The sequence below is a fragment of the Cornus florida genome, unplaced genomic scaffold (genome assembly GCF_030987335.1).
Source record: "Cornus florida cultivar Cherokee Brave unplaced genomic scaffold, ASM3098733v1 CherokeeBrave_3.0.0_Hap2_Chr06, whole genome shotgun sequence".
NCBI lineage: Eukaryota > Viridiplantae > Streptophyta > Magnoliopsida > Cornales > Cornaceae > Cornus > Cornus florida.
The window spans coordinates 66,809,393-66,881,481 of NW_026775576.1; the positions used below are offsets into that span (position 1 = coordinate 66,809,393).

The 72,089-nt window shown below is 36.6% G+C and overlaps 2 protein-coding genes across 3 annotated transcripts; one reads left to right on the forward strand and one right to left on the reverse strand.

The window, feature by feature from the left end:
• The first annotated feature begins 1,590 nt into the window (after positions 1 to 1,590).
• On the forward strand, positions 1,591 to 22,108 carry LOC132311825 (nifU-like protein 4, mitochondrial). 2 transcript variants are annotated; one of them, XM_059809948.1, is made up of 6 exons: positions 1,591 to 1,881; positions 2,497 to 2,658; positions 5,813 to 5,988; positions 9,935 to 10,038; positions 10,152 to 10,263; positions 21,894 to 22,108. In XM_059809948.1, the coding sequence occupies exons 1-6, from the start codon at positions 1,683 to 1,685 to the stop codon at positions 21,957 to 21,959; spliced, it is 819 nt and encodes a 272-aa protein (XP_059665931.1). In that variant the 5' UTR covers positions 1,591 to 1,682; the 3' UTR covers positions 21,960 to 22,108. The 2 variants fall into 2 exon arrangements, with proteins under 2 accessions (XP_059665931.1, XP_059665930.1); XM_059809947.1 differs by lacking the exon at positions 21,894 to 22,108 and adding an exon at positions 11,740 to 13,221 and having other exon boundaries at positions 1,592 to 1,881.
• A 7,382-nt stretch (positions 22,109 to 29,490) lies between these two features.
• On the reverse strand, positions 29,491 to 33,170 carry LOC132314249 (uncharacterized). Its single transcript, XM_059813134.1, has 5 exons — positions 32,431 to 33,170; positions 30,910 to 32,358; positions 30,517 to 30,825; positions 30,343 to 30,430; positions 29,491 to 30,252 (listed from the first exon to the last, which is right to left on the reverse strand). The coding sequence occupies exons 1-5, from the start codon at positions 33,168 to 33,170 to the stop codon at positions 29,491 to 29,493; spliced, it is 3,348 nt and encodes a 1,115-aa protein (XP_059669117.1).
• Positions 33,171 to 72,089: the final 38,919 nt, after the last annotated feature.

Here is a 72,089-nt window from a genome sequence, read left to right on the forward strand (position 1 = left end):
GTTCTTCGCAGAGGATGTAGACAGCCGGCGAGCAAGGAGAAGCTCGCACGGAACTAATGGAGGGCCGAGCTCTCCACGGTCGATCCTCACCGCCGCTTCCTCACTAGAAAAGGTGGATCCTTGCCGCAATTCTTATCGCCGGCGACGGCGGAACCGGCGAGCTTGGAGGGACTCTCGACGACGAACTGTGGTAGCTGACTTGGCAGAAACCGGCGGTGACAGGAAGGATTGAAGGCAGCTGTTATGATTGTGATGGTGATTGAAGCTTGTTGTTGAGTGATCTTCTCGGTGGTGATATGGTTTGCACAGAGCGGGGATTGAAGCTTTGTAACAATGTATTTGGAATTGATCCATTGATATATATAAATAATGAACTCTCTGCTGATGAATGACAAGAGAGAAAAAAATGGGTTCGAGAAACTGGGTTTGTAAAAATGCACTGCCACTACCCCCACAAACCCACTACGGCCACCACCACCCCACAACCACCAAGATGAAGCCCGTCTTCTCACCATTCTCGCCACCGTCCGTCCTCTTTGCAGTCGCTCCATCAAAGCCGAGCTTGCCGCTGCCTCCATCATCAATGCCGAGCTCGCCGTCGTTTACAGCTTAGAAGCTCACAGCCGGTCCATTCCGTCACCGCCCGCTGTGCCGTCTTTGCTCACCGGTGTTTCCAATGATGGGGTTCCTGGCTTTCACCGAAGCCGGCGATTGGGACTGTTGGAGGTGGAAACGGCGGGTGGCGAAAAATCCTTGGACACTTCAATCTTGATTTTGTTGTTGAGCTCTGCTAAATTCTCGATTGCATTTTGCAAATCAATTCTTGTGATTGGGTTGCTTGTGATCTGGGGTTGAGAATTCTGTTGAGATTTGGTGAGAATTTTGCAAATCAATATATATATGTTGAGAATTTTACGATTTGGCTTGCTTATGATCCGGCCGCTTGTATCACCGATTCCAGAAATTGGAGCTGTCGCAGTGGAGCCACGGCGGCCGGTGGTGCTCATGGATTCGCAGGACCGCATTGCAGAATGGTGTGCATCACTATTTATTGTCCTTTTTTGTCTTTTGACAAAATTTTGTATTTTTATATATTTTATAAAATTATTAACTAAGGGTATTTTAGTCCAATTTTGTTTTAAATGTGTCAAGGGACTTGATTGCACCAAATTGAAACTTGAGGGATGTTTTTTGTATAGGAGGGTGTGATATGCATTATAAGCATATTTGAAGGGTGTTTTTTACGCTTGACCCATATATATATATATATATATATATATAGACACACACACATATACATGTATGTATGTTTGTGCGAATTTGTAGCCAAAGTCCTTATTGCGATTGGAGATATGGAAGACAAAGGGTCGAGAAACTGTCATTTTGTAGCATAGTCATTTTAGATGTAAGAAATATTTGACATTTCTTAAAAGTGACATTTGAGTATGTGTGAAATATGAAACTCTTGTAAAATTAAAACCAAAATTGTATGAGATTTAACCTACTATGAGCCGTCACTGTAATTTACCTTAAAATAATTACATTACGCAGAGGATACTGATGGAATATCTTGCCCTTGAGACACATGGCGTGCCTTGTCGAACTTCAGAACATAACTCGAAACAAAAAAACAGAGAAAGAGGGGGAGGAGAGAGAGCCAAAAATTGCAGAGAGAAGTGGTGATGAAGGGTTTCGGAAGACTTATAGGGCGAGCCAATTTCTTCAGAAGATTGGAACGCTGTGCAGAAAACAGTGCCCGATACAAATCTCATCGCCTATTATTCGCTTATTCAGCAACGTCCATAGCAGCTTCTGATTTTACATCCCTCAGATCTTCATCTACCCCTTCTTTACACTCCTCCAAATGGCCTCATTTCGGAGGTTAGCTGTTTCACATTTCTCTCTATAAATTATATAGACGCATATATATATACACATATATATACACCAATCATTCACCGCCTGTTTGGTTGCTAACATAGTGAAGGTCTTGTATAAAATTTAAATAGGGACTTCTTAGGGTTTTTTTTTTTTTTTTTTTTTTTTTTTTTTTTTCAGGGCATTAGGGACTTCTATGGTATCAAGCTGACATCTTTGGGGCAATTTGTTTGTGTGTTTTCAACTAGTTTTGTTTGTAAACATTAAATAATGAACATGTCATGATTTGTTAAGTATTCTTGACATGCTTATGAATTAAGTTGAAAGTTTAGAGTTGCAATATAAAAAAAAAAAAAAAATTGAAGAAGAAGAAGAAGAAGTAATTGATGCTTTATGTTGTGTGCGCATGTTTATTTGTTTTATCATCCCTATAACTTCAGCTATAGCGAATGTTTCATCTTTTGATTCTGCTATGGATGGTACATGTTCATATAATTAAAAGCTATGGTAAAATCTTAGTTGTGGTGTAGTTATTTGAATAAAGAACTCGTGGGTGTACTAAATTTGAGGAAATATAGATACTTTTATGGTCTTGTTCTGACATATTTCTATGGACAGGGCAGAGGAGGACAATGTTTATCGAAACACAATCCACTCCTAATCCTTCATCTCTCATGTTCTTTCCCGGGAAGCCAGTTATGGAAGTTGGAAGTTCAGACTTCCCAAATGCTCGTTCCGCCATGAATTCGCCACTGGCAAGAGCTCTGTATGGAATAGATGGTGAGCTTCTTTTGTGTTCTAAATCTTTGCACTGCCATGATTGTCCGGGCTTCATTTTTATATAGTCATGCCAGCTTGTTTGTGCCACTTTGTTCTGATTGGTTTTAGCTTCTACTGGCCTTGTCAAAAGGTTTTGCCAATCCTTCCTCGGGTTGAAAATAAAATCAAGGAGCACACTATCCATGTTTCCCAAGGTTGGATCAATGGGGGTCCCTGGGATCTGAAAAAGGATCATAAGATCCTATAAAATGAGAAGGGGGAGGTGTGGAAGGGAAGACTAAAACAATACCCGTAATTGAAGAGATCTCAAGATATACGGAGAACAAGCCCCAAACACATTAAAATATAGGCATTCCATTTGAAGCATAGGGAATATGAATAAATGCATAAGTTCCCCATGCAATTGATATTGTATCACAAAAAGTAAAGCTCTCACATTGTGTGAGGTTGTGCATTGGAAACGAAGATACTGTTTATGAAGAAAGAAGGATGATAAACAGAAAAATATATCAATTTCCACAGACAAGAAAGAAACTGAACATGAAACTGTTCATGGAGAGAGAAAACTAAAGTTAAAAAATAGAAGGAGAAGACATTGTTTATACAGAAGGCAATGACAACTGGCAATGGGAACCCTTCATGAAGAAGAGAGAAATAAGAGAAACAGTCACCAATGTTCAGAAAGAAAGACAACTAAAAGAAACAAGAGAGAAAGTAGACAAGTAGCATAACTGAGAAACAGTACACTGTTCATGAAATAGGCGCTGCTCGCGAAGAAAGAAATATGTAAAAGGCAGTGTGAAGAAAGAAAGAAGAAGTAGCACAAAATAAGAAGAAACAAAAGCTCATGAATTTATCAAGAAAATTTACACCACAAAAGAAAAATGCAACAAGATTAACATAGAAAATTAATCAAAGCTTACGAAACTATAATGTATAATCTTTTAAATTAGCCGAAGACCTGGATAAATCACTTGCTGGTTCAGTCATTTGGTCACTGCTTTCTTGTCTCTTATTGCTGCTTACATGTAAAATGTGATTGAGTCCTAACTTACTGATTTTAGGGCTATTGTTCGTTTATGGGCCTTATGGCTATAATAAGATGTTGAATTGGTGGTTATATGTTGAGTTATGGTTTTGGATTTTGTTAAATCTTGGACTAGAGGCCCAAAAAAAATAATAGACTTACGAAAAAGAAGAGAGAGAAAAAAGAAATTCCTTACAACATGGATCATTTAGATCCTTAATGGGACTGCATCACAGCGTCACCATGATCCCGAACGATCCATGATGATATCACTAAGATCCTACTCTTTGCGATTTCTTATACACCCAGATTGATTTGACAAATTTAGATTGTAGGATTTTGAGATCCTTTGACGGATTAGGTTTGTACACATATTGCTTCGCGGCACCTTCAATTATATTTTCCTAAAGGTTTAGTCTTTACGTGTTTTTTTTGGGAGAGAGTTTGACCAAAATGTTTTAGGTTGCATTTTTCAAAAGACTCAAATACAGATATTAATGAATATATTTGTATGCCAAGATTTGATAGCATGGAATTTTTTAGTGAAATTGTACATAAATTTAAAAAGAGACAAGAACATATGCGCAAGGCTCCTAATATTGTAATCAAAACCCAATATCTATATTGTCATTTATAGGATCTAGATAGTGAAAAATCCAATTCACAATCATATCAGATGCATTTATAATAAAAACATGATTCTTATGTTGTTCGTTTCATTCATATGTAGCAAGAGATTGAAATACTGCAGTCATTTATTTGAATTGTTCTAAATGTTGGCTGTACCATTTTTTAAATTTATTTAATGAATAAGATTTTTTATGCTCAGTTATTCCACTCAACCATCTTACGAATGTCCTCATCTCTGATTTTATTTTTTCATGTTTTGCTACTAACATTCATTTCAGCGTTGTTATTTATGCTATTCTCTGCTCTTGATAAAATAGTTTTGATGTTGCTGACTATGTCGGTTGAGATAGTGTACAACAGATGATATGATCTAGAGGAGCTAACATCATTATAATTTGTATGGTATTTTAATATCACATTATTCAAGTGCAAACAATGATATAAAACTCAATATCTATAGTATATCTGTGGTCAAGTTGATTAAAAATAATTAGAAGTTGCAGTTTTCTTGTTTTGGACCACTATTCTCATGGCATGTTGCTTTTTGTCTCCAGCTAGCAACACAGTTCTTACTGTTACTGAATCTGCTTGGAAAGCAGATAACTGGTTTGACTGCGGAGCTTTTTGTAGGCTGAACACTTTATATGTGTGTGTATATATATGTATTAGATTTACTCTAAATTCTAACTTCTTGAGGTTTTTCCCACACAAGCTATCTTCCTCCAATACTATTAGGAGCTGAGGAGTGAGGACATATCTTACTCGTTTGTTATCTTATTTTTGGGCAAGACATGAAAATAGACCACAGCAGATTGCTATTGTTCTTTGCCGTGTGCTTCTTTTTTTGTCAGTGGAACTGAAGTAGGCCTCATGTGCATATACGGCTTTCAAAGAGAAAAGGATATGAAAGCAAAGAAGAAAACAGCGAGTAAGACCGGCTTTCTAGCCTTCTACTCCTGAGCGCTTATTTCCCCACAGCTGACAGGCCATAAATTGGCAAATGAAGTGAGAACATGGACATTAGAAAAAGGTTCTAGTTGACGATTCCTCAAGGGGTACGTGCCGCTGAGTGACTTTCTCCAGATCTAGACATAAACTTCCACTTTGATGGTAGATTGGTGGTTTGTTTGGGAAATGGAATGAAGTTTTTGGTTCTGTCTGAGGAGCAGACAATGCTTAAAATTAAAAATGAAACAACAGATTTTTTTTTTTGTGAAAATAATTAGGCCATAAAGTAAATAAAACACACAAACACACCATCTAACACATGTAACATAGCCTAGGTAGTCAATACAGGTGCCATGGGCAAATCATTGGGGGAGTATGTCTTTGATACTGGTTCTAGTAACTAATTTCTACCATTTCTCTAACTCCCTGAATTAACCAGGTCATCAATTTAACCTCAATTAATAATGTTCAATTACAATGGCTTTATTTAATCTTATTTTTTGTTTTGGTGGTGATGAGCTTGCCTAATCTAATCTCTTGCTGATACAGGAATTACTCGTGTTTTCTTTGGATCAGATTTTGTAACTGTAACAAAATCAGAAGATGCATCCTGGGATTTCCTAAAACCTGAAATTTTCGCAGCAATCATGGACTTCTATTCTTCTGGTAACCCACTGTTTCTGGACTCAAATGCTGCAGCTTCCAAGGACACAACTATCCATGAAGTACTTCTTCAATCCTTTGTTTCGCTTTGTTTTTGTTTTTCGTTTTGCATTTGTTGACACTTTAGTTATTGACAATATCAATGGACTTCTGCTGGGCTGCCCCTCCAACCCCAAAATAGAAAACCACACACACCAAATAAAACAAAGAAGAAAGATTTCTTTTGTACATGCCTCAAGGTGTAAGGTACATGCTGCCTGCCTTGGGCTAAACCTTTGTGCCTGAAATTTGAACTTTCACACTACCAAATGGAGAGGCTTTTGATCAGTTGGCTTTTAATTTCAGTTATTAGTTTTCAATTATTTAATTCATTAATTTATTTGCATGATGGAAGGAATTTTAAGGTTTGTCATGGTTCTCTCTCATGCGAACCTGCAACAATGCGCTTCTTTTGCCACAACTTGCAGGGCATATGCTAGCTTATCATACAATATGTATTTCGTATCATAAGTTACAAGCACCCTAAGAAGCATGGATACTAACACGGGACACAGACATACGCTGACACGGGTACGCTGACACGTCAAATTCTAAAAAAGTAGGACACAAACATGGCATGGACACGGCTATATAAATATAAATAGTCATTCCCATATCTATTGAGTAAGACAATTACCGAACTTTAATTTATTTATAATTTTATACTAAAGTTGCATGAGTTCGAAGATGAAGCTATTCGGATATCAAAAAGAATATATTATATTATATGTGATGTTACTCTCCTATTGTCACTATAATTTTTTTGTTCACGATATACTGTGATACATGTTGAATGTCAATTTCTTTAAAGAAAAAGAGGTTGGTCACTTTGATTTATGTTCATAATGTTGTTTCCAAGACTGTCATGTGTTTGTTTTATATAAGACAAAGAGTGTAGGATGTGTTGGTCGAGTATTCAGAATTTGTTGACCAAGTGTTTGAGACAACCAAGTGTCCAAGATGTGTCGGCCAATTGTCTAAAATAATAAAAATTATTTTTAAATTATAGACACGGCCATGAAGTGTCGGACACCGACACTTCGTACCATGTCAAACACAGACACAGTACGAAGTGTCGGACACGGACACAACACCTTTGTAGAAGTGTTTGTACTTCTTAGCAAGCACCACATCACATGTTATGATGTTTCCTAGGATACATAACAAAATGTGTCACAAGACATGAGCTCGCCATTGCCCTGCAAGGTGATAGCATTGTATGATAAAGTGCTAACAACATAACTCACTTTCTCTAGTTCAATAAGATAAAATGTTAACAAAACTCACTTGTTTCTCCAACAGTCGTCAAAACTATAGTCACACATCCATCATACATATCACTTTTCTCTGACATTCATAGAAATTCACATTGAAAAATCGATTATCAATCTTTGATCAAAGAATGCAATGCTAGTTATGCAACAAAGTAAGTTTGACAATAAACTAGTATCTCCAAATGTTAAAAAAAAAACTAAGGCATACAGTAACGCTTGGATCGTCGATAAGGAGTTCCTCATAAGTGGTGGTGATATTATAAGCTAGTGACTGGTAAAATGGTGTGCGGCTACAATAGAGCATGGAGATATTTAGAGGTCGTTTCTACCCTCCTTGAGGAGGTTTGGGGCTGGATTGTAAGGTTAGGGATGTTATCTACTTTTTCTCAGAGACGCTTTCTTTGTTTTTTTTTTCTTTTTCTCCTACTTTATCATTCTTTTTATTATTATTTTTATTCCATTTAGTCTGTGAAGTTTTTTTTTTCCATCCTTTTCTATCTTGTATTTTCACATTCTTATTAAGATATTGAGTTGTCCCATCAAAAAAGGAAAATGAACTTATTGATATTCACATGTTAGGAGGATTACAATGGATGCAAGGAACTGAGATTTTTATTATTATTATTATTATTTTTTTCTTCTTGAGTGTGTGTGGGGGGGAATAACATGTGTTTTGATATGCTTTATGGAATTGGTTAATAGGGACTGGTGAGAGGGAAGTTGCATTGTGCTGTAACAGTTTTGGAAACGTCAAGTTTTGTTGTGTGCTCTGCTGTATCATGTTTCTTGGGTGTAGGCCTTCTTCATTTTCTTGGAAAGGGTGTTGGAAGATCCAAGTGTCTTTAAAAGTATTATTCTTAGCATGAACATCCTTGCTTGAGAAAATATTGATTATGGAGAAATAGACAAATAGGAAGAAAAATCTCATCCATTGGTGTTTTATGTGTACGGGAGCTGAGGAAATAGTTAATGATTTATTGTTGCATTTCTCAATGGTGGGAGTTGTGGATTCTTCTTCTGTCTCTCTCTGGAGTGCTGTGAGTGATGGCAGGAGTGATTGTTGACTTGTTACAGCCCTGACAAGGGGTTCAGGTGGATGGATGCAAGAAGTGATCTTTGGAGACCTATCTCTCTATGCTTCTTTGAGTGCATATGAGGTCCTTTGAGGAGGAGAAGACATTGCATAAGCCAAGCTTCTTTTTTTTTTTTTTTTTTTCTTTGTTTTCTTTTTCCAGTAGTATATTTTTATGGATCTCTAGGAGACTGAATCATTAGATAGTCTTTTGTCAAGTGCCTGGGAAGTTTCCTTGCTAATTTTGTAGAGTGTCCTTTGTTTGGCTTTTTGTTCCTTGTTATATGCCCTGCGTAGATTTGTGCCTTCTTGGCGGTTACTGCTTACAGTAAATTATTCTTACTTATCCCAAAAAAGAGGCATCATGATTAGAATTATTTATTTATTGCTAATATATTTATCATTTATTATTTTTTTTATTTTTATCTTTTGTTAGAATTTGTAATTTTTTTTTTTGTTGCAATTAATGATGAAGTAAGATTATGCTAATTTGACGGTGTCATGCCTTCTGAGATCTGTTTTTTTGGAAAAATAGTCCTGGATGCATCGGGCGTTTCAAATGACTGCCGTTCTAATGTTATATATAAGTTCATCCTGAAATCTTGTCCAAATCATAGAGTTCAACATGTTAAACTCTTTTAAGTTTTCAGTTATGATACCTGTGCCACGTGCAAAAGGAACACCTAATTTTTATTTTTGTTTCTTCCAAAAATTTTATGACCGATAGATTTTTCCAGTTCTTGTTTTAATGGATAAAAGCTCGTGGGAGGAGGACAAGTATCATCTATGCCTCTTGCTTGTTAAACCTGTGCCTACAGGTTTCATTTATAGAATTGAATTTTTTTTGGTTCCGGTAAGAATCAAATAAAGAAGATAAAATTTCAATCATTAGTATTGGAGCAGTGGTAACTTGAATATAACGCTAAAAAAAGAGGAAAGTTTTGGCCAAGTAGTTTATCATTCTATTCTGAAATATGACTAATAGCCTTTGTTAATATCCTTTAATGAAGATATGGTTTATGGTGTACTTTTACAATTAAATTATTAAAAAAAAAAAACGTATGTTGCAGATACTGAATTACAGAGTGGTAAACAGATACTCTTGTTTATGCTTTTGTTGGTGAAAGCATGAATATCTATCATGTCCAACTTACTAAGATTATGGCGAAGATGAGCTTTACTCTTATGCAAAAAGTCAGCCATTGGTGTTCGCTTTCCTGGTCTCAACGTTTTGTATTTTGTGCTACTATCTTATGAATGACATTTTAACATAAATGGGCCATGTTGATTTATACAAATGACCATGATGGATGTATGATTATTACCTGAATGTGTTATTGGAGTGTATTTTGTTCCCAATATTCAAAATCAAAGAGAGAAACACAAAGTTGAATAATAAGCAACCATTTTGCATGTCGTAATGCTGATTAAATTTGAGCAGAACTCGTGGCTTGCAAGTACATGAAAAGAATGTGGCAGGCTAAACAAAGTTAAATCAGAGACCCAACAGTTGGAACTTGGATTCTAGTGCATTTGATTGCAAATATTCAATGATCACATGCATTATTCAACGGCATGCAAGTCCTAGAGGCGCGGCCATCTTTCTCATGCTTGCTATTGCAGGATGATTCAGAAACTGTTGCAATGATCAAAGAATTATTGGAGACTCGTATTCGACCAGCAGTGCAAGATGATGGTGGGGACATCGAGTACAGGGGATTTGATCCGTATGCTTCTCCTCCTTTCATCAGAAGTATTTGTTGAATGTTGGGGACATAATTGTGTAACATCTTTACTTTTGGCTTGGCCTAATTTAAGTTTTTATGTTTTCTTTCCTCAGAGACACTGGAATAGTCAAACTTAGAATGCAAGGAGCATGTAGTGGCTGCCCTAGTTCATCTGTCACTTTGAAAACTGGCATTGAGAACATGCTGATGCATTATGTACCTGAGGTATGGCCATTAATCTGAATCTTTAAACTTATTCCGTTATCATCATAGGTTGGCCCTTGTACGGTTGTACCATAAAGATAGAGAACATCATTTAGACAGTCTTTAAGATTAGACCAGATCAACAATTCACAACTAACATAATTTCAAGTTTGCAACTCTGTTATTGACTACTGTTGAAGTAGTTACAGAAAAATAACAGTGGAATGTGAATACACTCTTTACCATCCATCAATCAGGATCTTCAGTTGGTTCTTTACCTCTTTACCATGTATACAAAAATGTGGTATATATCTAGGTGCTCATTATTTTGTAATTTGCAGTCACACGTCATTTGCACATTTTTAATATTGCAATTATTTTTTTGGGCACTTTACCCTAAGTTTTATGATATATTTTGTTATGTCATATTTGGTTTGGATTAATAGGAAAAGTAAGAAGCGGAGGCCAGATAGATATTAAATCACGAGGAATTTCTTATCTGGGTCCTTTTTGAGCTTTGATTTTATATTTTCGCTCTCAAGTCATGTTTGCTGGAATATGTTGTGGGAGTTGAATGTTACTTCCTGTGGCTGGGTGGAACTGGATGATGCTTGTGCTCCCGTTACAATGATGATGCATAATGCTTTATTAGAAGAGGCATTCTGGGGAGTCATGAATGAAATTTTTACTGGTTTCAAAAAATATTTTTGCATGAATCTCAATTTGTCATTCTGTTCTCAACCAAAAACCTTCAGGTGAAATTTTTGTTTTCACCTTGCACCTTTTGTATTTTAACCATCAAAAACTTGTAGCCGTAACATGCGTGAAAAGATTGTAGCTAGCTAGGATGAGTCTTCTTGGTTTTAAATGCAGCTACTTTTGGAGCAGACTATTAGTGTGAGACCTAGTGACGAGCCAGTCAAACGAGGAAGCGTGATTGTAGTAGAAGGTAGGAGACGGAAAGGGCGGCAAAAAATAACGCGGGTACGAGATTATTAAAAATGATTTAAAAAAATTAAACATAGTGAGTGAGTTGGCATGTAATAGAAAAGCTTGGAGAGAGAGAATTCATGTGGCCGGCCCCATTCTTATTGGGTTAAGTCAAGGATGATGATGATGATGAAACTATTAGTGTGAGAGTTCTAACGGCCTCCTTCTGGAAGTTTTATTATTGAACATCACGGGAACCCTGTGATTTCGGTCCATGCATTTGGGCTTGTATGTGCATATGAATAGCCAAATCTGGGTGATTAGTTTTGACCATCCAATCTCCATTTCCGTTTAGGGTAGTGTGTACTCTGTCACTTCAATCACTGTATATGGTATGGTTTTTCAGATTTACATTCACGAATCAATACCACTGCATTTTCTTTTGTCAGCCCTTGTCATGCAGACATGCATATGATTCCAGCCTAATTTCTGTGTTGGTGGAACTGTCTAGTGGGATCCTCTCCTCTTTCTGTTCTGTCTGGTTTACCAAACCTGCTGTCTTTACAGGTTAAAAGCGTGGAACAGGAACTCGATGCTGAAGATGAAGAGGCAACGTTAACTGGGCAGGTTTGATTAGTTGAATTTACAATCATGTCAATTTCCAAAAAACGAAAAAAAAAAAAAAAATTAGAATCTACGTTTTGCGAATGATATGTAGATAAACAGTGAAATCAAAGAGGAATTTGCTACGTACCCTCTGCTAATGTATATATTGTAAGTCCATCCACTTCTTGTATATAATTATATATTGGTTAAATCTATGAGAGACTGATAATTGCACTAATACGTGATATAAACATGTTATCTTTTGTGGGGCAAGCGCTTCAATAAGAGTTCATATATATTTATATTGCATAATGGTGTTGAAATTTATGGGTTTTCTTTTAAGAACTTTTGTTATTTAGCCAAAGACTTCTAACCTAGCTGGTAAGATGCCTCCTGATGGCTCTTTGGAGAGCATGGGTTCGAGTCTTGGCCCCAATTATCCCATAACATTTACCCTTCAGGAAAAAAAAAAAAAAAAAAAAAAAAAAACCTTTTGTTATTTACCTGTCTCTTTTATTTATTTATTTTGACATGGTACAATTCTCTGTTATTGACTGGATATTGGAGTGATCGCCGGTTGAAATATTATTTCGCTAAAAAAATGTTTGATATAAGAAGGATATGTGCAAAGGGTTTTTAGCGATGGGTTCAGACTTAACATGTTTAAGATTAATTATCTGACCCTAGCAAGATAATGACTTGTATTAACTATGTGTTGAAAAATAGTTTGTATATGTGCATTGTCTTTTGTATTTATGTGGTTGAATATTTTTGTATTGACGCAAACTCCTCTGAATTTTTTAAATAGTTATGGGACTAGTATCTTTTTAATATGAATTAATAAATTAGAGAACCTTTGTCAATAAGCTCTTCCCACAAGTCCTCTAGAGCTCTGGAAATCCTCCCCCAAACAGAGGGTTCTTTATTTTCTCAGTTTTTGTGCATTAGGGGAGAGAAGGATTTTATAACGAGTAAAGGTTCGACCAGATTATATTTGCATACTAATATTTTAACAAGGCTACCTGTAAGGCCACGCATATTTGACCTTCCCCTTCTCTTGGTAAAGGAAGGAGTTTTTTGTTTTCTTGTTTTTGTTTTTGTTTTAATGAATGGTTTTACATGGTGACATGCGATTGTCTTGTGCTCTGTTTGATAGAAAGAAAGACAATTGAATAGAAGAAAGAAAAGAAGAGATAAATGAGGTATCTTTAGGGAAAAGATGGGTAATTTCTCTTTGGATGAGACAAACACCTTATTTTATTTGTTAGAGAGAATAGGAGAGAGATTGCTAAAATTGAGTTTATTTGATAATTATAGGTAGTATTGTAATTTAAATATTTTTATGAAGTCTTGCTTCTTTTCCTTCTTCTCCAGTCCAAATTTGAAGGGATGAAAAATTTGTGAAACAAGAAGGATGGCTTATTCATCATTTTTTTTTGTTTTCTTCCTCCCTTATTTTCTCTCAACCAAAGGAAAGAAATTTGTATTTTTTCATCATATCTTCTCTCCATCCTATTCCTTCCTTCATACCAAACATCTAACCATTTGGTGTCACATTAAAAATTACAATAATGTCAATTATATCATTAAAAAGATCATTAGTTCTTCACCTACCATCATAAAAATAACCATTTGGTATCACATTAAAAATTAGAATAATGTCAATTATATCATTAAAAAGATCATTAGTTCTAGTTGTTTAAATAATGCATTCAATATTTGGGAAAAAGAGAGAAAAAAACAGAAATGGAAGAAAACAAAAACTACCTTAACAAAAATAAGCTCGGTACAAACTCAGTTTTTTAAATTTTTTTGACCTAGTTGTTTTTATCGAGCAGGGTGTGTTAGGACCTTTTTTGACTTTTGTGTCGTGGACATGGTTCTATAACTTTTTTGTAGTAAAGTTTGGAATGTGTAACGAGAGACACTGAGAAAAAGAGAGAGTGCGCTACAGTTGGAAGGTTGAAATTTGTTATCTCTTGTTTTTTGTATAGTGAAATATTTTGTCGATTTTTTACCATAGCCGCAAGGACGGACCCAGAAAAATATATGAGGGGACTATCTTTAAAAAAAATTATCGTGGAGGGTCAATAGTGGAGTTTTTCTTTAATTTCAGTGGGACAAACTCAAATTTTTTGAAGTATATAATTCGAAAAAAGCTAAAATTAGTGGGTAAAATAAAAAAAAGAAAAAATTTCAGTGGGGTCAATTTCTCCCATAGATTCGTGCCTGCATAGACGTACACTAAAACAGCCCGAAAAATAGTGAGAGAGAGAGAGAGCGCTAGGGTTTAGATGTTAAAACTTGTAATCTTTTGTTCTTTGTATGGAGAAAGTTTTTATGGAATTTTTATTATAGACGTAGATTTACGTAAACCTTTTTAGGGTTAATTTCATTAACATCTCTTTAGATTTGGTCAAATATCACATTGAAACACTTTTCGTTTCGAAAATTACTATCATTAACACCCCAAATCAATTTTCGATCATTGACACCGTCAGAATAGGTGTGAAATAACATTTTTATCATTATTTAGCCTTTTAATCTAAAATATCATAATTGTATAAGAACGAAATTACCCCCAATAATTAATTATCCACGACACCCTCACTCACACTCATACTTTCTTTTTATCTTCATACGTGGGCTACCTTTCACCACCATGGTTAGTTGTTATGAAATAAGGATCGAATAGAAGTTTACGAGAACAAACAGAAAAATTAATGACAATAAAATAAATAATGCACACATAAATGAGATAAGAATTTACATGGTTCGACTATGCCTATATCCATAAAGAAATGACAAAATAATATTTCACTATCGAAATAAAAAAATACAAGATAAAGTGACTCACATCCAAAATTTAATTACACCCAAACTCTCTCTCTCTCTCTCAGTGATACTCATACACTCAATTGATACTAATACAAACTCAAACTAATAATCTCAGATGCCTTTCATCAAATGTGTGCAAGGTTATATATGGTCCAAAAATACTAGTGATACTTATACACTCACTCAATTGATATTGATACAAACTCAAACTAATAATCTCAGGTGCCTTTCATCAAATGTGTGCAAGGCTATATATGGTCCAAAAAATACTTATATACTCACTCAATTGATATTGATACAAACTCAAACTAGTAATCGCAAATGCCTTTTATCTAATGTGTGCAAGGCTATATATATATATATAGTCCAAAAATACATCGTGTCGTATATTTCAAAGCTTTCACCATCACAGTGTCAAATGAGCTCACTGATTACGCATCTACAACTGTATTTGCTTCACTAAAAGTTGGCATTGTGAGGCTCGATACAGCTATATACGACATATCCATGAAGCCGAAAAAGTTGACCAAGGAAATTGCCAACTAAGCGCATGCATGCAGAACTTTGCAAAGGATGACTGGTGCAAGCTGGCAATCTCAATTTTGAGCCACATCATTTAACACTAGTTGAATACATTATCAACATGAGACTCATAATAGAAAAACACACAAATAAATAAAATAAATATACCCTTTATATAAATATATACACGCACAAGCACAAATTACTCTAATTTTTCAATCATCAAATCTATTGTGCTCTTTAATAAATTCATTTTTCAAAAAAAAAAAAAAATATCAATTCAGTTTGAATTTTGAAGTGGTTTAAATTTTTTATTTTTATTTTTGTAGTGATTTAGGTGAATTTTTTTATAATGTGTATGAATAGTTTGATCGTAATATTATATAAAACAAATGAAATATGTTACTAAAGTTCAAGAATAAAAAAATTTAACTAATAAAACTTTTTGTTAATATGAATATAATGCATTATGCAAGTCCAGAGGTTAAAAAAGCATTATAGTACCAAAAAGAAAACCAACTATGCCTGGTGTGAATTAATTAATTTGCTTAATTGTTCTTATATTCTTATATTCTGATTCTTCCAAACATAAATTTCTAAAAACTTTTGCATCAAAGAAAAAAATTAACATAGGACAATAAGGAAACATTTTTCTTAAAATAGGAAAAATCTACAACAAACCAAAAATCTAAATCAAATCTAAATCTGCATAAATGATTTTTTCTCGGTGGCATATTTGATCATACAGAGCAAAATATTATTAAAAAAATTACATTGAAGCCAAAATAGAGAAATAGAGAAGCAATAATAAGTGGAAAAGGTAAAATTTGCGATGTGTATTTTGGTCTTTTAAATAACTTTATTTAGGGTAAAAGGGGTTTTTACAAAGTCAAATGGGTGTCAATGTCATTTTACATAAAGTAATTTTTGGGGTCTAGGTGAAAAATTGAACAAATGTTTATAATATAAGTGATAGTAATTTTCAAAAGGTGTTTCAATATGATATTTGGTCGAACCTGAACGGGGTTTAAGTGAAACTAATCTATCTTTTTATTATTTATATATATTTTTTATTATGATTCTTAATTTATTTATTTAAAAAATGTGGAACAACCCAATTTAAAAAATATAAAAAGAAATAAATAAAAGAAGTTGTGATTAAATCAGATGTTTCCGTACAAATATAAATAGTAGGACAGCAAAAAAGTGAATTAAAAGAGAACTTGATCCTTTCTTATCCTCAGAGACACTAGAATAGTCAAACTTAGAATGCAAGGAGCATGTAGTGGCTCATTGAGAACATGCTGATGCATTATGTACCTGAGGTATATATGGCCATTGATCTGAATCTTTAAACTTATTCCGTTATCATCATAGGTTGGCCCTCGTACGGTTGTACCATAAAGATAGAGAACATCATTTAGACAGTCTTTAAGATTAGACCAGATCAACAATTCACAACTAACATAATTTCAAGTTTGCAACTCTGTTATTGACTACTGTTGAAGTAGTTTCAGAAAAATAACAGTGGAATGTGAATACTCTCTTTACCATGCATCAATCAGGATCTTCAGTTGGTTCTTTACCTCTTTACTTTGTATACAAAAATGTGGTGTATATCTAGGTGCTCATTATTTTGTAATTTGCAGTCACACGTCCTTTGCACATTTTTAATATTGGGCACTTTGCCCTAAGTTTTATGATATATTTTGTTATGTCATATTTGGTTTGGATTAATAGGAAAAGTAAGAAGCGGAGGCCAGATAGATATTAAATCATGAGGAATTTCTTATCTGGGTCTTTTTTGGGCTTTGATTTTATATTTTCGCTCAAGTCATGTTTGCTGGAATATGTTGTGGGAGTTGAATGTTACTTCCTGGGACCGGGTGGAACTGGATGATGCTTGTGCTCCCGTTACAATGATGATGCATAATGCTTTATTAGAAGAGGCATTCTGGGGAGTCATGAATGAAATTTTTACTGGTTTCAAAAAATATTTTTGCATAAATCTCAATTTGTCATTCTGTTTTCAACCAAAAACCTTCAGGTGGAATTTTTGTTTTCACCTTGCACCTTTTTTATATTTTAACCATCAAAAACTTGTAGCCGTAACATGCGTGAAAAGATAGTAGCTAGCTAGGAAGAGTCTTCTTGGTTTTTAATGCAGCTGCTTTTGGAGAAGTAGACTATTAGTGTGAGACCTAGGGACGAGCCGGTCAATCGAGGAAGTGTAATTGTAGTAGAAGGTAAGAGATGGAGAGGGCGGTAAAAAATAAAGTGGGACGAGATTGTTAAAAACGATTTAAAAAAAAATTAAATATAGTGAGTGAGTTGGCATGTAATAGAAAAGATAGGAGAGAGAGAGAATGTGATACCCCTTAATTTTCACGTGTAGGTTGGCCAGGTCCATCCCCGAAAATACGAGAATATCAAAACAATTTAGTATTTAAATGAACCCAGAATACAAGAAGAATAAAAAAAATGAATAAATCGCTGAACGAAATTCTATTAATAAAATAAAACCTCCTTGACAAAAATAAATTCCATGAAGTTAAAATTCTAAAATATAACTCGGGAATCCTATAAGTTAAGGACCTCTAAACCATAAACTATTAATTCACCAGATATCTAACAATAAATAACAATACTAAAAAGTAAACAAGATGAGTAGATGAATGACAGTCTCTCAGCTGCGGATCTTCAACCTCGAGATTGGAACTTCTAATAACCTGAAAAATAAATCGTGGGTTAGACCCACGAGCAAGTTCCCTCTACTAAGCCTCTAAAAACCAATAAATAAAACATCTCTAACCAAAATCATCCTAATTAAAGTTTTAACCTTTAATATAAGATGATACATATATAATATATAAAGAACATGTTCATTCATATATTTCTTGAAATCCAAGATCATAAACAATGATAAGACTACCTCTATATTTAAACTAACCATCAAGTACATTCCACTTTTAAAAAAAAACTCTTTTAAACCTAAATTCCATATTTAAACAGTTATTTAACCATTTAAATAATAAATAATAATCCAAGGAATATTTTCCTTTAATCCAAATCCCAATATCCACCAATGTATGATTTTATTTATAAAGATTATGTAGCAAGGATCTATACTTTGGCAACTCCTCCAGGCCTTCGCTAATATTATTTTATTAATACTATAAAATAATATATTATCTTTTAAATATTAATTTATTATAATATAAGAATAATTATCACCTCCAACTTATAAACATAATATCCATAGATGTATATTTAATCATCTGACTTACCTAACAATTTATTTATAATTTGACAACTCATCCATGCCTCCGCAAATATTTATTTATGTTTTGGCAAATCAATCATACTTCTAGAAGTATGTTTATTTATACTATAACAACTCAACCATGCCTCTATAAGTAATTTATTTATACTTTGACAAATCAACCATGCCTGTTAAATGACAATCTGTTTATGTCTTGGCAACTCATCCATGCCTCCAAAAATATGTTTTTATCCATACTATTAATTAGCAATTTATCCATGCTTCCTATGTACATATTTTATTCATACAATTAATAAGACAATTTATTTATACTTTTAACAACTCATTCATGCCTTCAATTTAACCATGTACCAAACTTTACAATTAACTATGAAATGAATCATACATAGGCACTCCATGCAAGTTATAAGCATATAATTAATTTAAATAAATAACCTATTACGATTTCATCAACACCACCATCACATATATAAACATGTTAAATATCAATGAACAACTTACTAATTGATTAGGTTATATTTATTTATTTATGTGTGGCAGTATAACATGTAGGTGTATAAAACATGTAGGTTACACAATCTAGCAATGTCCAAATAACACATTACACATTAAATATAAATATTACAAATTATTTGCTCAACACCCAACCAATACAAATTATCTAAATTGGTTAAAACAATAGTGGGATAAGATATATACATATACAAAATTCGTACTGTCTTTCAACTCAATTTTGACAAGGTAAACATACGTTTCACGAAATTTTCGTGAAATACAAAATTGTAGATAATCGAATTTCCATTCAATCACGCGTGATTTGAGCCGTTTTGACACTCGAGGAAAGAGATACAGTCAGAATATTAAAACGGGAATTGGAGAAAGTTTCCTAGTTGAAGAAGGATTTTTCCTTTTCTTCTAATCAATTTCTTCACATGCATTTATACTATGTCTAGGTGATTAACATGCCAATTTAATTTATAGATTTTGATACCCAATGTGATAAATTTATGGGTTCTAAGAGGAGAGTTATAAAAGAACTTGCCTGAAGGTTTCGAAACGAAATCGACGCTTCAACCTTGGTTGTCTCTCCAAATTCGACGTTCTCTTTCTTTGATCTGGTCTTTTCTTTGTCAGCCTTCCCTTCTTCTTTTTCTTTGCTTCCTTATTTTTTTCTAACGTAAAAACCTTTCAACAATATAACCTTATGTATATATTTAAACATATTAATACCCAAATCCTATTCCTATTCCTAGTATGACTATTCAAATAAAAATAATAATAATAATCTTAAATAAAATATATACACATATATTATATTATATATATAATTATTTATTATATATATATTCCTCACCCAATAAAAATAAATAATATATATTGCCAATCCTCCTCCACGTAGGACTCTAACTATATTAATACACATAAAACATATAATATATATATATATATATATATATATATATATATATATATATATATTATGTAATATATATTTATAAATCTTTTTTAACTATACTTACCATGTATATGCATATAGTCCTATACATATATACTTACTATAAATATATAATTCTCTATATAATTATATATATATATATAATCCATTTAATATGCATAATATATATATATTAATATATATACTCATGCATAAATTCTTAGGTCTTTAAACCATCCAAAATCCTTTGAGGCTTCCTTCTCCAGCCCAAGACCCAAATCATTTGGTCCAAATAATCGAAGCCCAATCCATTAAATTTAAACAAATAAATAAATACTTAATATTAAAACAACTAAATACATGTAGCACATAATCTAATAAGAATTAACAACTAAATCATACCATACAACTAAAATTAACACGCCAACAAATCAATCAACAATCAAGCACATCATCATACCAATAAATCAAAAAAACAAGTAAACAAATAATTAATTTAAAACAAATAAATTCATTAAATTCATTTAATGACAATTAATTTAATTAAATAATTCTTTAAAATATGGCCATTGATCTGAATCTTTAAACTTATTCCGTTATCATCATAGGTTGGCCCTCGTACGGTTGTACCATAAAGATAGAGAACATCATTTAGACAGTCTTTAAGATTAGACCAGATCAACAATTCACAACTAACATAATTTCAAGTTTGCAACTCTGTTATTGACTACTGTTGAAGTAGTTTTAGAAAAATAACAGTGGAATGTGAATACTCTCTTTACCATGCATCAATCAGGATCTTCAGTTGGTTCTTTACCTCTTTACTTTGTATACAAAAATGTGGTGTATATCTAGGTGCTCATTATTTTGTAATTTGCAGTCACACGTCCTTTGCACATTTTTAATATTGCAATTATTTTTTTGGGCACTTTACCCTAAGTTTTATGATATATTTTGTTATGTCATATTTGGTTTGGATTAATAGGAAAAGTAAGTAGCGGAGGCCAGATAGATATTAAATCATGAGGAATTTCTTATCTGGGTCGTTTTTGGGCTTTGATTTTATATTTTCGCTCAAGTCATGTTTGCTGGAATATGTTGTGGGAGTTGAATGTTACTTCCTGGGACCGGGTGGAACTGGATGATGCTTGTGCTCCCGTTACAATGATGATGCATAATGCTTTATTAGAAGAGGCATTCTGGGGAGTCATGAATGAAATTTTTACTGGTTTCAAAAATTATTTTTGCATAAATCTCAATTTGTCAGTCTGCTCTCAACCCAAAACCTTCAGGTGGAAATTTTGTTTTCACCTTGCACCTTTTGAAATTTTTAACCATCAAAAACTTGTAGCCGTAACATGTGTGAAAAGATAGTAGCTAGCTAGGAAGAGTCTTCTTGGTTTTAAATGCAGCGCTTTTGGAGAAGTAGACTATTAGTGTGAGACTTTGTGAAACACTAGTCAAACGAGGAAGAGTAGTTGTAATAGAAATTAGGAGGCGGAGAGGGCGGCCAAAAATAACATGGGATGAAGTTATTAAAAATGATTTAAAAAAATTAAACATGGTGAGTGAGTTGGCATGTAATAGAAAAGCTTGGAGAGAGAGAATTCATGTAGCCGGTCCCATTCTTATTGGGTTAAGTCAAGAATGATGATGATGATGAAACTATTAGTGTGAGAGTTCTAGCGGCCTCCTTCTGGAAGTGTTATTATTGAACATCACGGGAACCCTGTGATTTCGGTCCATGCATTTGGGCTTGTATGTGCATATGAATAGCCAAATCTGGGTGATTAGTTTTGACCATCCAATCTCCATTTCCGTTTAGGGTAGTGTGTACTCTGTCACTTCAATCACTGTATATGTTATGGTTTTTCAGATTTACATTCACGAATCAATACCACTGCATTTTCTTTTGTCAGCCCTTGTCATGCAGACATGCATATGATTCCAGCCTAATTTCTGTGTTGGTGGAACTGTCTAGTGGGATCCTCTCCTCTTTCTGTTCTGTCTGGTTTACCAAACCTGCTGTCTTTACAGGTTAAAAGCGTGGAACAGGAACTCGATGCTGAAGATGAAGAGGCAGCGTTAACTGGGCAGGTTTGATTAGTTGAATTTACAATCATGTCAATTTCCAAAAAACGAAAAAAAAAAAAAATTTAGAATCCACGTTTTGCGAATGATATGTAGATAAACAGTGAAATCAAAGAGGAATTTGCTACGTACCCTCTGCTAATGTATATATTGTAAGTCCATCCACTTCTTGTATATATTGGTTAAATCTATGAGAGACTCAGATAATTGCACTAATACGTGATATAAACATGTTATCTTTTGTGGGGCAAGCGCTTCAATAAGAGTTCATATATATTTATACTGCATAATGGTGTTGAAATTTATGGGTTTTCTTTTAAGAACTTTTCTTATTTAGCCAAAGACTTCTAGCCTAACTGGTAAGATGACTCCTGTTAGCTCTTGGAGCGCATGGGTTTGAGTCTTTGCACTAACTATTCCATAACATTTACCCTTCAGAAAAAAAAATAAAAAACTTTTGTTATTTACCTGTTTGTTTTATTTATTTATTTTGACATGGTACAATTCTCTGTTATTGACTGGATATTGGAGTGATCGCCGGTTGAATATTATTTCGCTAAAAAAATGTTTGATATAAGAAGGATATGTCCAAAGGGTTTTTAGCGATGGGTTCAGACTTAACATGTTTAAGGTTAATTATCTGACCCTAGCAAGATAATGACTTGTATTAACTATGTGTTGAAAAATAGTTTGTATATGTGCATTGTCTTTTGTATTTATGTGGTTGAATATTTTTGTATTGACGCAGACAAACTCCTCTGAATTTTTTAAATAGTTATGGGACTAGTCTCTTTTTAATATGAGTAAATAAATTAGAGAACCTTTGTCAATAAGCTCTTCCCACAGGTCCTCACTACAAGAAATGGTGCTATTAGGGACAAAAAAAACTGTCCCTATAGGTGCTCAAACTGTCCCCAATACCTTTTTGGGACGGATGATGCAACTGTCTCTATATGCAGCGTCCTAAAAGGGTTTTAGGGACGGACTAATTGGGACGGAATAAAACTCCGTCTCAATTGAGCATTAGGGACTGAATTTGTTTATCCGTCTCAATTGAGCATTAGGGACGGAATTAAATTCCGTCCCAATTGAGCATTAGGGACGGACTTAAATTCTGTCCCAATTGATCATTAGGGACAGAGTTTTATTCTGTCCCAATTAAGCATTAGGGACGGACTTAAATTCTGTCCCAATTGAGCATTAAGGACAGAGCTTTATTCTGTCCCAATTGAGCATTAGGGACAAAGTTTTATTCTGTCCCAATTGAGCATTAGGGACGGAATTAAATTGATGTATTTTTTTTTTTTTTTTGGCGCCTCGGACTCTTTCACATCTGTTCTTATTTCCCATCCGCTGCTGACAACCTGAAACTCCTCTACCTTTGATCAGTGATTTGATTCATATCTTCATCCATTCATAATCTGCATTCATAATCTGCCTGCTATATATATTCATAATCTGCATTCATAATCTGCCTGTTATATATATTCATAATCTGCTTCTACACAAACTAAAGTTAATGTCAATATATAATTAAAATATATATAGGTTGTTTAAATTACACTTCTAGCAATTCTAAAAACTGTACCAAAAAAACATCATATGTAATCCCAAAAAAATTAGTTTCTAATCAAAAACTTTCTTAGCCTTACACTTGACTTTCTTATACTGCCTTTGGAAGAGGTGCAGCAGATGCCACCTATTTGTGTACCTAGCTATTAGGAAATGCTATCAAAAACTTAGTTTCTAAACTTCAATGTCTGAAATCATTGATCATGTATTGCAGGCTCGGATTGAAATGGTTGGTACGGATGACCAAATGCCCCAAACATTGGTGGCTGAGGACTATTCAATAGACAGCCAAATGGTCCATAAGTTGAAGGCTGTTGCTGCTGCTGTGGGCTACCAAACGAAGGTCGATGCGTGCCAAATTGTGTGAACATAAGTTGAGAAGACATTCTGTTTTGATTCTCTGCAAGACTAGCCACAGTTGCCTTCAAATCATTTATGGAATCTTCAGCTCTATCAGCCCTCCTCCTCTCAGCTTCTAATTCTGCCACCAATTCTGCAATATTGGCATTCCTTTTATGTCCTCGTGGAGCCTTCTTTCCATGACCAAACCCGCGGAAATAAGTACCTTTTCCTTTTCCAAGACAATTCTCTAATATCTGCTCATCCACTGGAATTGGACTACTAGCATCCACATTAATAAATTCCTTTGATTGGGCAACCATATTATCCTGTATTTTGAAATGTCAATGAAGTATTTTAATAGAGAAATTGATGCAACCTAGATAAGTAATAATTTATATTGCTTTCATCAGGAAAACCAATTTTATTTTGGAATTAAGGCAAAACTGAAGCACTCTTAACTTTAAGGATGATGAGAATTTTAGTTCAAATAATTGAAAAGAGTGATAAGTTTGCTATGCAATGGTAAAAATTCCTCCAGTAACAACATCACTAACACAAAAACAGAGTTACACAAACACAAAGAGGTCAATTATGGCAAAAAAATTAAAGGCCTAAGTCACTGTTTATTTGATTCATGGGTTGTGTCTTTACTAAATATAATATGCAAGGTTCTGCCAAACTGCAGGCTACATCTATACCCACTAGTAAACACATTTAAGAGAAAAAAGACCTAAATAAATCAAATAGGTAAGCATACCATTATTTGAGAAAATAAAGAATACCATATTCAATTACTTAAATGTTATAAAAAAGAGAATTACAAATAGCAGGACCTAAAGATAAATGGACATAGGACGACATTTTTCATATCTATACAACAAGATGAGAAGAAGACTTTAGAGCATCAAAATTTAAAGCATTATCTCTGAAAGTGAATCAATATTTTTCAATATAATTCCCTCCACATTTTCCAAGTCAGAAATCATTTAGTAATAGCAATTTTCAACTACAACAACTGCAAAAGAAAAAACCTTTTGTTAAGTCTTCCATACAGTTATTAGGCAAGTAAAACCATTGGTTTCATGGAAAAAAAAAAATTGTGTAAATAATATTATTGCATTTTCCTTTTTTAAGAAGAATGGATGAATCAATTATAATTAAAGATAAAAACAATATTAGAATCTTTTTATATCAAACATTGCCAAAGCCCCACATTCAAAACAACCTTGACAATTTCCAAAAGAGCTAAGATCTCAGCCTAAATAGCAATTTGGTGTCATCCAGCATAGAGAACCCAAGTATCTAATTTATCAAAGTGAAAGCTAATTAACAATCTTGCATTATCCTGAGCTAGAGTATACAGTATATACATATTTGTTGTAAAATGTGAGTGCACTAGAAGACAAGAATGTGTGATGTGTCAATGGGTATTGAGGTCCCTCTATATGCTGGAAAATGTCAGGATAATACTTTCTCTAATGCTATTGGTGGATCTAGCCATCCTTATCCGCTATACTAGGGTTTTTCAGTGTGACAAAAAGTTGGTATAAAGCATCCTTATAGTAGCCTGCAAAAAAGAGAGCCAAGAGAGGAATATTGAGCTAAAATAGGCTGCATTGCAAAAGGGGCTCGAAGCTGAATATAGTGAGTGTTTAATGGGTGATTTCAGGTTTATCCAAGTCTATTTTATTCACTGAAATCCTCATAAAGAAGCTGTAGATGTGTTGAACAGAAAGGAGGGCTTGTGTTGCTGATTTTCTGGTGTAAAAGAGTGATTCAGAGCCTCAACATCTATGAAGGACAGTTCAGAGGTTTGTACAGGTTAAGGCAAGTATATTCTATCTATTTAAAGCTGCAAAAAACCTGTTCTTAAGCATATAAGTGCTGTAGCTAAATTTGAGGTCCCATTCTTTTTTATTGTTGCTGATTTTTGGTTTAAGTAACAGAACTGAGTTATATATATACAAATCATGGTGTGAGTTGATTGTGTACCCTTGGAACATGATTGTGTTAATGATTATAAGCTGTTGAAGTTGGTTTATTTCCTAAAAAGTGGTCAGTGCTTGTTTTGACATCTTAAACCTCATAAGCAAGGGTTTTAAGCTTAATACACTAAGATCACAAAACTAAAATTAAAGTGTTATGCCTCAGTTAGTGTGTTCTACATCAGAGCATATGTGTAATGATGGTTCTAGTTTGTGAGAACTCAATTCAGGCCTGAGATTATACGAAATTCCAGAAATACACTTCAGTCAAGCAATTCTGCAGAAACTGTAGCTGAGGACAGTTTGTGAGCTATTTCTTGAATATTAATTGCTGTGTTCGAGTGGTGGTTAATCTGAGCAAGTGTAAGGTGAGGAAACAGAGCCGTGGACCTAAGCTTTCAGAGGTGTCTAGGCAAAATACCAGTTTTACCCCTTCATATTAATGTTAATTCAATGCTGTTGTTTTGAGCCTGCTGTGAGTTTTTCAGTTCTGTTTGTGAGCTGCAAATTGATTTACCTTGCTGCTTTAAGAATTTTTTATGCACCAGCAAGTGTATTTTATGAAGACAAAGCTGTGACAACTGTTGGTGGTACAGGACTGAAATTGAATTAGTGCTATACGCACACAAAACCCTAAAAGCTAGGGTTAGTTGAGTTCAAGCCATTTGAGTGTTGTGATTTACATAAAATTGTTTCTCCCTATGTTGATTTTGTTTTCCCAAGCCCTCTATAATTTTGGGACTGAGACTTAAAAGGCTAACAAAGAGTCTGCAACTTTGACCCTTAAAGTTTAAATAATATTAGTGTCAACAATGCTCTGAAAAATGTGTGCAAGAGAGAGAGAGAGAGAGACTTTTTTACTGGACCCCTTCAACAGGAGGGTATATTCTTCCCAGAGAGTTGGTGTATAAAATGATTAGATATGAATTTTTGACACTTGGACTTAATGGTTTCTATCTTTATCTGAAGTGAGCCCTTTTCAAGGGAAGAGACTAAAAAGGCACCAAACTAGCTTGGAAAGTGGGGGATAGGGTAGAGGGATGAGGCTATGAATAGACTGATGGAATGAGGGCTTTTCACTTTGATTAAATGAAAGAGGCTTTTACATATTCTCCCTTGCAAGTTGAGAAAGTATTTTATTAAAAGACGCAACACACAACTAGCCAAGCTTGAAACAATAATTCAGAAAAGCTATACACAAAATCAATTAATTTATAATTAATTAAATTTAAGTCAAGTCAAATTTAAAAGTATAGAGAATCAAATAGGAACAAATAATACAAAACATTAACAGAATCAAAACAGATTCACAACTATTTGTATTCATAAAGTTTGCCAGCAAAGCAAGTGGAAGCAAATTTACCGACAAGGGCAGTTAATTCAAACCAATACTAGATATTGTGTATGCCCAAATGCATTACCAACAAGCAAATTTACAATTAATCTCCACATCCAAACACAAATAATCTATGTCCAGTACACTGAAAAAGTAACACATGATATAACTTGCTATCTAGTTAACTCTTTCAGTTATCATTTATGACTGAAGATGGTCAAAATAATTCTCGAAATAGTACAAATTAGGGACAAAGAAATATGCAGTCATAACATAACCACAGTATGTTCTTTGGGGAAAAAGTCAATGCAATTTTTATCTAAGCCAATGTTCAAATTATATAACTAGTCTAGTGATTCTATACACAACTTCAAAGTTGTACACTAAACACCTACTAAGCCCATGTTCAAATTATATAACCAGACCAATGCTTTTCAAATGAAGCAAGTACCCTTGTTTGTTGATCATATTGGATCACTTACCCAAAAAAAAATATTTATAGAAAAACAAAAATCATTCCCATATTTCCCAGCCACTTCTAAGTTTTAACAACAGAGAAGATTTCTAGGGATAAGGGGTGACACGGAGATTAATATTAAAATGTCACACCTAGATTTATGAAAAAAAAAATCAAAACTCCTAATCATTATTATATATATGTGCATGCAGAGAGATAGAGAAATAGAGAAGACCATGAAAATTGGCGAATCTTCATGTTAAGTTAGATGATTTAACTTCTATGAAAAAAAAAAAAAAAAGATTTCATAACTTACATATGCTTTGCGAGCATCATCATTAGTCCATCCAGTCCCTTCCTTGAAATGTGCATTCTTGTACATTTTGATGGCAGGTCCTACGATACGATCCTCATTCTCTTCATCACTATCTTCATCATTTAAAGTAGCTTCCTTTTGTTTCTTCATTAATTATTTTTATATATTATAAGGTATGGTTGTTGAAAGAAAAAAAAATAAAGAAATCTAAGTATAGTGTTAGATATTACATACCTCTTCATAATGCATTTTGGCAAACGACTTTGACCCAGCATAATGTATCACATCATTCTTTGACCTGTTTTCTTTGTTCTGGGCACTAATTTCCTACAAAATAATTGAAAAATGATACAACAAATGAAGGAAAGAATGAAACGTTGAAATCTTTGGAAAACGATATAAATAGAAAAAAATGTAGTAAACTTAACTTGAAAATTTTTTGACATCCACCTATTGCACAAGATCTGCCAGTCCTCGTAAGTTACTTCAGGATGTGTGTTGCGGCGTGCACTTTCTTCTGTTTCGAATTGGTTAAAATGTTCTTTCAAACGGTACCTATACTTCCTATGAGCAATGGCTAATGCGTTATCTGCGCATTCCTTAGCTTTTGAATCCTTTTCACAATCAACTCCGAATTCTTCCTGTAGTTTTTCACATGAATAAGCCATAAATAAATATCATTTTAAAGAAGGAAAAATAACAGAATCCTGATTTTGGAAAGATAAAAAAGGAAAAATTACAAATTATTTTTCATATCATCTAAATATACAAAGAAATCCCACACAAAGATATGCATTAATTAAGGCAAACCTTTATTTTACAATATAAGAACTGTTTATGAGATTTCGGAATCTTCAGCCAATTGTTATAGCATAGTGGAATGTAATCACGAGCAATGATCCCAAGCTCCTTCTCCCATAAATCTGAATGTTCCTCCACCGGTTTTGAATAATCGTCGTTAAACTTAATCGGAATGATACCCCCATTGTATTTTTTGATTTTATATTTTTTTTTGTTTACAGCTTTTCCACGCTTCGGGAATTCTCTTGAAGAACCTGAAAAATAAAAGACATGAAAGTAACTTGTAAAAGTATTTTGAGACCTACTTTTAGTAAATTCAAAGACCAAGTGTAGTAAATGTAAAGATTAGAAAATATCACCTTCCACTATTGGTTGTGGCTGGGACGATGCAGGAGCATTTTGGGTGAGTTCATTGTTAGATCTCAAAGAGCGACGAGGTTCATTGGATGCCATGGTATATTACAGCAAAAGGCGAATAAAATCTTTATAACGAATCAAAAAATCGATAGATTAGAGAGTAACAATTAAGTAAGAGGGAGAAGTATTAAAATAACAAGACAACAGAAAATTAATATAAAGAAAAATAATAGATAATGTGAATGTAAAAAAAGAAGTAATAATAAGACAAAAAGATAAAAACAATACATATTCTAAAACTTAATGTTCAAGTACTGAAGACAATTTAACTTCAAATTTGCATGTGTTCAACAAAAAATGAATAAAAATAAAACTCATCACATGTCATCCAAATCAGTATCATCTTCACTAAGCAATTCTTCTTCCTCGTCTGAATTGTCTTCAATGGAGATTTCATCATTGTCTTCAAGAAAGTCAAATTCATAACATGATTCTTGACTAGTTTTAAGAATTATTTCAGCATCAATACTTTCAACCTCCAAGCCATCCCTATTCAAAGGGAGTGGATCCATGTCAAAGTTTGCCGCCTCAATAACCCTATCCACAATACATGGTTCACCCTCTTGATATGCTGCAGTACACATTTCAGCTGTAAGTTTGCTATCATCCTCCATTTCAGGAACATCATAGGAGCTTCTAAGTGTTATATCTTGAATGACCTCCCACGTCCCTCGTAATTTGCTGTCTTTGACGAAGAAGGCTTGTTTAGCTTGATTAGCCAACACAAAAGGCTCATCTTTGTACCATTTACGGGCTATATTTATGCTCCTAAAATAAGTATCACTCTTAATACCAGTCTTTGTGTTGAACCAATCACATTTAAATAGGACAACCCGCCTTTTCAAAGGGTATTGTAACTCAATGATATCTGTCAAGACGCCATAGTAATCAAGGTCCTCTGTTTTGACTAACACACCACTATTTTGTGTTCTTCGATTTCTCTCCCTTTCCTTTGTATGGAACCTAACTCCGTTTACAATGCAACCAGAATATCGATGTATCCGAGATTCAGGTCCACACGCTAATGAATAAAGGTCATCATTAATTGTTGACTTGTTATGATAACGCTCTTCCTTTATCTATGAAAAATTTGTAGAGTGTTAAACTAATGCACAAGGACACAACATCTAAAAGAAATGGTAGGTATGTCAAGCACATTATAGACTTACCAGTGTTTCCAACCATCTGGGAAATTCTTTTGCGTGTCTGGATTGTACATTAACCGTATTTTCTTGCTCAAGTGTAGCCTTGTGTGCACTAAATAATTATGTGATATTAATATATGCATTTTATAATTTACAAGTAGATAATTTAAAAAAAAAAAAATACAATATATAACTTACAGTGCGTATGACTCAATTTCTGGACAATTATTTAACACGTAGAATCGAGCCTTTTGTATGCTTGCAATGTCAAGTATTTCTAAACTTCCAGACCCTAAAGGACGAACCACTTGCCTTAGCTGTGAAAAAGTGGACCAATTGGTACGATAGTCGCCCTCGTGATTTCTTTCTTCTCGATTAAATCGTGTCTCAATCCTTTGAAGAAACCTTGAGCAAAATGTAACACATTCATTGTCCACATAAGCTTCGGCAATGGACCCTTCAGGACGTGCCTTATTACGCACATAAGACTTAAGAGTATGTAAAAACCTGCATACACATCAAAATACTTATACATAATTAAATATCATGTAATGCCCCCAAAACATTTTATTTATTAGAAATATACATTACCTTTCAATGGGATACATCCACCGATATTGGGCAGGTCCTGCGATGATAGCCTCACGTGGCAAATGCATAGCTAAGTGCACCATTATGTCAAAAAATGATGGAGGAAATATCATCTCTAACTTGCATATTATAACAACAATGTCCCTTTCTAATGCCTCTAAGACATCCATTTTAAGGGTCCGACAACACATCTCCTTAAAGAATAAACCAAGCTCTGCTATCGCATTACAAATATCAACGGGTAACAATCCCCGTATAGCTAGAGGGAGGAGACGCTGTAAGAGAACATGTGAATCATGACTTTTCAATCCAGATATCTTACATTCATTGACATTGACACAACGGCTTATGTTCGACGCATAACCATCTGGGAATTTCACCGACTTTAACCAATCACACAATTGCCTTTTTTCATCCTTTGACAATGTGTAACGCGCAGGTGGCATCTCAAATTTCTCACCATTACGCCTAAGATGAAGCTCTTTTCTAATACCCATTTCTTCTAAATCCATCTGACTTTTGAACGTATCTTTCGTCTTTCCTTCAATGTTCATTAATGTCCCCAATACGTTATCACATTTGTTTTTCTCTATGTGCATAACATCCAAGTTGTGCCGCAACAAAAGCGTTCTCCAATAAGGCAATTCAAAGAATATACTCTTTTTTGTCCAATTAAGTTCCTCCTTCCCACGAGTCCGCTTCTTATTGTTTGGTCCTTTTCCGAATCTAACCTCGGGTATGGGATTAAGTTGTTCTAGAATATCATCACCAGTCAACTGCTTTGGTGGCTGTCTTTCTTCCTTCTCACCATTAAATTGCTTATAACGCTTCCTATAAGCGTGTTCGGATGACAAAAAAATACGAGCTCCCAAGTAACATATCTTCTTTCCATGACTCAAATAACAAGAACATGTGTGTTTGTTACAATTTGGACATGCCATATAACCCTTTGTCATCCATCCGGATGTCATCGCATAGGCGGGAAAATCATGTATAGTCCAAATCAACCCCGCATGCATGTTAAAGTGAGATTTGCTATAGGCATCATATGTTATCACACCATCCATCCACAATTCTTTCAACTCATCGATCAACGGTCGCAGGTACACATCAATGTCATTACCAGGTGATTTAGGACCAGGAATAAGCAATGACATAAACATATATGGTTCCTTCATACATATCCAAGGTGGCAAATTGTAAGGCACAATAATTACAGGCCACATACTATAAGCATTGCTCATGTTACTAAATGGATTAAAACCATCACATGCTAACCCGAGACGAACATTACGAGGATCGGCAGCAAACCAACTATGCTTATTGTCAAATTCCTCCCAAGCTTTTGAATCAGCTGGATGTCTTAACACATTTGTCTCTTTGACGCGTTTCTCCTTATGCCACCGCATGTCTACGGCTGTATCCCTTGACATAAACAATTGTTGAAGCCTGTGTTTCAAAGGAAAGCATCATAGAACTTTTTGAGGAATTTTCTTACCTTTACCTTCGCGAGATTTATACCTTGACTCACCACACTGTGGACAACATTCTTTACCTTCATTCTCCTTCCAGAATAGAGCACAATCATTTTTACATGCATGGATGGAATCGTATCCGAGACCCAAGTCACGTAACAAGCTTTTAGTCTCGTAATATGACTTTGGCAACGTGTTGTCATCAGGAAACAACTCCTCTTTTAGCAACTTAAGCAACATGTCAAAACTTTTGTTGGTCATTCGGCCTACAACTTTTATATGGAACAACTTTAATATTGCTGACAACTTAGAGTTTTTCTGACAACCTGGCCACAATTCACATTGTGCGTCATTTAGCAATTTCTTAAATCTTTCGTCTCCCACATCAACTTCAAGTGGATCTTCTGCTTGTTCTGCATTAGTGAATGTTCCCATTCGTACATTATCCAGCAGTTCAAATACATTGTCTTCGTTTCCACGTCCCTCATCGGCATTATCCCCATTGTCGGTATTAACATCATATTCTGTATTAACAGTACTAGTGATGTTAACAGTACCCTCCCCGTGCCATATCCAATTAGTATACGACTTGTACATCCCACACTGAAATAGATGTTTTTCAACCTCCTTAATTGGCTTATACACAGTATTTTTGCACAAACGACACGGATATCTGATCCTACCCTGCCCATCTTTATGTCTGTTAGCCAACTTTATGAAGTTTCTTATGCCTCTATTGTACCCTTCACTACCCCTAGCATGATGATGAATCCAAGACTTATCCATGTAACTGGTTCATCAAAAACAAAATCAATTATTGATGCATATTGAATATATATGTGTATGTATAACTCTTTCAATTTCCTCATCCATGGTCCTATCCCATTAAATAGAAACATGAATAATGTATTAAAATAGATGCAATTGTGTGGAAATACATTTATTAATTTTTAACACATTATTTTGTATTTCAATTATGTCGAAATGTGTTATAAACATATATATATGTAAGGAACAACTTTATTTTGAACACATTATGTACAAGTATGTTCAGGACAAAAAATGTTATAGCCTCCCAAACAACCAAAAAATGAAGGAACATAATAATTATTATTTTTCCTAAATATAATATCTACCCGGATTAAATTCAAACATATTTATAAGAGAACCTTTCATTTAAACAAATTAAATTGAAGAAAACAATGAAGCTTAAAAATAACATCAATCAAAACATGAACAAACAATTCCGTATAAAATACAAAACAGAATCATATAGTTCTGTCCACAGATTCAACTATATATCACAATGTTAAGACGAAGCCAAAACCTAAGAGATCAAAAACAAAAGCCTCATTTCCTAGCACTTCATTATCTAGATGTGAACTAATTTCTAATGAAAAATCACTAAATCTGAACCAAAAGGAGGATAAAACAACACTATTTAGTTCAAATCCAAAGCTAAACAAAACCACATGTATATAGAAACAAGATATTCAAAAAAAGAAAAGAAAAAAAGAAGTAGACTTAAAATCTAATCAAAACACATGGAGACAAATTTACCGAAACAAATAGAACAGGAAATTAAGAAATCACAAGACATTGAAAATTGGACTGCTTAATTACAAAATCACAAGATCACCTAATTTACATCCCATGTGGGACAGAACACATCTACGCAACATAAAAAATGGTGTCTTTGGGTTTGCTTTTTTACTTCTAAATTTTGGTATGAATTCTGATCAGTATACTCGTAGTCTTGTATAAAAGTAAAATTTGGAAATTGAGCAAAGGTGATCTATGTACCCGCTCTAGGTCAATTTCATATTGGAGAATCCAATTATGTATAAAGCCTTGAAACTTCCAATAGTTGAAAGAATTAACATGACTACAATTGTGTCCAGGAATATAAAAAAAAAAAAAAAAAAAATCTATTATAGCCTCCCAAACAACCAGAAAATGAAGGAACATAATAATTATTTTTTTTCCTAAAGATAATTTTTTCCCAGATTTAATTCAAACAAGTTTTTATTTTTGGGCAACACATGAACAGATCTGTATAGAATACAAAACAAAATCATAGAGTTTTGTCCATAACTTCAACTATATATCACAATGTTAGACGAAACCAAAACCTAAGAGACCAAAAACAAAAGCCCCATTTCCTAGTACTTCATTATCTAGATGTGAACTAATACAAATACTCACACACACACACATATATGTATATATAAGGCCATAAAAAACATGTGTGTTAAATCTATTGAACTGGTTTCTTTTATTTTTTGAACAAAGCACATTGAGTTAGATATAAAAATACTCAACAAATTACACCATACACACAAAACAATAAATAAAGAGATAACTCTAGCCTCACCAAGCCAAAAAGCAAATATACAAATCTAAAAAGCAACGGGAAAAAAAAATTAAATATAGAAAATAAAATACATTTACAACACCCGTAGAAGAGTAAGTAGTGACACTGAACTTCTAGTCGCTCTGGTAATCCTTATAGAGAAGATCTACAGCACGAAGCAAAGAAGCAAATGATAGAAAACATTCCAAGCTATCAATCCAATCAACTGAGACAAATGGATGGGGTATTCCAAAAATATAAAGGATGGGCACTTTATGCGTTCAACTAAACATTTTGAGCTAATGCAAAATTTACAAATCCATTGAATTGATAACATTTTTGGCTGCTCAAGTGGATCAGTAATGCTGGGGATTAGAGATTTTCTTAAATACACAATACACAAGTGTTGCATTCTATAACAATTGGTTACCAAAAAATTGTTAAAATAGCTCAGTAATCTTTTGAAAAATAAAGCTTGAATTTGGTATTTTTAAAACTGTAAGATTAGCAATACAAAATAATAGGGATCATCGAGTCACTTGTTGAATTTAAAGTATTATAGGAAAAAAAATCCCCAAGAAACAATTTAGTGACAAATAACAATTTAATAAATAGCTAGTGAGTCAAGCATAATTAGGGAAAAAGTCCCAGATATTGGATCAATTTGCGGTGACCTGGGAGGCACTCTCCTAGTTGGTGTGACTTTCAGCACCACTCTAACCAATTCGTGCGCACCAAGACAGGGCGTGACACCTTCTCCTTGTCAGATAAATATATATATATATATATACATATATTTTTTTATATAATACTAACTAAAAAATGAAAGAAGAAAAAAAAAACAAAAACAAACAAACAAAACAAAACCCTCTCTTAAACATCTTGTGAAGCTAGAACCAAGTCTGCAGAACTGGAAAAGGCAAAGTGATGGATTAAGCTGTACAGTTTCAAAATAACATTTGTCCTTGGACACATACTTTGCACTTCTTCTTATCTACATGATACACTCTAGTTATCAAAAAAAAAAAAAAAATTGTTTTGTTTTGTTGGCTATAGTTATCAATTAATTAGCTTTACAGCTAACTTGCACTCTACTTGTGGATAAGAAGATCAATGGGATATAAAGTCTTGTTTATACATTCTGTTTTCTTGTCCAATAAAACTTTTTAAAAATTTAGTTCCAAAAGAAGATGGATACAACTCAGGCCAATAATTTATAATACTACTAAATTTAGTTTGTTATGATTTTTTTTTTGGAAGATTTTTTTTTTTCCAAAAAAAAAAAAAAAAAACGTTAAAACCCATTAGTACCATTTAGGTTAATGCAAAATTAAAATATTTCCAAAGCCATAAGAAGAATATTCAAAAATGAAAAAGTTGGGTTTGTGAGAAGATGACGGACCTGTTGCAGGGAGTGTCTAGAGTAGGAAAGTGGGTGAGATCAGAATACAAAGAAGGAAGAAGAAGCTTTGTCCACCATTGATGGACTGACTTTGCTGCCTCCCAATTAAAATGAATTAGATGTTCACCCAATTAGACAAAGAAGAAGCCAATAAACTGCAAATTATATATTACTAAGATCAATCAACAAAACCCACAAAAAAGGATCGACTTTCCAGCAAGAAAATTAAATTAATGAAGTAGCTTAGTTTATAGATTGTGCAAAGAATCTACTCTTATACGAATTATGAAATTTTATATTATTCTCAAAGTACGCGAGATATCAGGTTCCTCAATGGATTAAAAAGAAAAAGAAGTGAAGACAATTGTCTATTTTACTTCATAATAGCAATATATAGCATAACTCCTTCAAAATATATATATAAGAAAATTTATTCTATTTTATTTTATATTTTATTTTATTTAATAATTTTTTTTAATAGAAACTCACTCTTATATTCCACTTTTTCTTTTAAGGGATTTAAACCTAGATCTTCTATTTTGAAAGGTAAAAAAGTGCCACTATTTTAAAAGTAAAGTTTATGTTTTGCATTACAATCATATGTTTGAGAAAATTTAGAAAACTTAACTGCAGAAGGAATATATATTTTTAGCCTGGCAATTGGTTGAAGTTTGATTAGAAGTTAGAGGGTAAGTAGGCGACTCCAACAGAAGCTCACACACCAACTGTAGGGCTTCCCACCAACTGGGACATAAAACACGTCTACCATAAGGAAATTCCTAATGTAATACCATAAGAAAATTGAAAATTGAAGTCCAAATTAATGCGCTTAATGTACAATTTGGAAGGATGAGCGCGACAAGAACTTATCTTCTGATTTCAAGTTTTAAAAATCTTCTCCAGCATTCCACAATTCTAAATTAAAATAAAAATTCAAAGAAGACCTTTACAATTCTTCTTTTTTAATTTTTCTGTCTCATTTTCACCAAAAATTTAATATTCAAAGTTAATCATAACTTGATCCTAATCCAAATACAGAGTTCCATGCATGACTACTTACCAAATTAAATATTGATCTTTGAACCCACCCCCCGTTTTCCTTTTTGTTACATTTTTTTTTCCCTTAATTTCGTTTTCAGTACAAATATGGTTGTTAAGCAGTGAACAATAAAGCGAACACTCAAGTTTTGTGCATCTAAAACATTTATGTTAATTATATGCATGTGTATATATGTGTATATAGTGAATGTATACGCAGTTAGGGTTCATTAATTGGGAAATAAGGGAATTAAGGAGTGAAAATTACCGGCGGTGGGATTGATGTTGAAGACGGCAGAGAGTGTTAGAGGACTCGTCGATAGGAGAGCAGAGGATATCAAGAAAGATCGTTTCTGGCTGCTGTTGCTGTTGGGCTCTTCAAGACCTCCATGTTGATACCCACTTTTGCGAAAGAGAAAATTAGTTCGCAATGACTTGAATTGAAAAGAAAGAGATCGATATTGGGGAAGACCATACAAGTTTTTCAGCACTAGATGTCATGTAAAGGCAGAGGGATCATCATCGTCTGAGATAGAAGACGGAAGGAGAAGAGCTAGCTAGGGCAATCCTTCAGAAAGAGGGCAGAACAAGTTTAATATAATTGAGAGGGTTCTGCGCAAGTGTCTCCCTTGTGGGCAAAATATATATATGCTAATTGACCGAAACTACGTCGTTTTAGAAGGATAGTTTTGTAAAATTACCTGGTAAGTAATCAAGGACGGTACGTTTACCGTCCCAAAAGGCCATTTTCATAATTTTTTTTATTAAAAAAAATATAAATATGGCGCTAAATTTTCGCGCTAACAAATTGGAGAGGGGGGAATTTTTTTTTTTTTTTGTTGGTATTTTAGGCTTTTTTGGGTAATTTGGGACAAACTGCCCCTTCCGTCCCAAATAAACTACCTTTTTGGGACAAATTTGAAACTGTCCCTAATTGTCCGTCCCTGTTGCCCAGAATTCTTGTAGTGCCTCTAGAGCTCTGGAAATCCTCCCCCAAACAGAGGGTTCTTTATTTTCTCAGTTTTTGTGCATTAGGGGAGAGAAGGATTTTATAACGAGTAAAGGTTCGACCAGATTATCTTTGTAGACACTAAAATTTAGTGGGCTTTGGTTTTAACGAATGGACCCATTAAATATAGGCCTAATGTTTAAATAAATTATTTAATTTACCAGGCTTGGTTCACTTAAATTATTTAATTAGCTCAGCTCAGATAATTAAATGAAACGATAATTATTCCTAATAAAATATATTTGAATAATTATCTTTAAGGATAATTATCACAATATAACCGGCCCGACCCAGTTATAGTTTTATCCTTATCAGGAGATGACACGTGTCATCATCCTATTAATCCAAGAAACCTAGAAATAGAGGCTTGGAGGAAGAAAAAAAGGGGGAGAGGATTCAAAATTCAGAAGTCTACAAATTCAAACACAAATTCAGAATTCAGAAGTTCAGAGACTCAGAAATCCAGAGACTCAGAATTCAGACACAAATTCAGAATCGAAACCCAAAAGCGAAGAACATCAAGCACATCCAACAACGTGCCGTTCTTCATCAAATTCCATAGTGATTCAAGAACAAGCTCGTGTAGCCCTTGGATCCAACCAACCAAAGATAAGGAGATCGAATCAGAGGACCATTCTTTTTTTGTAAAAGATATTACAAAGGACTGTACTCCACATTCATAAATTAATAAAATTCTATTTTGCTCCATATTTTGTTTCTATTGCAGACTTACAAAATTTGTGTGTACAAATTTGTGGCATGCCCGGTGGGACCACCTTTGCCTCTCATCTCTTTCTCTTACCATCAAGTTTCTTCTCTATCAGATTCTATGGCTCCCCCTAAGATTCAGACAGACAAGAAAGCCCAAAAGAACATCGCTATTACAAAGGTCGACGCTAAAGCAACCATGAAAAGTGGCACGAAGACCAAATTAAGCGATGGAAGTACCTTGACGGGCCCTGTGACACGTAGCAAGTCCCAGGCGATGGCGTCATTCAAACTTCAGCAAGATGTGGTGAAAACTAATCCTGCAACACCGGCGACCGTGAAAACTCAACATGTCAAAAACCTTGACATTGTTCCAGAGGAGGCTCCACCACCAGATTCACTTCGTTCTATCTATGATGCTCACTCTAGTGTCGGTTCACCCCCAGAGTCACCACGTCAGACTTCGGAGCAATCAATCACTTCAAGGAACGTGGATTCTCAAGGCCTATCATACTCAGATGTGGTTGCTGCTATGATGACTGGAGCTGCTACGGTGGAGGAACAACTAGCAACTATGGCTCATTCCATTGAGAACCTTTGATACCCCTCGGATCCGAGACACGGGTTGATCAGGCCCAGGCCCAAACCCGAGGGAATATCAAACAATTAATATTTTATAACGAACACGGAATACAAAATGAATTAAGAAATGAAAGTTTAAAGCTGAAAAGAGAACTAAAAGATAATCCTTAAATAATTAAATACTTAAATCTGATAAACCAAATATCCATAATTTGAACAACTCGGGAATCCATCTCTAGTGGACCCCTAATAAAAATCTCACACTGAATGAAAGTAAAATGAAAGATAAAATCCAAATCCAAGATCTGGAAAGAAACCCTACATCGTCGGTAGAATGGAAGATCGTCTCTGCTCAGCACGAACAAGCTCAAGCCTGGAACTGACGTACACCTGAAAAATAGGAGCGGGTCAGGCCCACGAACAAGTTCTAACCAATTACAATCCAAGCAGAGACTCGATACGAATGTACATACTAAATAGTTCAACAATAACTAATAATCCGTACATAAATATATCCACACTACTGGACTCTCGCCAGGCCATGAAGGGGGTCTCAACCTGGATAGAAGGCATCACACAATACGCACCTGAGTGGGCATGAGTACCTAAACCTAAACAGGGTATACCTCAACCTTCACAGTCAGCTACACATCCAACTGCATATACGCACCCTAACCGTCGACACTGAGACTCAAGCTCATGACACGGTAACATAAAAATATATCTAAACTCCGTTCCTAACCATCCACAAGAAATCCAGTAAGTCACTCGGCGTATTCAACCGTACCGACTTATATATATAAGGAGGATTGTATTTTATAACCCGTGCCCTTACTCCAAAATAGGTAGGACTTAGCAATTTGAGCTAATCCAAACCTAGTATGTCACCGTCCCATACCGGTACATACAATCCAATCCGTCTGATAGTTGATAAAGCATATACAAATACATAACAATATCAACGAGTCCATATCAAGCATATCAGAATGCAGTAACAACCGTTCTTGAATAGTCCCAACAAATTGATTAACATTGGAAACATAAATATCAATATTAATTACTCTATTCCACGCATTTAAATAATTTATAAATGTCAAAACCAACAATTCCAACCTAACCATGTTAGAATAGATTAACCATCATGCTTTAATAAATCCAACCACTGATTAAGTACTAACAGTATCAGTGTCAAAACCCACAGTTCCAAACTAAGCACATTAAAGTATACTAGAAAAACATGCTTAATTAATCCAACAATAAGCCGTTACCTGATCACCCACAGGACTGGGTCTGTAAATATAAGTTTATTCCCGGTATCCATAATTAACAGAGCTTAAACAAATGTTATAATATTTATTTCCATGGCATGCATAATAAATCTAGACAATTTATCATACTATTAAGCTCCTATTCAACACAATTGACGAATTAAATGTTAAGTTTAATCATCAATTAATCTTTAGCAAAAATACAGATTCCTTGTATGTAGGTATACTCTAAGAATTTGTAATTAGCAGTGCACAAACTCTCACAAGAAATTTTACATTATAATCTGGAAGTTAGAAACTCCAAACCCACACAAGTCTGCAAGACATTCGTAATTAACTCCATGTAATCCTAACGATTAATGCTTTGTGTCCAATTCTATGTTAATCCGATCTTTGCATATTTATGTTTACTCTAGACCACTCCTAAACCATCCATTACAGTATTTATTCTCCACTAAAACATATTAAAACAATCACTAGGAAGCCTAATCACTGAAAATTGGAAAAACAACCAACAGACCCAAAAACCCACGAATAAATAACCTGGAGCCGGCTCCAGAATATTGGAGCCGCCTCCAATGGCCCTGGAGCCGGCTCCTAGACCATTGGAGCTGCCTTCAGTCCAAGGAGAGCCGGCTCCAATCCAATAGGAGCCGGCTCTCTCCCTCCTCTTCTTCGTGTTCTCCTCCCCGGTCGCCGTTTACGCCTTTGATACTTCACAGTATAGGTTTTCAGAGAGTTTAACTTAATCCCAGAAGATTCCAACCCTTAATTCAGTCCTTATTATGCTACTAATATGGATTAAACCAAGAATTAAACAAGAAAGTTCAAAGTTTAAACAGTTTACAATTTTAAAACAAATTCAGTTTCAGTGAAACTCTGAACATGAAACAGCTAACGTTTTTATTTTTTTTAAACATGTAATTCATCCTGGAACTATTGAGTATGCAAAGAACATGAGCATAAGGGAGAGAGTAAGGTTAGAACTTGCCTTTGAGATCTTTGTCCACAAATCTCTACGCCGTCTCTAAAGTTCCGATGAAAACCAACGTGAACCCTCTCTGTTCTTCCTTTGTCTCCACAGTCATATAGGTTTTGTTATGTTTCTCAAACCCTAACCAAACATCTAACATATATTTATAGGATTTTACTAAACCCTAAGCCCCAACTGAAAACCTAACCGGCCCATCCAACATACTGAGAAACCTACGACGGCTTACAAACTGATTAAAAGTAAAACCCTACTTATTAAATCAAGACCCTTACCAATTTAAATTTACAATAAATAATTAAATATAACACCATTACAATTAAACACATAATTAATGTAAATAAATCAAATAAATTAATTAAACCCAAAGAAAACAAATAAACCAACCAATTAATTCAAAAAACACAAATAAGACAAGGAAATCAAATAAATAAAAAAAACCAATTAAAACATATTAAAACATAATTCAAAACAATTAATGAACCAAAAACAATTAATGAACAGAAAACAATTAAACAAAATACCGAGACTATCCTTTTGAAAATTAGGGGTATTACAGAACCTCACAAAGACTATTGAAGAAAAGGACTTGCAAATCGCTACACTAATGAATAAATTGGAAGTTCAGACCTTCGGTGAAACACCAATGCCATCCGGGAATCGTGCAACTTTCACACCACCACCGTCTGGGAAACCTACATCTTCCACAGCAATACTAATGGAGAATCCTAATTCTACAGCACAAGGTACTCACAGGGAGAATCCCAAACAGATGCCGGTGACAGAACAAGCGACCAGTCAAAACCAGACGCCGGGGATAGAACAGGCGACTGGTCAAACCAATCATACCTCTTATTCAGTCTCTTCATTATCTGTCGAACAATTGCAAGATATGATAACGAATACAATCCGAGCTCAATATGGTGGTGTCTCACAGAGCACTCTCATGTACTCAAAGCCCTATACAAGGAGAATCGACAGTATGAGAATGCATGTAGGATACCAACCAACGAAGATTCAGCAATTTGACAGAAAAGGTAATCCCAAGCAACATATTGCCCATTTTGTCGAGACTTGTAACAATGCCGGAACAGAGGGGGACTTACTAGTCAAACAGTTTGTCCAGTCCCTTAAAGGAAACGCGTTCGAGTGGTACACTGACCTAAAGTCAGAATCAATTGATAGTTGGGACCAGATGGAACGAGAATTCTTGAACTGGTTCTATAGCACTCGTTGTACTGTTAGTATGATAGAGTTGACTAACACGAAGCAATGGAAGGATGAGCCTGTAATCGACTACATTAATCGGTGGAGAGCCCTCAGTCTTGACTGCAAGGACCGTTTGTCAGAAGTATCTGCTGTGGAGATGTGTATGCAGGGAATGCATTGGGGCCTGCTCTACATTCTGCAAGGCATAAAACCTCGCACATTTGAGGAATTGGCTACGCGTGCCTATGACATGGAGATCAGTATGAAATCCTATGACGGCAAAAGTCCCGTGACTATAGAACCACGCAAAGATAAGAAGGACTGGAAGAAGGGCGACAAGTCATCAAAAAATGCGGCTAAAGATTCAATGGCTATCTCAACCACCCTAATCAAGATATCTGTTAAAGATGACAAGAAGGATGATAAAAAGCCTCGCCAGTTTCAAGAGAGGGAGAGACAGCGTCCTACGCTAAAGGAGTTAGAGAAGAAAGAATACCCCTTCCCCGATTCCGATGTTCCTGGCATCTTGGAATGTTTACTTGAAAGTAAAGTTATAGAACTCCCTGAATGCAAACGTCCTCCAGAGATGGGACGTATCAACGATCCAAAATACTGCAAATATCATCGCATTATCAGTCATCCAATTGAGAAGTGTTTTATCATCAAGGAGGTGGTGATGAATCTGGCAAAACAAGGAAAAATCTTGTTGGATACAGACGAAGTTGTAACTTCAAATCATACTACTGCTACTTTGACAACCTCTGTCGTGGAGAGTGCTCGTTCTCAACCTTTAACTTCGGAGGTATCTTGCACAACTATCTAGTTTGGTTCATTGGAACCAATCCCAATCTATATTGGCCAAGGGAGTGTACGTGACATTTCAACATTTGGAAGGGTTTTTCCTCAGAATGATGAAGAAGGATGGACTCTGGTGACAAGAAAGAAACCACGGAAACAACAAGCTGATATTTTTCAGACTAATTATTCTGACAGAGGGCAAATGAAGAAGAAACCCCAATATCACCATAAACAGTCTGGCCATAACAGAAAATGGGTCAAGAAGACACAGTCAACTAAACACACCTCTATAAGCAAAAAGAGTCAGAAGCCTATTACTTTGCAAGAGTTCTTTCCAAAAGGATACCTAAATGACGAAGTTGTAACAACTTACATGCTTTCAACTAAGAAAACAAACCTTAATGATGAGAAGAACGAGGATCAAGATGAAGTCCAGACTGTAGAGAACCATAATACAGCCATCATTGAAAAATTTGATGATGATGAAGTGGTCAGAGGTACGTTTGAGTCATGTTGTGCACCAATTGTTTTCACGGACGAGGATCTTCAGTTGGGTTCGAAGCCGCACAATTGTCCTCTCTTCGTCTCCGGTTACATAAAAGAACGAAGAGTTACTCGTATTCTTGTTGATGGTGGCTCGGTGGTGAATCTAATGCCAAAATTTACGATGAAAAATCTTAGCATCACAATTGATGAGTTATCGCGTAGCCGTATTATTATTCAAGGTTTTAACCAAGGAGGACAGAGAGCTATTGGCATGATTCGGGCAAAGCTAACTATTGGCGAGCTCCAAGCAGAAACCTTATTCCATGTGATTGATGCAAAGACGTCCTACAATTTGTTGTTGGGAAGGCCTTGGATATATAGTAATGGCGTCATTCCATCGACTCTTCATCAGTGCTTCAAATTCTACAAAAATGGCGTACAAACGGTTGTGGCGGATCATAAGCCATTTACAGAGGCAGAATCTCATTTTGCCGATGCCAAGTTCTATATCGATCATGATACACCTTCGGAAGTGCCCATCCCAAGCCTTCCGTCTACACAAGAGATTCAATCTACAAAAGCAAAAGAAGCATTAAGTGATCCACTAGACGTTTCAGTGACAGACATTGTAAATGTAGCTAAAACGCGAGGAGTCTCGATAAAAGCACATCGGACGAAACCTATTTTAAAGTATGTTCCAAAATCTCAGCGACAAGAAGGGCAGGCACCTGTTATCGAGATAATTGAAACTAAGGAATTTAAATTAAAGATGTCACAAACCAAGGAAAAAGAAGATATGTAAAAGCTTAAGGAGAGTTAACTCTTCCTCTCCCTAAGATTCAGAAGTCTTCGCCTTCCAAGTCTCCGTTAAAAGGGTTCGTGCGGCTTTCTTAATCTATGGTTGATCATTTATCACTTCCAAAACAAAGGACCGACGAAGGATTCGATCCTAAAGCATACCAACTCTTGGCTAAGTCGGGGTATGATTTTACAAATCCTGCAAGCCTTGGAAAACTGAATGCTGAGGTCACCGGTGAGAAGGTGCACGGCCTCAATGAGACACAGAAGAAGTTGAAAGATTAAGGGCATAAAATCATTTCACCTAAGTCTGGTCTCGGTTTCGTAACTTCTGAGCCACTTCGAATTCAAATCACAAAGAGGGAAAAGAAGTCAAGCACCTCATACATTGGGTTTGAAGAAGTTGAGGATGAACAAGATCAGCAGACTGGGCATCAAAAATCAGTCTTTGACTGTATAAGAGCTCCATGCGATCGAACATCTGTATTCAACAGGTTGTCAAGCCGAGAATCAAATGTTTCAAGTTCTCATATCAGCAATTTGCCTCGTAACTCTGTTTTTAACAGAATGAGCTTTCATGACCAAGAAAGAAAATCTGTACAACCTCAATCTCGAAAGTCAGTATTTTCTCGAATTGGTACTATCCATGATGCACCACTAAAAAACAGCAAAATTGTGAAGTCAGAAGAAGCTAACATCGACGTGGTGAATAATAGTGAGGTTCAAAGCCTAGTGCCTTTACGAATGAAACGTAAGACAGAGATAGATGTCACCAATGATGTTACATTGAAAGCTCGAAGGCGAACCATTGTATTTACTAATCAATCAGCAGAAGTGGATAGAATAGAAGGCACTGGCGAATCGTCTTGTGTTACTTCATACCACATCACTGTTAAAGAGGAACCTAATTGTGAACAACCAGATGATATCGAGAAAGCTCCACCAATACTAGAATACGGGGGGCAGGCTACTGTTGATCAACTCAAAGAAATCAACTTAGGAACTGACGATCAACCCAAACCAGTTTTTGTTAGTGCATTCCTAAACCCCTCAGAAGAAAATGATTACTTTCAATTATTGTTTGAGTACAAGGATGTCTTTGCTTGGACATACAAAGAGATGCCCGGTCTTGATCCTAAAATTGTAGTGCACAATCTCGCTGTCAAACGTGGGACACGTCCGATTAAGCAGTCTCAACGTTTCTTCCGTCCAGAGCTAGTTCCAAGGATAGAGGAAGAACTCAACAAATTGATTGAAGTAGGGTTTATCCGTGAGGTCAAATATCCAACATGGATTTTGAGCATTGTTCCAGTGAAGAAGAAAAATGGACAGATTCGAATCTGTGTGGACTTTCGTGATTTGAATGTGGCATGCCCAAAAGATGATTTTCCTCTTCTCATCCCTGAGCTCACTGTAGATGCAACCACTGGACATGAAGCTCTCTCTTTTATGGATTGTTACTCTGGGTACAATCAGATAAGAATGACTCTGAGGGACGAGGAGTTAACTGCCTTTCGCACTCCTAAAGGCATATATTGTTACAAAGTTATGCCCTTTGGACTAAAAAATGCGGGAGCAACATACCAGCGCGCTATGCAAAGGATCTTCGACGACATACTCCACAAGATTGTTGAATGTTATGTTGATGACTTGGTGGTTAAGACAAAAGAACGAGGAAATCATTTACAGGATTTACGTACTGTCTTTAATCGCCTTCGAAAATATCAACTTAAGATGAATCCCCTTAAATGTGCATTTGGTGTGACTTCAGGGAAATTCCTGGGATACGTCGTACGTCATCGTGGTATTGAGATTGATCCTAATAAAATTGAGGCCATTCAAAAGATGCCGCCACCAAAGAATTTACGTGAACTTAGAAGTTTACAAGGTCAACTTGCGTTCATTCGTCGGTTCATCTCAAATTTAGCGGGTCGTTGTCAGCCTTTTAACCGACTCCTAAAAAAAGATGTTCCATTTAATTGGGACCAATCATACTAAAATGCTTTTGATAGCATTAAAAAGTACCTTCTCAATTCTCCGGTATTTGGAGCACCGGTACCTGGAAAGCCACTCACACTTTACATTGTTGCGCAAGAAGAATCGATGGGTGCCTTACTTGCTCAGAATAATGAAGAACATAAAGAGAATGCATTGTATTATTTAAGTTGCAGACTCACCCCGACGTAGCGAAATTATCCTCCAATTGAAAAAACATGCCTCGCACTCGTCTTCGCTTCTAAGAAATTGAGGCATTATTTATTGACTCATACGATACATCTTGTTGCAAGGGCAGATCCTCTCAAATATGTCATGTCTAAGCCGGTCCTTTCTGGACGATTGGCGAGGTGGTCAATTTTGTTCAACGAATTTGAAATTATTTATGTGCCACGAAAAGCAGTAAAAGGACAAGTCTTAGCTGATTTCTTAGCTGACCATCCTATTCCAGCCGATTGGGAAATTTCTGAAGATTTTACTGATGAAGAAGTCTTCCTTGTGGACATCCTCCCTCTATGGATGATGTTTTTCGATGGGGCAGCACGATCAGATGGGGCTGGAGCAGGTGTAGTTTTTGTTTCTCCAAAGAGACATGTCATTCCATACTCTTTTGCACTTGCTGAAAACTGCTCAAATAATGTAGCTGAGTATCAAGCCTTGATTATCGGCCTTCAAATGGCGAATGAGATGAACATCACGGACCTCGAAATATATGGAGACTCTAAGTTGGTGATCAACCAACTTCTTAAAGAATATGAGGTTAAGAAAGATGATCTAGTACCGTACCATCGTTACGCCTCTCATTTGTTGGAATGGTTTGATAGCGTCATACTAGAGCACATTCCAAGAAAAGAAAATTGGATAGCTGATGCTTTGGCAAATTTGGCTACAACATTGGCGTTAACTGATGAAGACCTGGTTGATGTTCCTGTATGTCAAAGATGGGTCTTGCCACAAGTCTTGGAGGATAAATTTGAAGAAAGTAATGTGGTTTCTTGTTGGATACAAGAGGAAGAAGACTGGAGAATCCTTATCATTGATTATCTGGAACATGGAAAGCTTCCCGAAGACCTATGCCATAAGACTGAAATACGAAGGCGAGCACCTCGTTTCATCTATTACAACGATACATTGTATAGGCGTTCCTATGAGGGCCTTTTCCTTCGTTGCCTTGGAAATGATGAAGCGACGCATGCAATGAAGGAGGCACATTCTGGGATTTGTGGAGCTCATCAATCTAGTCCAAAGCTGCACTTTCGCGTCAAAAGAATGGGTTATTATTGGCCCACCATGGTCAAAGATTGCTTGGAGTATGCAAAAAGGTGTCAAGCCTGTCAATTCTATGCCAACTTCATACATCAACCACCGGAACCATTACACCCTACTGTGACGTCATGACCGTTCGATGCATGGGGATTAGATGTAGTTGGTCCTTTAGAAAAGTCTTCGAAAGGCCACTTGTATATCTTGGCTGCAACTGATTATTTTTCAAAATGGGCGGAAGCTGCACCCTATAAACATGTGAAAAAGGAAACAGTGGTTGACTTCATTAAGTCCAACATTATTTATCGATATGGTGTCCCTCGATACATCATCACTGATAACGGGATGAATTTTAAAAACAGTTGGGTAACTGACCTTTGTGATAAATTTGGATTCAAACAACGTAAATCCTCTATGTACAATGCCCCTGCAAATGGTCTCGCAGAAGCATTCAATAAGACTCTATGTGAGCTATTGAAGAAAGTAGTCAACCAAAAAAAGCGAGATTGGCATGAGCGAATGGAAGAAGCATTATGGGCATACCGCACTATGCATCGGACACCTACTCAAGCAACTCCATATTCTCTGGTTTATGGCGTAGAAGCAGTTCTTCCATTGGAACAACAAATCCCTTCATTAAGGATAGCCATACAAGAAGGTCTTACAAGTGAAGAAAATGCCATCTTACGTCTTCAAGAACTGGAAGATTAGAAGCTCAACAACAGCTAGAGTGTTATCAAGCTCGACTTTCTAAAGTGTTCAATAAGAGAGTTCGACCTCGGTCATTTTAAGTTCGAGACTTAGTATTAGCTGTTCGTAGACTGATTGTCATAAATCGCAAGGGAAATAAATTTGTATCCAAATGGGATGGACCGTATGTTGTTCGCGAAGTTTATACTAACGGCGCATATCTCATTATTGATGAAGACGGAGTAAGAGTGGGGCCCATTAATGGCAAATTCCTGAAGCGCTACTACCCATGAAGGCAATACTCCTGATCGTACGAGCTTAAACTGCACTATGCTCCTGGCCTACATGAGTTAAAACTGTGATTGCAAAAAAAAAAAAAAAAAAAAAATTCTTTATAAACTCCTGGCCCGCAAGAGTATAAACTGTGAACGGTGAAACAAATAAATAATGATAACATCTTTGTAAATAAAATGGAGATAATAAATTATTTGTTTTATTGCTAAAATTCAAAGTTACAACTTTTTTTGGAAAAAAATGATGATCAATACTAAAATTCCATAGCGATAATTTCGTCACGTTCTTGCCATAATATCTCTTCCAGTTGCTTCACTACTTCAAGATCGCGATTCGAGATGACGTTAGCTTCTTCTATTGATTTTCGATCTTCCCAAAGTTTGGTGATGGCTTCCTTCTTCTGAGATAACTGTGCATCCGTTGTCGATATGAGGACTTTAAGCCCTTGAGTCTCTTCCCTGGCTTCTTGCAATTCTTTCACTAATCTAGCTTCTTTAAATTCAGCTTCACTCAAACTAGATTGAAGTGATTCTATACGCTTAGCACCATCATCTTCTATAGACCTAGCGTTGGTGAGCTGTGCATCAATACTGGCCAATCGTTGGGATTAAGAGTCTGAAGTCATCATACAGGCATATAAAGAAGATGTAGCAATATAATTGGCCGCATTATTGGTATATGAGTCAATTCGCCTCTTCAAAGCTGAATGGTCTCCAGGGAGTTTTGCGAGTCCTTCATAAAGTGTTTGAAATTTAGGTGCTCGAGACGGTATTTTATTGGTAGGAGTATCGCGTATGATATTCTTTATGAAATCAATAAAGAATAAAGCAGCACGACGATGAACATCAAGAACGATCTCTTCCGAATTGAAAATTGACATTTCAGAAGGGGCAACACGATACATGGGTGGACCCTGTTCTCTTAAAATCAAAGAAGGGATAACTACATGATCTTTACCAATATTTTCAACCACCTCCATAGCTTGACTAGTCACTTCAGCAACCCCCAAAACATCCGAGTGTTGACTAACTCTGCTTCTTTGTAGTGAAATCTCTGTACCTTTTCCTATCGCAGTGGCCAACTCTAAGGCAGACGGTCCATAAATAGATTCTTCACTACATGTTGGGTTAGCAATAATGACGACATCTTCCCCAAGAAATCCCTTGCTGTCTTTTATCTATTAAACAAATAATAATAAATAATGGTAATTTGCAGTACAAAAAACAAACAAATATATATATATATATATATATAAAATAACAGTTATCTGTATAGGTTGTGAACTGCTAGGTACCCCAGTAAAAAATTGATCAAGAGAAGTGGCAACACATTCCTGTACTGAATCAAGTCTCACTTTGTCGGTGACATGCTTCCAGTTACGATCCTCATCGTAAGCTTTCACATCCTCATCTAACTCCATTGACAACTGACGACGGCGACGGTTATTGATTAGTGGTGGGACATCTTCTGCTGTTTGGTGATGGCTACTAGATCCTCCAACAACGTCACAATCATTATGAGATTTGATGGTTAACTTTGGCACTGGCTTAGATGGGAGATTTGACTTCAGCCCCTTAATTAAAACCTTCCTGATTTTAGTTAGTTTCTCTGGTGGGGAAATCGTGCGTTTAGATTGCTTTGAGGTAGTTTCTTTTTGTGTAAATGGATCAATATATACGCTGGACCAACATTTGGCATATGCTCTGGTAATTGAGGATTTTTGGTGGCTTAAGGTTGAAGGAAGCAACGCATCACAACCAGAAGAATAATGAACGGATGAGTTCCAATGCTTTAAAAATTCCTCTAAGGTGCAAGTACGAAAGTCATTTTTTAATTTTCCAGGAATATCTTGATGGTACCCAAATTGTCGGCTAAATCTGTGTGGACTATACGGCTCAATGATAAGACGGTCATTTTGGCACAATGTCAAATAACATGATCGAAGATTGATTAGGGTGTCAAAGTCAGCCTTTATCATCTCGCCATTATCTACAATAAGTCGCTCTTTTGAAGATCTTTTAGCCATTCGAGTTAAGTTTATTCCTTTACATGATCTGAATAAATTTTGGGCTTCAAAATGGTCAAAGTATCTTGCTCCTCCTTCGCCTGCATATAATGTCATTCTAGGCCAATAGTTGGTATTAGGAATGGTGAAATTAGTTCTGAAATATTCACTCAACCATCCGAATACATAGTGAATAGGAAATATCGCAGAGCAGCTTCCAAGATCTGGTGAGGAAACAATCTCGTTCAAGCCTCTGTAAATACTGGCCAGAACCGGGATGGAAAGATAAATGTTGCAGCCATCTGCTAACATGCTTACGACCTTGAAAGTCCCAGGACGAATTATGTTGCCAGGGTGTACAGGTAAGGCAAATTTGCAGAGCCAACATGCTAAAAAAGCAGCTAGATAAGTGGTGTCTCTCGATGTTTCATCTACACCAAGGTTGATAAATACTTCTTTCTCTTTAGTGGACATCGACCGGACAGGAAGGATCACACCGGACGAATTTTGAGTCCTCATAGGGCGGTGAACTTTATTTTTTGTTGATTTCTTTGAAAGTTTGGCATGTCTTGATGCACCTTTAAACCAGAAATTAATTCAGTCAGATATCTTCACATTTTGATCTCCTTTATACTTCTTGGAAAGTCTGTGGAAGGCCAAAAATAGGTGTTGACAACTCAAAGGGATAGAATTTTTGTTGTTGCCAGCTCTTGATAGTTCATCTACACAAGGAATAACTTCATCATAAATTGTTCCTTGGTGAGGGAGACCACCTAGCATATATAGATCTCGAAGAGAAATTGATAGCTCGCCAATAGAACAATGAAGTGTATTAGTGGCTGGGCACCAACATTCAAGGAATGCTTTGAATACATCTTCATGACGATCATAGGAAAATAGGGAGGCAAATAAAGCACCATATAGTTGTTGTTTTGATAGAAAGTCGTGGAAACGCGTCAAGACATCTTCTAACCACTCCCAATATAGTTCGGTGTATAGCAATTCAGCAGGAAGTTTATAGGGAATACTCCATGATATTTCCTTCGCCTGAACATTAAGACCCAATAGTGAAAACTGATTTTCTTCAACAACTCTCTCATGAAGTGAAGAATTTAGTATCAAGGCTTTAGAGACAATAGATTCTTCATTAATCTGATCAGGACCAAAGTCGGTGAGTTCGCATGTGGCCGTGCATGTCCAATGAGATGAACAATGTTTATTGTTAGAATCAGGCACTTGAATAGCATTGCGACCAAAAAGTGAGTCATATACACTTAATGTCGTTCCTTGGACTCGTTGACTATTTTTGCTCTCTAAGATAGTCAGCTTTTGCTTTGCGAAACACTTGAACACCACCATGATGGATACCAAAGCTCAAATCGGTGTTGTCTAGAAGGAGGATTCAATTTCTGCTACGGTTGACACAAATCAAGTTGTTATACCCAATCAAGCCCTGCAAAGAAAAAAAGGGGTTAGAAGAAAAAAAAAAAAAAAATGTTCTCCAGCGTGCGTGGAGTGAAAAAAAAAAAAAAAAAAGTTCTCCAGTGTGCGTGGAGAGAGAGAGAGAGAGAGAGAGAGAAAAAAAAAAATATGTGTTCTCCTGCATGCGTGGAGAGAAAAAAAAAAAAAAAAAAAAAAAAATGTCTCCTACATGCGTGGAGAGAGAGAGAGAAAAAAGAGAAAAAAAAAAAAAGAAGCTCCAGCTAGCGTGGAGAAGAAAAGAGAAGAGAGAGAAGAAAAAAAAAAAAAAACAAACAAAAAAAAAAAAGAAAAAAAGAAAAAAAGAAGAAGAAACACACGTACCAATTATTTGTGATCTGACAAGTCTTCAGAGATTTTTGGAATTGATATCAAACCCTACAATATTGAGGGTATATATAGGCAACAAGATACCTCCAAGTTGTATTGGGATTTGGACAATTCAATTTAATTAGGAAAGTACAATTAAGATAGGAAAAAAAAAAAAAAAAACAAAAAACAAAAAAAAGGAAACTTCAAGTCCCACTTGGAAAAAGAGACAAGTCTTGTCAAAATTGGGACTTGAAGTGAGGGCAATTTGTAAACACTAAAATTTAGTGGGCTTTAGTTTTAACGAATGAACCCATTAAATATAGGTCTATTGTTTAAATAAATTATTTAATTTACCAGGCTTGGTCCACTAAAATTATTTAATTAGCCCAGCCCAGATAATTAAATGAAACGATAATTATTCCTAATAAAATATATTTTGAATAATTATCTTTAAGGATAATTATCACAATATAACTGGCCCGGCCCAGTTATAGTTTTATCCTTATCAGGAGATGACACGTGTCATCATCCTATTAATCCAAGAAACCTATAAATAGAGGCTTGGAGGAAGAAAGAAAGGGGGAGAGGATTCAGAATTCAGAAGTCTACAAATTCAGAATTCAGAAGTTCAGAGACTCAGAAATCCAGAGACTCAGAATTCAGACACAAATTTAGAATTGAAACCCAAAAGCGAAGAACATCAAGCACATCCAACAACATGCCGTTCTTCATCAAATTCCACAGTGATTCAAGAATAAGCTCGTGCAGCCCTTGGATCCAACCAACCAAAGACAAGAAGATCGAATCAGAGGACCATACTTTTTTTTGTAAAAGATATTACAAAGAACTGTACTCCACATTCATAAATTAATAAAATTCTATTTTGCTCCATATTTTGTTTCTATTGCAGACTTACGAAATTTGTGTGTACAAATTTGTGGCACGCCCAGTGGGACCACCTTTGCCTCTCATCTCTTTCTCCTACCATCAAGTTTCTTCTCTATCAGATTCTATGGCTCCCCCTAAGATTCAGACAGACAAGAAAGCCCAAAAGAACATCGCTATTGCAAAGGTCGACGCTAAAGCAACCATGAAAAGTGGCACGAAGACCAAATTAAGCGATGGAAGTACCTTGATGGGCCCTGTGACACGTAGTAAGTCCCAGGCGATGGCGTCATTCAAACTTCAGCAAGATGTGGTGAAAACTAATCCTGCAACACCGGCGAACGTGAAAACTCAACATGTCAAAAACCTTGACATTGTTCCAGACGAGGCTCCACTACCAGATTCGCTTTGTTCTATCTATGATGCTCACTCTAGTGTCGGTTCACCCCCAGAGTCACCACGTCAGACTTCGGAGCAATCAATCACTTCAAGGAACGTGGATTCTCAAGGCCTATCATACTCAGATGTGGTTGCTGCTATGATGACTGGAGCTGCTACGGTGGAGGAACAACTAGCAACTATGGCTCATTCCATTGAGAACCTCACAAAGACTATTGAAGAAAAGGACTTGCAAATCGCTACACTAATGAATAAATTGGAAGTTCAGACCTTCGGTGAAACACCAATGCCATCCGGGAATCGTGCAACTTTCACACCTCCACCGTCTGGGAAACCTACATCCTCCACAGCAATACTAACGGAGAATCCTAATTCTACAGCAGAAGGTACTCACAGGGAGAATCCCAAACAGACGCCGGTGACAGAACAAGCGACCAGTCAAAACCAGACGCCGGGGATAGAACAGGCGACTGGTCAAACCAATCATACCTCTTCTTCAGTCTCTTCATTATCTGTCGAACAATTGCAAGATATGATAACGAATACAATCCGAGCTCAATATAGTGGTGTCTCACAGAGCACTCTCATGTACTCAAAGCCCTATACAAGGAGAATCGACAGTATGAGAATGCATGTAGGATACCTGTAATACCCCGTAATTAATTAAAGAGTTTAGTGTATTTAAATTCAATTATGTGTGGATTCCTGTACCTATTATTGTGCATGCTTCATTGTTATATTAAGTTCATTTAATGGTGCATGTAAATTAAATGTGTATGTTAAAATAGTAAATTTATTCATTTAATTGTGCATGTATTATTATAATTAATTTTATTTGTTGATTATGTTTAATTAAGCAATATTAGTTAATTAGAATATTATATTTGTGTTATAAAGTATTATGATGATATAATATATTATTTTGTAATAGCAATAATAATAATTATATTAGTTTAATAATAATAATAATAATATAATAATAATAATAATAATAAAAGTTTATTAATAATAATATTAGTAATAATAATAATAATAGTTATAATAATAATAATAATAGTATTAAACCAAAGTCATGATGAAATTAGAGATTAGGATAGGATTGCATCAATGGTTATGGTTGGAATTGAAGCCATATGGTTGGGAGGATGGTTAGTTGATGAAAAAATAAGATATTTGTAATATTTATATTATATATTTTGTATATAAATTAACTAGCTTGCCTTAGAAGAAAATAAAGGGAGTTAGAAGCAAAGTATAAATTCTAGAGAGCTATTTTATAAGAGTGAAAGGAAAAGAGAAAGAGAAAGAAGCTTGGACCGGTGTAGGCAATTTTACCCGACTACGCGCAGACCGGCGGATTTATTTTAAATCCAAAAAGGCAAGTTATTATCTACTTTTCCCCTTTGAATTAATAAATTAATTGTTTAGCTTATTTTTATGCATAGAGCCAAGGTTAGGAGGTTAATAAATAATTAATTTTATTTTATTAAATTAATGGAATTTTAATTATATAGGATGGTATATATTTATTTAATGTCCTATGAAATTAATAATGGCTAAAAATAATTAAATAAGACTTTAGGGATTTTTCTAGAATTTTCTAGATTTTTCCGGGCATTTTCTGCAATTTCCGGCGACCTTCCGGCGAGTTTTCCGGTCGCCGGCAGTGGGGGAGACGACCGGAGTGATCCGGTGCGACGCGGCGCACCATAGGAGGGTGTACGCGCGCATCCTGGCCATTAGTGGAGTCTGATTGATCCGGTGCATCGCGGTCCATGATACCGCGGTACACCCGGATCAGGGAACGTTGGATGGAGGAGATGCAGGTGGATTGATCCGGTGTGGCGCGCATGCAGGAAAGCTGATGCAGCCAACCAACCGGAGGACGCCGCGTCAGCAAGGCACCCTTAGTGCGCGCGTGGCAGCGCGTGCGTGCGCGTGGGACTCTCCAGACGCGCGTGCGAGCGCGTGGCTGATGCCAGACGCGCGTGGGAGAGTGGGGAAAGCTTGGCTGCGCGTGGGGAGGCTCTGGGAGGCGCGTGAGGGCGCGTGTGGGGTCCCTACAACTGCTGGAAATTACCAGAATACCCCTAGGGCCTGTTTTGTAAATTCCAGAACCTTAAACTTGGATTTTTAGGTACTGTGTTGGTAATTACGGGTTTAACGGGCCACGAAATTATTATTTTAACACCCGTTACTTATTCTTATGACCGATTAATCTTTTCTAAGCATTTATTGGCTCGTTCTCAGTACGGATACTAATGTGGTTTATTTAACGACATTGTTAAATATAAATAGTGTTATTATCGTATTAAATGGTATCAAACATTACTGTTAAATTAAATAAGGCCATGGTTTTAGTCAGATAAATTATCCATGATATCTTATGGGATGTTTATACTGTTAATCGTATATAAACCATGATTATTATGCTGTGTGCATTTCAGGGAATAAATGGACTGTTTATTATGTCGCATTTACATTATATGGATGTGTTGCCATATAGAACCATGTGAGCTGACTAATAAGTTTAGACTCATTTATACCTTATGCATTCGTTGCGATAGACAGATGTGTGGCTGTCGGGGTATGTGGTTTAATATTATTGGCATGTGTTGCCTAAATTGACATTCTCGGTATATTTATTAATATTGTTGGCATGTGTTGCCTAATTTATATGCTCAGTATATTCATCAGTACTTTGCGAGGTGTTATCACTGTGTAGTTCGTTATAGTCGGTGTTGTCAGTACCGTGCACCATGTATAATAGCTGATTTCCCGGGTAGGGAAAGGCGACACTTGACCACCTAGTGTGAGTCTAAGTGATCACCGTCTATTCTGGTTGAGGTCATGTTATACATCGGATAGTTCCCGTAGGATGTATACAGATATAGTACTCAACCGATTCATAATGATTAATTTATTTGATTCTCTGATTTGGGTCATAGTAGAGAGGACTTGCTCGTGGGGTTGACCCACCATTGTTGTTATTTCAGGATACGGTCAGTATCCGTTTCAAGGCTGAGGTTAGCAGTGTGGGACCATCATCCGAACTCATCTACTCTTACGATCCAGTGCAGGGTAGAAGTTTTATGTAATACTTCAGTTTCAGTTTTTATTTACTTTTGACGTTGAACTCTCAGGGTTATATTTAGGGATCCCTGACGTAGGATTTCCAAGTTGTAATGAAGTACGGCATTAAATAAAGGATGGATGGATGTTGTATTATTTAATGTTTCTTTCCTGTCTAAATTCTTTTAATTCCATCATTTTGTATTCCATGCTTGTATATTGCCAATTGTTTTTGATATCCCTCGTTTTTCGTGTATAAGCCTGATCAACTTATGCGTGGAAAATGTGGGGGTGTTACAGTTGGTATCAGAGCATTCCAGGTTCGAGTGTCTTAGGGATCTGTGATTACTATACTTCCGCGTTGTGTATTCTGATAATTAGAGCCTAAGTATTAGGGTTCTTTGTATTCTTTTAGTCGGTCCATTATAATGTACTGACGTTAGATTTTTCTGAATTTAAAAGAAGGATGTCTCGGCGTGGGACAAGGAATGCGAACCGTCATCGCAGTATTTCCCCAACTCAAAATGAGAATCAGGAATTTTCTCCTCAAGTTGCTGACATCATTGCACGAGCTGTGGCAGCAGGAGTAGCATCTGCTCTACGAAACCAGCAACCTCCTCCGATAGTACCTGTTCCTGAACCAGTGGCACAGCCAATGTCATGGGACAAAGTTCGTCACTCGTTCATCCAGGGAAATCCACCGACATTTGCAGGGTCCACAGATGTCCTGTTAGCATATCAGTGGAAACAGGAGAGCGAGCGTCATCTTCGGATGGTAATCTGTACCGAAGTGCAGAAACAGATGCTGGCTACGTTTATGCTGATAGGCAATGCATTGCAGTGGTGGGAGTCTATTACTACTGTCGATGAGAGGACCAGATTGACGTATGCTGAATTTCAGACTCGCTTTGACGACAAGTATTTTCCTATGTCAGTAAGATCAGCGATGAAGACTGAATTTCTGGATCTGCAGCAGGAAGATATGACTGTGGCTGAGTATGAACAGAAGTTCATAAATTTGTCATTATTTGCACCAGAGGAGGTCAATACGGAAGAAAAGAAGAGAGACTGCTTTGTGAAGGGGTTAATATGGCCGATTAAAGTGGTGATCTTAGGTAGTCCGGCATATACTACTTATATCCAGGTGGTTAATGCCGCCTTACAGCACTGCCAGATGAGGAGTGATTACCGGAAGTGCAAGGGAGATAAGCGGACTAACCGAGACTACCAGACAGGGGAGAAAGGAAGCAGCAGTGGTGCCAAGTCCAATGATCGGGGCAGATTTCAAGGACATCAACCTTGGAAGAAAAACAAAGGAAACCCAGATGTGCAGAGGGATGGAGTCCCTAATCAGGGTAGACAAGGTGGGATACCTCAGACCGGACAGGAACAGTGGTCGGGAAGTCAACAGAGGAGGCAGGCAGGTCCTTTTACGGGACGTTGTTATCACTGTAGAGAGATTGGGCATCCGGCCAAGACGTGTCCCAAAGCTAAACAGGGACAGTATGGGCAGCCGAGACCTAATCAGCCGTTACCTCTACCGGCCCCACCGATGCCACGTGGGCAAGTTCAGAATTTTCCGGCACTTCCAGCACCACCATTTCCTCCGGGACAACCTCCACAGCAGTTGCATCATGGCAGAGTTTATAACTTCATGCCACATAATGCGCAGGCTCCTCAGGCTATTGAGGGTATGTTTTCTATACATGGTAGAACTGCTCGTATACTGTTTGACACTGGTGCATCACACTCTTTTGTGTCTAGATCTTTTGTTATCTTATCTGGTATGACGACTCAGTTATGTGACCAACCTTTTAATATTTATACACCATTGGGAGTTGGTGTAATTTTACGAGAGTATAGCGGTGATACCCTTATAGATATGGGCCGGCTTCGATTTCTTGCAAATTTGTTAGTGTTAGATATGCATTCGTATGATGTTATACTTGGGATGGACTGGTTATCTCAGTACCATGCTCAGGTTAACTGTTACGAAAAGTCTATTGTATTTTCCATACCAGGACAGGAGATGTATCTTCTTGTTGTACCACAACCTGATAGAGGGCCTAGCACTTATTTATTCGTTCTTGAGGAGGACTCACAGGAAGCGAATGCGGTATCTCTTGACAGTATCCCGGTAGTACAGGAATTCCAGGATGTATTCCAGGAAATTCCAGGCTTGCCACCGAGTCGAGAGATAGACTTCGTTATTGATTTAGCTCAAGGCACTACGCCTATTGCTAAGGCGCCGTACCGAATGGCACCAGTGGAGATGCGAGAGTTGAAAGATCAAATTCAACAGTTGCTCAGCCAGGGATTTATTCGCAGGAGTACTTCACCATGGGGAGCACCAGTACTGTTTGTCAAGAAGAAGGATGGATCTCTTCGTCTTTGTATTGATTACAGAGAACTGAACAAGGTCACTGTTCGCAACAAGTACCCGTTGCCCAGAATTGATGACCTGTTTGATCAGTTGAAGGGAGCTACTTACTTCTCAAAGATCGATTTGAGGTCTGGTTATCATCAGCTACGAGTCAGAGAACAAGATGTTCCAAAGACAGCATTCCTCACAAGGTACGGATCTTATGAGTTTCGTGTTATGCCTTTTGGTTTGACGAACGCTCCAGCTGTCTTTATGGACTTGATGAATAGAGTATTCAGAGAATACTTAGATCAGTTTGTCATTGTTTTCATTGATGATATTCTGGTTTACTCTAAGTCGGAGAAGGATCATGCCAGACATTTACGCACAGTATTGCAGACACTTCGAGAACATCAGTTGTTTGCGAAGTTTGAGAAGTGTGAATTTTGGCAGAAAGAGGTCAAATTTCTAGGTCATGTAGTGTCAGAAGAAGGGTTAGCAGTAGATCCAGCCAAGGTTGCGGCCGTTATGCAGTGGGGACAGCCTACCTCACCGACAGAGATTCGCAGTTTTCTGGGATTGGCGGGGTATTATCGCAGGTTCATCCAGGGATTTTCCAAAATTGCGGGTCCACTTACTCATCTGACTAAGAAGAATGTACCATTTGTATGGGATGATTCTTGTCAGACTGCTTTTGCTGAATTGAAGAGTAAGTTAACTTCTGCACCTGTCTTAGCCACACCTCAGAGTGGAATCGAGTATTTAGTATTTACCGACGCTTCTCTGAAGGGTTTGGGTTGTGTGTTGATGCAAGAAGAGCGACCAGTTTCTTATGGGTCTAGGAAGCTTAAGCCTCATGAGCTTAATTACCCGACTCACGACCTAGAGCTCGCCGCAGTGGTTTTTGCCTTGCGTATTTGGAGACATTATCTTTTGGGGGAGACTTTTCGATTGTTTAGCGATCATAAGAGTCTACAGTATTTGTTCACACAGAGGGAACTGAATATGAGACAGCGCAGATGGTTGGAATTCGTGAAAGACTATCACTTCTCTATTCAGTATCATCCAGGGAAAGCGAATGTTGTAGCAGACGCACTCAGCCGCCGACCCTATGTCAGCCTTACAGCTTTGTTTACAACAGAGTGGGATGCTTTGAAGACTGTTGATGAGTTAGCAGACGCTTTTATGGCATGTGTGGTAGTAACTCCTTCTATCATTCATCAGGTCATTCAAGCGCAACTCTCAGATCAACAGTGTATTGATCGGGTTTCGGAGTTAGCCTCCGGAGATGTTCCTTTTTATTCTATAGGGACTGATGGAGGATTGAGGTACAAGGGACGTTTAATTGTGCCTTCAGCTGATAATTTGAGAAATGTTGTGATGAGAGAGACACACACTTCTCAGTTCTCTGTACATCCAGGGGGAGACAAGATGTATCAGGACATGAAACGCCAGTTTTGGTGGGCCGGCATGAAAAGAGATATAGCTATCTTTGTCTCTAAATGTAGCACCTGTCAGATGATTAAGATTGATCATCAGAGACCGCCAGGATCGTTACAGCCACTTCCTATACCAGAGTGGAAATGGGAAAGTATTTCCATGGACTTTATAGAGGGATTACCTACTTCACAGCATAATCACAACTCTATTTGGGTCATTGTTGATAGATTGACCAAGTCCGCTCACTTTCTGCCTGTTCGGTCAAGCTTTACGTCAGAACAGTATGCTAAGCTGTATATTGCAGAAATAGTGAAACTTCATGGTGTACCATTATCCATCGTATCAGATAGAGATCCGAAGTTTGTATCAGGATTTTGGAGGAGCTTTCAGCAGGCTTTGGGTACGGAACTATATCTTAGCACTGCTTATCATCCTCAAACAGATGGACAGACTGAGCGAGTTAATCAGATTTTAGAAGACATGTTACGGGCATGTGTTCTTGATTTTAAGGGCAATTGGGAGGAATATTTGCCGCTTTCAGAGTTTGCTTATAACAATAGTTATCAGAAAACTATTGGTATGGCACCATTTGAGGCTTTGTACGGTAGACCGTGTAGGTCTCCTGTCTGTTGGCTTGGAGTTGGTGAGAACAGCTTTTTGGGTCCTGAATTTATTAAGGACACGTCAGAAAAGATCGCTATCATTAGGGATCGGATGCGTACAGCTCAAAGCAGACAGAAAAGTTATGCTGACCGTCGAACTCGTGCTTTGGAGTTTAAGGTTGGTGATCAGGTTTTGCTTAAGGTTTCTCCCATGAAGGGAGTAATGCGGTTTGGGTCAAAGGGTAAGTTATCGCCTCGTTTTGTGGGTCCTTTTATGATTACAGATCGGATTGGGGCAGTAGCTTATCGTCTGGCTCTACCAGATAATCTTCATAGGGTACATAATGTTTTTCATGTATCTATGCTGCGAAAATTTCTACGGGACGAAGATCGATATCAACACATTGATGTGGGTGAGATTGAGTTGCAACCTGATGCAACCTATTTGGAACAACCTTACTGTATTCTCGATCATAGGAATCAGATACTGCGCACGAAGACTATTCCATTAGTACGTGTACAGTGGAGTCATCATAGTGCTACAGAGTCTACTTGGGAACGGGAAGATATTATCCGTGCCAAGTATCCAGAGCTCTTTAATACAGGTATGTAGTGAATTTCGGGGACGAAATTCCGTTATTAAGGGGGGAGAATGTAATACCCCGTAATTAATTAAAGAGTTTAATGTATTTAAATTCAATTATGTGTGGATTCCTGTACCTATTATTGTGCATGCTTCATTGTTATATTAAGTTCATTTAATGGTGCATGTAAATTAAATGTGTATGTTAAAATAGTAAATTTATTCATTTAATTGTGCATGTATTATTATAATTAATTTTATTTGTTGATTATGTTTAATTAAGCAATATTAGTTAATTAGAATATTATATTTGTGTTATAAAGTATTATGATGATATAATATATTATTTTGTAATAGCAATAATAATAATTATATTAGTTTAATAATAATAATAATAATATAATAATAATAATAATAATAAAAGTTTATTAATAATAATATTAGTAATAATAATAATAATAGTTATAATAATAATAATAATAGTATTAAACCAAAGTCATGATGAAATTAGAGATTAGGATAGGATTGCATCAATGGTTATGGTTGGAATTGAAGCCATATGGTTGGGAGGATGGTTAGTTGATGAAAAAATAAGACATTTGTAATATTTATATTATATATTTTGTATATAAATTAACTAGCTTGCCTTAGAAGAAAATAAAGGGAGTTAGAAGCAAAGTATAAATTCTAGAGAGCTATTTTATAAGAGTGAAAGGAAAAGAGAAAGAGAAAGAAGCTTGGACCGGTGTAGGCAATTTTACCCGACTACGCGCAGACCGGCGGATTTATTTTAAATCCAAAAAGGCAAGTTATTATCTACTTTTCCCCTTTGAATTAATAAATTAATTGTTTAGCTTATTTTTATGCATAGAGCCAAGGTTAGGAGGTTAATAAATAATTAATTTTATTTTATTAAATTAATGGAATTTTAATTATATAGGATGGTATATATTTATTTAATGTCCTATGAAATTAATAATGGCTAAAAATAATTAAATAAGACTTTAGGGATTTTTCTAGAATTTTCTAGATTTTTCCGGGCATTTTCTGCAATTTCTGGCGACCTTCCGGCGAGTTTTCCGGTCGCCGGCAGTGGGGGAGACGACCGGAGTGATCCGGTGCGACGCGGCGCACCATAGGAGGGTGTACGCGCGCATCCTGGCCATTAGTGGAGTCTGATTGATCCGGTGCATCGCGGTCCATGATACCGCGGTACACCCGGATCAGGGAACGTTGGATGGAGGAGATGCAGGTGGATTGATCCGGTGTGGCGCGCATGCAGGAAAGCTGATGCAGCCAACCAACCGGAGGACGCCGCGTCAGCAAGGCACCCTTAGTGCGCGCGTGGCAGCGCGTGCGTGCGCGTGGGACTCTCCAGACGAGCGTGCGGGCGCGTGGCTGATGCCAGACGCGCGTGGGAGAGTGGGGAAAGCTTGGCTGCGCGTGGGGAGGCTCTGGGAGGCGCGTGAGGGCGCGTGTGGGGTCCCTACAACTGCTGGAAATTACCAGAATACCCCTAGGGCCTGTTTTGTAAATTCCAGAACCTTAAACTTGGATTTTTAGGTACCGTGTTGGTAATTACGGGTTTAACGGGCCACGAAATTATTATTTTAACACCCGTTACTTATTCTTATGACCGATTAATCTTTTCTAAGCATTTATTGGCTCGTTCTCAGTACGGATACTAATGTGGTTTATTTAACGACATTGTTAAATATAAATAGTGTTATTATCGTATTAAATGGTATCAAACATTACTGTTAAATTAAATAAGGCCATGGTTTTAGTCAGATAAATTATCCATGATATCTTATGGGATGTTTATACTGTTAATCGTATATAAACCATGATTATTATGCTGTGTGCATTTCAGGGAATAAATGGACTGTTTATTATGTCGCATTTACATTATATGGATGTGTTGCCATATAGAACCATGTGAGCTGACTAATAAGTTTAGACTCATTTATACCTTATGCATTCGTTGCGATAGACAGATGTGTGGCTGTCGGGGTATGTGGTTTAATATTATTGGCATGTGTTGCCTAAATTGACATTCTCGGTATATTTATTAATATTGTTGGCATGTGTTGCCTAATTTATATGCTCAGTATATTCATCAGTACTTTGCGAGGTGTTATCACTGTGTAGTTCGTTATAGTCGGTGTTGTCAGTACCGTGCACCATGTATAATAGCTGATTTCCCGGGTAGGGAAAGGCGACACTTGACCACCTAGTGTGAGTCTAAGTGATCACCGTCTATTCTGGTTGAGGTCATGTTATACATCGGATAGTTCCCGTAGGATGTATACAGATATAGTACTCAACCGATTCATAATGATTAATTTATTTGATTCTCTGATTTGGGTCATAGTAGAGAGGACTTGCTCGTGGGGTTGACCCACCATTGTTGTTATTTCAGGATACGGTCAGTATCCGTTTCAAGGCTGAGGTTAGCAGTGTGGGACCATCATCCGAACTCATCTACTCTTACGATCCAGTGCAGGGTAGAAGTTTTATGTAATACTTCAGTTTCAGTTTTTATTTACTTTTGACGTTGAACTCTCAGGGTTATATTTAGGGATCCCTGACGTAGGATTTCCAAGTTGTAATGAAGTACGGCATTAAATAAAGGATGGATGGATGTTGTATTATTTAATGTTTTTTTCCTGTCTAAATTCTTTTAATTCCATCATTTTGTATTCCATGCTTGTATATTGCCAATTGTTTTTGATATCCCTCGTTTTTCGTGTATAAGCCTGATCAACTTATGCGTGGAAAATGTGGGGGTGTTACAATACCAACCTCCGAAGATTTAGCAATTTGACGAAAAAGGTAACCCCAAGCAACACATTGCCCATTTTGTCGAGACTTGTAACAATGCCGGAACAGAGGGGGACTTACTAGTCAAACAGTTTGTCCAGTCCCTTAAAAGAAACGCGTTCGAGTGGTACACTGACCTAAAGTCAGAATCAATTGATAGTTGGGACCAGATGGAACGAGAATTCTTAAACTGGTTCTATAGCACTCGTCGTACTGTTAGTATGATAGAGTTGACTAACACGAAGCAATGGAAGGATGAGCCTGTAATCGACTACATTAATCGGTGGAGAGCCCTCAGTCTTGACTGCAAGGACCGTTTGTCAGAAGTATCTGCTGTGGAGATGTGTATGCAGGGAATGCATTGGGGCCTGCTCTACATTCTGCAAGGCATAAAACCTTGCACATTTGAGGAATTGGCTACGCGTGCCCATGACATGGAGATCAGTATGAAATCCCATGACGGCAAAAGTCCCGTGACTATAGAACCACGCAAAGATAAGAAGGACTGGAAGAAGGGTGACAAGTCATCAAAAAATGCGGCTAAAGATTCAATGGCTATCTCAACCACCCTAATCAAGATATCTATTAAAGATGACAAGAAGGATGATAAAAGCCTCGCCAGTTTCAAGAGAAGGAGAGACAGCGTCCTAAGCTAAAGGAGTTAGAGAAGAAAGAATACCCCTTCCCCGATTCCGATGTTCCTGGCATCTTGGAATGTTTACTTGAAAGTAAAGTTATAGAACTCCCTGAATGCAAACGTCCTCCAGAGATGGGACGTATCAACGATCCAAAATACTGCAAATATCATCGCATTATCAGTCATCCAATTGAGAAGTGTTTTATCTTCAAGGAGGTGGTGATGAATCTGGCAAAATAAGGAAAAATCTTGTTGGATACAGACGAAGTTGTAACTTCAAATCATACTACTGCTACTTTGACAACCTCTGTCGTGGGGAGTGCTCGTTCTCAACCTTTAACTTCGGAGGTATCTTGCACAACTATCCAGTTTGGTTCATTGGAACCAATCCCAATCTATATTGGCCAAGGGAGTGTACGTGACATTTCAACATTTGGAAGGGTTTTTCCTCAGGATGATGAAGAAGGATGGACTCTGGTGACAAGAAAGAAACCACGGAAGCAACAAGCTGATATTTTTCAGACTAATTATTCTGACAGAGGGCAAAGGAAGAAGAAACCCCAATATCACCATAAACAGTCTGGCCATAACAGAAAATGGGTCAAGAAGACACAGTCAACTAAACACACCTCTATAAGCAAAAAGAGTCAGAAGCCTATTACTTTGCAAGAGTTCTTTCCAAAAGGATACCTAAATGACGAAGTTGTAACAACTTACATGCTTTCAACTAAGAAAACAAACCTTAATGATGAGAAGAACGAGGATCAAGATGAAGTCCAAACTGTAGAGAACCATAATACAGCCATCATTGAAAAATTTGATGATGATGGAGTGGTCAGAGGTACGTTTGAGTCATGTCGTGCACCGATTGTTTTCACGGACGAGGATCTTCAGTTGGGTTTGAAGCCGCACAATTGTCCTCTCTTCGTCTCCGGTTACATAAAAGAACGAAGAGTTACTCGTATTTTTATTGATGGTGGCTCGGCGGTGAATCTAATGCCAAAATTTACGATGAAAAATCTTAGCATCACAATTGACGAGTTATCGCGTAGCCGTATTATTATTCAAGGTTTTAACCAAGGAGGACAGAGAGCTATCGGCATGATTCGGGCAAAGCTAACTATTGGCGAGCTCCAAGCAGAAACCTTATTCCATGTGATTGATGCAAAGACGTCCTACAATTTGTTATTGGGAAGGCCTTGGATATATAGTAATGGCGTTATTCCATCGACTCTTCATCAGTGCTTCAAATTCTATAAAAATGGCGTACAAACGGTTGTGGCGGATCATAAGCCATTTATAGAGGCAGAATCTCATTTTGCCGATGCCAAGTTCTATATCGATCATGATACACCTTCGGAAGTGCCCATCCCAAGCCTTCCGTTTACACAAGAGATTCAATCTACAAAAGCAAAAGAAGCATTAAGTGATCCACTAGACGTTTCAGTGACAGACATTGTAAAGGTAGCTAAAACGCGAGGAGTCTCAATAAAAGCACATCGGACGAAACCTATTTTAAAGTATGTTCCAAAATCTCAGCGACAAGAAGGGCAGGCACCTGTTATCGAGATAATTGAAACTAAGGAATTTAAATTAAAGATGTCACAAACCAAGGAAAAAGAAGATATGCAAAAGCTTAAAGGAGAGTTAACTCTTCCTCTCCCTAAGATTCAGAAGTCTTCGCCTTCCAAGTCTCCGTTAAAAGGGTTCGTGCGGATTTCTCAATCTATGGTTGATCATTTATCACTTCCAAAACAAAGGACCGACGAAGGATTCGATCCTAAAGCATACCAACTCTTGGCTAAGTCGGGGTATGATTTTACAAATCCTATAAGCCTTGGAAAACTGAATGCTGAGGTCACCGGTGAGAAGGTGCACAGCCTCAATGAGATACAGAAGAAGTTGAAAGATCAAGGGCATAAAATCATTTCACCTAAGTCTGGTCTCGGTTTCGTAACTTCTGAGCCACTTCGAATTCAAATCACAAAGAGGGATAAGAAGTCAAGCACCTCATACATTGGGTTTGAAGAAGTTGAGGATGAACAAGATCAGCAGACTGGGCATCAAAAATCAGTCTTTGACCGTATAAGAGCTCCATGCGATCGAACATCTGTATTCAACAGGTTGTCAAGCCGAGAATCAAATGTTTCAAGTTCTCATATCAGCAATTTGCCTCGTAACTCTGTTTTTAACAGAATGAGCTTTCATGACCAAGAAAGAAAATCTGTACAACCTCAATCTCGAAAGTCAGTATTTTCTCGAATTGGTACTATCCATGATGCACCACTAAAAAACAGCAAGATTGTGAAGTCAGAAGAAGCTAACATCGACGTGGTGAATAATAGTGAGGTTCAGTGCCTAGTGCCTTCGCGAATGAAACGTAAGACAGAGATATATGTCACCAATGATGTTACATTGAAAGCTCAAAGGCGAACCATTGTATTTACTAATCAATCAGCAGAAGTGGATAGAATAGAATGCACTGGCGAATCGTCTTGTGTTACTTCATACCACATCACTATTGAAGAGAAACCTGATTGTGAACAACCAGATGATATCGAGAAAGCTCCACCAACACTAGAAGACGGGGGGCAGGCTACTGTTGATCAACTCAAAGAAATCAACTTAGGAACTGACGATCAACCTAAACCAGTTTTTGTTAGTGCATTCCTAAACCCCTCAGAAGAAAATGATTACTTTCAATTATTGTTTGAGTACAAGGAAGTCTTTGCTTGGACATACAAAGAGATGCCCGGTCTTGATTCTAAAATTGTAGTGCACAATCTCGCTGTCAAACGTGGGACACGTCTGATTAAGCAGTCTCAACGTTTCTTCCGTCCAGAGCTAGTTCCAAGGATAGAGGAAGAACTCAACAAATTGATTGAAGTAGGGTTTGTTCGTGAGGTCAAATATCCAACATGGATTTTGAGCATTGTTCCAGTGAAGAAGAAAAATGGACAGATTCGAATCTGTGTGGACTTTCGTGATTTGAATGAGGCATGCCCAAAAGATGATTTTCCTCTTCTCATCCCTGAGCTCACTGTAGATGCAACCACTGGACATGAAGCTCTCTCTTTTATGGATTGTTACTCTGGGTACAATCAGATAAAAATGACTCTGAGGAACGAGGAGTTAACTGCCTTTCGCACTCCTAAAGGCATATATTGTTACAAAGTTATACCCTTTGGACTAAAAAATGCGGGAGCAACATACCAGCGCGCTATGCAAAGGATCTTCGACGACATACTCCACAAGATTGTTGAATGTTATGTTGATGACTTGGTGGTTAAGACAAAAGAACAAGGAAATCATTTACAGGATTTACGTACTGTCTTTAATCGCCTTCGAAAATATCAACTTAAGATGAATCCCCTTAAATGTGCATTTGGTGTGACTTCAAGGAAATTCCTGGGATACGTCGTACGTCATCGTTGTATTGAGATTGATCCTAATAAAATTGAGGCCATTCAAAAGATGCCACCACCAAAGAATTTACGTGAACTTAGAAGTTTACAAGGTCAACTTGCGTTCATTCGTCGGTTCATCTCAAATTTAGCGGGTCGTTGTCAGCCTTTTAACCGACTCCTAAAAAAAGATGTTCCATTTAATTGGGACCAATCATACTAAAATGCTTTTGATAGTATCAAAAAGTACCTTCTCAATTCTCCGGTATTTGGAGCACTGGTACCTGGAAAGCCACTCACACTTTACATTGCTGCGTAAGAAAAATCGCTGGGTGCCTTATTTGCTCAGAATAATGAAGAACATAAAGAGAAGGCATTGTATTATTTAAGTCGCAGACTCACCCCGACGGAGCGAAATTATCCTCCAATTGAAAAAACATGCCTCGCACTTGTCTTCGCTTCTAAGAAATTGAGGCATTATTTATTGGCTCATACGATACATCTTGTTGCAAGGGCAGATCCTCTCAAATATGTCATGTCTAAGCCGGTCCTTTCTGGACGATTGGCGAGGTGGTCAATTTTGTTCAACGAATTTGAAATTATTTATGTGCCACGAAAAGCAGTAAAAGGACAAGTCTTAGCTGATTTCTTAGCTGACCATCCTATTCCAGCCAATTGGGAAATTTCTGAAGATTTTACTGATGAAGAAGTCTTCCTTGTGGACATCCTCCCTCTATGGATGATGTTTTTCGATGGGGCTGGAGCAGGTGTAGTTTTTGTTTCTCCAAAGAGACATGTCATTCCATACTCTTTTGCACTTGCTGAAAACTGCTCAAATAATGTAGCTGAGTATCAAGCCTTGATTATCGGCCTTCAAATGGCGAATGAGATGAACATCACGGACCTCGAAATATATGGAGACTCTAAGTTGGTGATCAACCAACTTCTTAAAGAATATGAGGTTAAGAAAGATGATCTAGTACCGTACCATCGTTACACCTCTCATTTGTTGGAACGGTTTGATAGCGTCATACTAGAGCACATTCCAAGAAAAGAAAATCGGATAGCTGATGCTTTGGCAAAATTGGCTACAACATTGGCGTTAACTGATGAAGACCTGGTTGATGTTCCTGTATGTCAAAGATGGGTCTTGCCACAAGTCTTGGAGGATAAATTTGAAGAAAGTAATGTGGTTTCTTGTTGGACACAAGAGGAAGAAGGCTGGAGAATCCCTATCATTGATTATCTGGAACATGGAAAGCTTCCCGAAGACCTACGCCATAAGACTGAAATACGAAGGTGAGCACCTCGTTTCATATATTACAACGATACATTGTATAGGCGTTCCTATGAGGGTCTTTTCCTTCGTTGCCTTAGAAATGATGAAGCGACGCATGCAATGAAGGAGGCACATTCTGGGATTTGTGGAGCTCATCAATCTGGTCCAAAGCTGCACTTTCGCGTCAAAAGAATGGGTTATTATTGGCCCACCATAGTCAAAGATTGCTTGGAGTATGCAAAAAGGTGTCAAGCCTGTCAATTCTATGCCAACTTCATATATCAACCACCGGAACCATTACACTGTGACGTCATGACCGTTCGATGCATGGGGATTAGATGTAGTTGGTCCTTTAGAAAAGTCTTCGAAAGGCCACTTGTATATCTTGGCTGCAACTGATTATTTTTCAAAATGGGCGGAAGCTGCACCCTATAAACATGTGAAAAAGGAAACAGTGGTTGACTTCATCAAGTCCAACATTATTTATCGATATGGTGTCCCTCGATACATCATCACTGATAACGGGACGAATTTTAAAAACAGTTGGGTAACTGACCTTTGTGAGAAATTTGGATTCAAACAACGTAAATCCTCCATATACAATGCCCCTGCAAATGGTCTCGCAGAAGCATTCAATAAGACTCTATGTGAGCTATTGAAGAAAGGAGTCAACCAAACAAAGCGAGATTGGCATGAGCGAATGGAAGAAGCATTATGGGCATACCGCACTACGCATCGGACACCTACTCAAGCAACTCCATATTCTCTGGTTTATGGCGTAGAAGCAGTTCTTCCATTGGAACAACAAATCCCTTCATTAAGGATAGCCATACAAGAAGGTCTTATAAGTGAAGAAAATGCCATCTTACGTCTTCAAGAACTAGAAGCATTGGATGGAAAGAGATTAGAAGCTCAACAACAGCTAGAGTGTTATCAAGCTCAACTTTCTAAAGCGTTCAATAAGAGAGTTTGACCTCGGTCATTTTAAGTTCGAGACTTAGTATTAGCTGTTCGTAGACCGATTGTCATAAATCGCAAGGGAAATAAATTTGTATCCAAATGGGATGGACCGTATGTTGTTCGCGAAGTTTATACTAACGGCGCATATCTCATTATTGATGAAGACGGAGTAAGAGTGGGGCCCATTAATGGCAAATTCCTGAAGCGCTACTACCCATGAAGGCAATGCTCCTGATTGTACGAGCTTAAACTGCACTATGCTCCTGGCCTACATGAGTTAAAACTGTGATTGCAAAAAAAAAAAAAAAAAAACTCTTTATAAACTCCTGGCCCGCAAGAGTATAAACTGTGAACGGTGAAACAAATAAATAATGATAACATCTTTGTAAATAAAATGGAGATAATAAATCATTTGTTTTATTGCTAAAATTCAAAGTTACAACTTTTTTTGGAAAAAAATGATGATCAATACTAAAATTCCATAGCGATAATTTCGTCACGTTCTTGCCATAATATCTCTTCCAGTTGCTTCACTACTTCAAGATCGCGATTCGAGATGACGTTAGCTTCTTCTATTGC

Excerpts from the sequence above, each read along its gene's own strand:
- LOC132311825 (XM_059809948.1), top strand. The coding sequence starts at position 1,683 with ATGAAGGGTTTCGGAAGACTTATAGGGCGAGCCAATTTCTTCAGAAGA. Across the intron at positions 1,882-2,496 it reads CAAATGGCCTCATTTCGGAG|GGCAGAGGAGGACAATGTTT; the intron begins GTTAGCTGTTTC and ends TTCTATGGACAG. Across the intron at positions 10,264-21,893 it reads TGATGCATTATGTACCTGAG|GTTAAAAGCGTGGAACAGGA; the intron begins GTATGGCCATTA and ends CTGTCTTTACAG.
- LOC132314249 (XM_059813134.1), bottom strand. The coding sequence starts at position 33,170 with ATGGATAAGTCTTGGATTCATCATCATGCTAGGGGTAGTGAAGGGTAC. Across the intron at positions 30,826-30,909 it reads TGGATGTATCCCATTGAAAG|GTTTTTACATACTCTTAAGT; the intron begins GTAATGTATATT and ends ATGTGTATGCAG. Across the intron at positions 30,253-30,342 it reads CCAGATGGTTGGAAACACTG|ATAAAGGAAGAGCGTTATCA; the intron begins GTAAGTCTATAA and ends AATTTTTCATAG.